The sequence below is a fragment of the Lissotriton helveticus genome, chromosome 1_1, assembly GCF_964261635.1.
Source record: "Lissotriton helveticus chromosome 1_1, aLisHel1.1, whole genome shotgun sequence".
Lineage (NCBI taxonomy): Eukaryota > Metazoa > Chordata > Amphibia > Caudata > Salamandridae > Lissotriton > Lissotriton helveticus.
This window is the reverse complement of record NC_136057.1, coordinates 556547642-556619730: the sequence shown is the minus strand read 5'-3', so window position 1 is coordinate 556619730 and position 72089 is coordinate 556547642.

The following is a 72089-nucleotide window of genomic DNA, read 5'->3' as shown; positions in this document are numbered from 1 at the left end:
TCAGAATACTTCTCCCGATTTGAAACGGTGTTCTCCGACTGCAGTGGCCAAGACATGACCACCTCAACCGGACAACACCTATTTGTGCAAAACTACGTAAAGGGTCTGTCACGAGAGGTTTCCCAAAAGTTACAAACGAGCGAGAGTAGTTGGGGGGCCTCCAAACCCGCCGCTATTCTCCGAATGGCTCAGTACTACGAACACCAAAAGGATGAGAATGATAGGGCAATCGAGAGAAAGAAGAAAGATTTGAAAGAAAGGGTGATGATAGCCCAGATACAAGGGGTGGCAGTCGGGAAAGAACTACACAGGGGGAGCTACCAATCAATCGCCCCTAGAAATCCACCCCCAAAGGACCGCACACCCACTCCCTACCCTGGACGTAGGGATATAGAAGATAATCAGTGTGCATTTTGCAAAGGATTCGGGCATTGGAAGTCTCAATGTCCGGTTCTTCTGGAACTAATTAAAAATAAAGAAACGAGGGACATGACGAATGGCCCCAGGACTAGAGGACAGGGACGGGGGTACACAAACGACACCAACAGCGGCAGACTAGGAAGATCGAACACATTTGACCGTCCCCGACAGAACCAGTACCAACTATCTGACAGTGAGAACACTCCCGAATTCGCATAGGACTGCCAGGGGCAAAGGAGGGATCCAGTCGAGCTCTGTGTTGACCAGCAAGGTCCTTACGTCACCGCTAAGGTCCTGGGTACAACGTCTCCATTCTTGGTAGACACTGGAGCGACACGTAGTGTATTATCAAAGCGACTGATTCCAAGGGCACCCTTGTCTGGCTCACACATGACATCGATAGGTTTCGATGGAACGCCCTCCACTAATCCCCTGTCTGTACCTATCTCCTTTGACCTAGGAAACAACCCCACTGACACAACATTTCTGCTCTCCTCCAACTTCCCTGACGCCATTATGGGTATTGACTTACTAAAACATTTCCGAGCTACTATTAGGTGTTCCCCAGATGGAGTCCGGGTCATCCTGTACGACAACCCGAACATGTCCAGATCCCGCCCCGCACGACATATGTACTCTATAACTGATGCTGACCTATCCTTGCTCGACACCCTACCCCTGTACCTATGGGCCAGAAACGACTCGGATGTAGGACGAATGATGATCGACCCTGTGCACATAACTGTTCGACCAGACGCAATACTCCCGAAACTCCCACAGTACCGGATATCGCCCGAAGGCGAGAAGGCATTGGTAGCGATTATTCAGTCCCTGGTAGATGCAGGAGTGGTAGAGGAAGTGGTTAGTAATGTCTGCAACAGCCCTATCCTACCCATTGTTAAGAAGCAAGGTGAGGGAGATGAGAAAGCGTACCGCTTCATCATTGACCTGCGAGAAGTCAACAAAGTGGTGGTGCCACAGTACCCCGTAGTCTCAGACATCACCACCATTCTGACCCTCATCCCGTCCACTGCCACCACCTTCACCGTTATTGATCTCAAGAATGCATTTTTCTCTATCCCCATCCATCCAGACAGCCGTTATCTCTTCGGCTTCACCTTAAAAAACCGTTCGTACCGATTTTGTAGAGCTTCCCAGGGCTACACTGAAAGTCCCAGCATTTACAGCCAGGCCCTCAAAAGACAGCTGGACGCCGTCCGGCTACCAGATGGAGTGGTGTTGATCCAATATGTCGATGATATCCTTTTGGCGGCCGACACCACTCCACTTGCAATCACGGCCACTATCCAACTCTTGCACTTTCTTGCGGAGAATGGCCACAAAGTCTCCAAGAAGAAACTGCAGTTCTGCCAGCCTCAAGTGACGTACCTAGGCCATCTCCTGTCCAAAGAAGGGAGGAAACTTACGCCCGACCGAATCCAAACCTTCCTAGACACCCCCATCCCAAAAACACAGAAGCAAGTCCGTTCATTGGTGGGCCTTACCTCTTTTTGCCGACAATGGTTACCAAATTTCAGTCTCATTATAAAGCCCCTACTTTCCCTGTTGGCCAAAGATGTTCCCTTCCCACTCCCTTGGACCCCCGAATGCCAAGCATCCTTTAAGGAGTTGCGGGATGCCCTTTGCTCGGCACCCGTCCTAGGGACACCAGATTACTCCAAGCCCTTCTCCCTCTTCACTCAAGGGAGGGATGCGCATTGTCTGCTCTAACTCAGCCCATCGGCTCCAAACAACGCCCTTGTGCCTACTTCTCTGCCACTCTTGACCCAGTCGCCAGAGCTTTACCTGCCTGCCTTCGAGCAGTAGCCGCCGCTGCTGTCTCTATCCGTCAGAGTGAGGGAATTGTACTTTCAAACTCTCTCACGGTGTTAGTACCCCACGCAGTTGACACCCTTTTGAACCAGACCAAGACTCAACACCTGACTAGTGCATGACTGACGGGGTACGAATTGACTCTACTTGCACCCCACATCACTCTGAAGAGATGCACAACTTTGAATCCTGCTACACTGTTGCCCTTGCCTGAAAATGACCCCGATGTGCCCCCTATACACGACTGTGTGACCCTCACGGACGAACAGACCAGGAGTAGAATTGACCTCCGAGACATTGCTTTTACAGACCCTGATGGAGAACTATGGGTAGACGGCTCTTGTATCAAACTCCCAGACGGCACCACTTCAGCTGCCTATGCGGTGACGACAGCCCGAACAGTAGTTGAAACAGCCCGCATCACGCAACGATCCGCACAGGCGGCAGAGCTAATTGCCCTCACACGAGCATGTATCATAGCAGCAGGAACCACGGCGAACATTTACACGGACAGCCAGTATGCCTTCGGGGTGGTTCATCATTTTGGGCTCTTGTGGAGGGAAAGGGGATTCCTGACGTCCCACGGCACGCCCATCCTTCACGGAGATCTAGTCTCCGCCCTGATTGAAGCAGTTCTCCTCCCCAAACGATTAGCAGTGATCAAATGCCAGGCACACAAGAAGGTGACGGACTTAGTTGGACAGGGAAACGCACTGGCCGACATCACTGCCCGAACCACAGCTGAGAATAGGGCGACGACACGCATATATGTGACCAGGTCACAAGCAGAAAAATGGACTGACGCTAGGGAAACGATTAGGGACATCCAGTCGGCCAGCACACCTCACGAACTGACTGAGTGGGCACGGGTGGGTCTAAAGGACGATGAAGGCTGCTGGCGGACAAAAGACACAAACAAATGGTTGCTGCCTGACTCATACTTGATTCCCATACTGACTATGGCACACTCCCCTGCACACATAGGTTCTGCCCCCATGATTGAACTCATTTCCAAAGTCTGGCACAACAACAAAATCCCCGACTCAGCCAAATGCCTGGTCCAGCAGTGCCTTATCTGCCTACAACACAACCCCGGGAAAGGAACTGTGGTACCCCGGGGAGGGTTTGGGATCCCCGACCACCCCTTTGAGGTCCTCCAGATGGATTACATCCAGCTGGAGAGATGCCAAGGCTTGAAGTACGTATTAGTCATTGTATGCGCCTTCAGCAAGTGGGTGGAAGCCTATCCAACTCGTGATAACACTGCCATGACTACTGCCAAAGTACTACTGAAAGAGTTTTTCCCTCGCTACGGCCTTTGTCGAACTTTATGGAGCGACAATGGCCCCCACTTCATTGCTGAAGTTATCCAACTAATCTTGAAGGGGCTGGGGGTAAAGCAAAGGTTTCATGCGGTCTTCCACCCCCAATCCGCTGGCCTAGTTGAGCGACACAATGCTACACTGAAACTGAAACTGTCAAAAATAGTGGCCACCACAGGGCTTAAGTGGCCAGATGCCCTCCCACTGGCATTGCTATCGATGCGCTCCACTCCCACTAAGCACCACTTGACCCCCTACGAGGTTGTGTTTGGGCGACCAATGAACCTCTGGACTGCCCCCAAACCGACCTCCATTCACGACGTCCCCGACGTCCTGCTGTCAGATTATTTGTGCAAATTAACTAAAACGTTGTCTGTCATTCATCAACAGGTGCAGCAGGCCATCCCCGATGCTTCCAGGGGTCCCGGTCACGATATCCAACCGGGAGATTATGTTTTAGTCCGGAATTTTCAACGGGCAAAGAGTCTGGAACCCCGGTGGATGGGCCCCTGGCAAGTACTGATCACCACTCGGACGGCTCTTCGAGTAGAGGGAAAAAGGCACTGGCTGCACGCACACCACTGCAAGAAGGTCTCCTCGACCCTGGCCACTACAGAAAACGTCGACACCCAAGAAGAGCTCCTGAACAAAGACCGGCCATCACTGAACTGCTATCCTGATACCGAGGCACTTGAACTTGCAAAATTCTCTGATCCCACTGTGCCATCCCGGGAAGGGTATTTCCTGCGTCGAAAAGGAGGGAGCTTCGGCTAAGTAGACCACGGACTAAGTTAAAATCTCAGAACGGTGGCCTAAAACAACCAAGGGTTACCCGGAGAGAAGCTAAACAAAGTCTGTGGTTCTGCCCACTACCGAGCACCTTGAAGATGATGGAAGCGCCAGATAAGAAGATGATGGAAGCGCCAGACAAGAAGATGATGGACGCAACCGGAAATACCCACTACAGGAACCCAAAGGCTGACAATTTGCACAAATCAAAGACAATCGCCTTCTTCATTCTCTTCCTCCTTTTCCTCCTCCTCATGACTTCCTTCTGGATCTTGGAGGAAAGCACACCCGCTCATCAGATATTGCCGACCACTGCACAGCCAACCACCATGAAAGAGCATCACCTGATCTCCCTTTCGCCTCAGCTCCGAGAAAGGCGTAAGGAGTTCTGGAACAATTCCTTCGTGCAACTATTGCACCAGCACAACCTTGCTGCAAATGCCACGAACTGCTGGGTCTGCGGGTTGATCCCGCATGCCACTGGACACTCCATCCCATTCATCCCTTCTCCTTTCTCAGTTCACGGCTCCTGCCTCGCCTGGTTGATCCTCTTGCAGGAAAGCCACAAGGACAACGCCGCTTCTGGTCAAACAGTGTCACACTTCTACTATGGGTTCTGGCTGAACAAAACAGGAAGGACGTCTGCCCCCTTTTGTCCTGTGACCTCAGGTTCCGCCTTCCATATGAACATCCCTGCCAAAGAACGAGTTGAAATGCAAGTGCTCCACAATCCAGCTAGACCCACCTTCTCCTACCTGCGGAAGCGAACGGCTGCCACTCTGACTGTGGCCCTGTCTGTCATCAATGTCACAGGTCTCGTGTGCCTCGAAGGCCAGGGAACACAGCTGGTGGGTCACAGTTCCTGCCACATCACCAGAACATTGGTCTCAGTTGATCCCCCCTCCTTTGTTGCTTCTCCGAATATGTACTTTGTTTGTGGCATCAAAGCTTATACTTGGCTCCCGAAAGGTTGGAGGGGTACGTGCTACATCGCCTTCATTCTCCCCCCCACGTATGTGGCCCCAGCCTACCATCAACGGCAAAAGCGCGCCGGAGACATTGGACAAGCCGACTCCACCGGAGCACAGTTCCTGGATGCGGTGAAGGGACTTGTTCCTCTGTGGGGCCCAATGGCAAATAGCCGCGCTATCCGACACCTGACTCAGGCAGTAGAAACAACCATTAACATCACGGCTGGCATCCTCGCTAACAACACGGCTGAGCTTCAGGCAGTCCGCCTGGTGGCTCTTCAAAACCGCCTTGTTCTAGATGTGGTTCTGGCCGACCGTGGAGGAGCATGCCGCATCATCGGCTCCAGCTGTTGCACCTACGTGCCGGATAACTCGCCTTCAGTCTACAAAGCAATCGAACACCTCCACAGACTATCCTCAGAGGTTCACCAGGAGCAAGAAGGATGGTCGCTTGGAAGCTGGTTTTGGGACACTTTGAAGGACTGGGGATGGAGGTTGTTTACATTTATACTGATACCAGTCGTGGCACTGTGTGGGTGTTGCTTAGGTATTCAATGTTTGCCACCTTTGTGTTCACTCATTTCTAACTGTATGTGCCCTAAGACTTTGGACTTTAGAACTGAGCACATGAGTCCCCTCTATGAGATAGAAATACGTGGTCTTATGGGGATAGATCCGAATTGACAAGCTGGCGAGACATGTTAAAAGGGAGGACTGTGGAATTTTAGTTTGTGAACTGAACATCATCTGCGCCATCTTGCCCATTCCTCAGAGTCACGTATGAACATACACGACAGCCATTTTAGGTACCATGGTCTCCCTGTTCACGATCGATCATCAGTGCACTTCCCTGACCCTGCAAGCATCCCCCATGCACCCTGGCTGCCCCCGCTCTCACATGCACAAGTCATGAACCCCCCACTTCCGCATGACTCTGTCTCTGGGAATCACACCCTGCGCCTGACCAACACCTCCTTTCCTTCCATGAATACCCCTCTTTTGATAAACCCTTCCTCTACGCTTGATTGTCCATACCGATCCTTCCTTTCATGAATATCTCTCCTTTGATGACCCCTTCCTCTGAGCCCGATTGTCTGCACGGACCGCTGGTCATCCCTTAGCCTTAGGATACAGTTTATTGCCCACTACTGTATGCACTCGCCCCTCTTCAAAGGAGCTACTATTGATCATGACCTCCTCACCTCCTGAGATTCGATCAGGCGCACACATTCCAAAGGAATCGGCGGAACACTCAGCTGCGTGATAGCCCCCTCCTATTGTATGGGGGGTGAGGACCTCTACTGTAACCACGTGTTGGAATGAGCCGGAACTGGGGGGTACCGGGGATGTCTTTTTTCCATTACTTCACAATGTCTTTATTGTAATAAAGAGCGGTCACATGTCGTAAACCAGTGTATAAAAGGCCTGCCTCAGAGAGGCTGCTGGAGAGCACCTCGAGACGATACCTTGTTGTCCGATCTGATGTGTTCTGCTCCGTCGGAATAAAACTTGTTTCCTGTCTTCCTGTCTCCAGCGCCTGCCTCTTTATTTGATAAACTTCGTATGGTATTAGAGGCGTTTAACGCCGGGCAAAATTACTTAAGAAACATCGACTAAATCGCCTGACCATTTTTCTGACTTTCCACAGCATGGGGCCCTGGTAAACCTAGGTTATTTAATGTTAACGGCCTGGCTCTTGCCAGTGTTAGAGATATTTGTTATTTAGGTGTAATTTTTAGCTGTTTAGGAACTTGGCACTCTCAGCTGAACAGCTCCTGTCTTGAACTCAGTAGGTCAGCAGGCGCTGTGCTCACTTTGGCCAGACCGGGAAGCAGAGGGATTATTTCCCCACTGTTGAAAGTGTACAACTCCCAGTGTGTTTCTACAGAAATACATGGAGGCGGAGTTTGGAGCCTTCACAACAGTTCTTCCATGCAGGTGGAGGAAAATCTAATTCTTCATAGAATTCTGTGATGACCACCGTCTACCATAAGTTTCATCATCCATTCAGAGCACAAATAGTGGTCTATTGCAGTTAAGTTCCAGGTAGCCCCGCTATTGCTGTGGGTAAGTATATAGACTAACTCGGCTACACCTTTGTGCCGGGACATGATTTCGGATTGTCTCAGCCTGGAGAAGGTGGCCACTATTCCCTGGCTGAGTTATATCCGTAAATCACTACACACCCTGGGGCTGTCCCCTCTGTTCAACGATCCCAGCAAGATCAATAATTCGGGCAAACTAAAGGTTAAAGCCATCTTATTCGAGCATTGTGAAGAAATTAGAATGAAAGCTGAACTATCTAAACGTACTGTGCAGACTTATTTTAGATTTTTTGCTTCAGTGGAACCTGTTCTATATTTAACTTTAGATCTCTCTCGATGGGAGAGATTGCTTTTATTTCATTTTAGAGCAGGAACAATACACTGGCGTTTGCATTTTGAAAACGTATTTGATACAGAGGCGAATTTTTGCTTTTTGCTTCACTGGTTTATGACTTAATGTGGCTGTGGGCCTGCTAATCAGACCCACAGCCTGCTGTTCTCTCTCTAAATTAATGCCAATGCACATTAGGTGCATTACGAAATTGGAACTGGTTCACCTTATTGGCCCCTGTAACAGTGTACCCCAGGTACCCAGGGCATAGGTGCTTCCAAGGCCTACCAAGGGCTGCAGCACGTATTGTGCCACCCCTGGCCTGGCCTCCATATTTGACACAACTGGCTGATCACTCAGCTGGGGTAAGTTGGTGTAATCACCCCTTACTTAGGTATAGTATGCCTATATCTAACCTAAAATGGACACATATGTTCCTATCAGCCACTCCTATGGAAGGCCTCTTCAATCCTGGAGGCAGAGTGCTTAGAAATATGTGAGATGGTGCTCTGGCATGAGCTGAGCCTGTCTGCAGCTTTCGGAACCAAGTCCTTTAGCTGTCCTATGATACTGCCATACCATATATTCTTAAGTGCATTATGAACCTCGCGGTTAAATGCTATGTTTGGTTTGGCTTTATCAAAATATGTCGAGTAAGGTGTCATACGAATCGGAATACTACCCTCTCACCAGTTCTGGTGACGGGGGTAGCATTCCACCCTTCTAGAGGGACACGACATGTACCTAACCTGAACCCCGGTTAAAGTAAAACGTGAGCCTTAGCATCACAAAATGGATGCTGCCACCACAGACACAAGTCTGACCTCCTGCTGCTGGGAGTCCTTCCAGCGAGGGAGGCTTGGACAAAGAGTTTCCTGCCTTGGGGGGTGCTAGCACCACCCTAGACAGGATTTTGTGTATTGGGTAGGACAGGGCTGAATAGAATCAGACATGCCTGGGGCACACAAGGTGTCCCTGTGCATATGCCAGTTCAAACCGGTGCTGGGGCTCTCCAGCCCCAGTCTTGGCGCGAAGTTGGACAAAGGAAAGGGGGTGTACCCGCCCCCTTCCTGGTCCCACCCAGAGGAGGGACCTAGCAGGTAATCCGGCACCTAGATTTGGAATAAGAGTAGGAGCTGTGTCCCAAGAATTCAGATCATCCCGAACTCGACTTGAAACTAGGAAGAAAACTGGACTTCGACATTCTGCTGCACAGAAGACTGAAGAGAATCTCCCTTGTGGCCAAGGAGTGACCGCCCTGTGAATACAGGCACCAACCAGCAACTCGACGTCTGCTTTGCCGCTGCCTCCCGCCGGAGCCCGAGCTCAGAGCCTGACAAGACCTGGATTCCCAGACATCTCACAGCCCGATCCACAGTCCCTAAAAAGAAGAGACCCGCAGAGGCATCGAGAGACGTGGGACCGGCCATCTTGAAAGACCCCCGAGAAGCTGACTACGCAGCACCCGAGGCTCCCTCGATGCTGTGCTTTGGGGTTTAAGAAGCCCCACCACCGAGCAGCATCTGCACCGAAGATCAGCCCCCCAGCATCTCAACGAATTGTGTGGGGCCCTTTTGCACTTTGCCACTCAACGCGTCATCCCGGTCACTTGCCATGCGGCTAGTGGCCATCTTGGCGACGAAATCTACAATCTAAACCACTGGTCTGGTTGCTCCAGATTGGCCCTCGCTCCTGTAAAAAGGAGCAGCACCTCTGACCTTGCTGGTCCGAGAATTAAGCTTTCTTTACTTCCTGCGTGGCTTGCATTAGCCAAGGCCTGTTTGCTCCAATCAAGTTGCCGACACAGCCATCAGCTAGAGCCTTTGTGGGACAGCTCGTGATCGACTCCTTGACGTCCTAGACCTCTTCGTGTCTACGTGGCTGCAGAGACAAGCTGCACCTCATCGCCTGTTTGCACCCGACATTGCCTGGTTCCTCGCCAGTCACTGGCTAGTGACTTATGAACATTGTCCCCTCCGCTTTCAGGTCTTCACATCTTCGATCCACCCTTGGATCACACCGGACACTTCTCGCCTGGACGCCTGCAGCATCTTCATCCTCAGGCACCATCAGACTGCGTGACGAAACCCGACACACTTTGGCACCTATGCACCCGCTTCCTGTGGGTGATGTAACTTACTAACGCCGGTGTTCCTACACTGGTACACCCTTCTAGTGCCTAATTCTAAAGTTTGGTAGTTCTAGTCCAGTCTGAAGACTCCCTTTGCAGTAACTTTGTAACTTGTACGCACCATTGACTTTGCATTGGTGCATGCGTGCACTTTCAGCCCTGCACCCGAGTCCTGCGGGCCTTTCCCGACTTCTTCACTGTTAGTCCCGAACAGCTCCAGCGATTCCCCAGGCCCTAGGCCTATTTCCTTTCAGATTGGGGGTTCTTAAACCACTATTTTAGTATATGGTTTAAGTGGCCCCTAGGGCTCATCCATATTGTGAAACTTTTGTGTATTTAAACTGTGTTTTGTTTTAACGCATTTGCTTCTGTGCTCATAAAGAGTATAGGGGATATTTGTAGTAAATAAATATATATATATTTTCAATATATATCTGTGTGGTGTCCTTTCATTTGGTATTCAAGGGGATTGTGTATGGTAAAACAGCTTGCTTCACATGCCTTTACAGAGTTTAGCCTAAGACTGCTTTGTCCACGCTACTAGGATAGCTGGTCTATAAGGTTGACTTACAACCAATCATCATAAGGGTTGCTTGGCATGGTACAAGGTGATCACTAGAACTAGTGAGCATCATATACCAGGCCAACTTCTCACAGTCTGTACAAACGTACTCAAAAGCACCTTTTGAAGTTTCTACAAATAAAGTTAGGGCACCACCTAGAGAGTGTGGAGAAGCCCTGCTTCACTTGCAATTTCATGAGTTCTGTCGATGTATGTTTTAGCATAACATCTGTTTTTTTAAATCTGCTATTAGAACTAGAAAATCTATGGAGGAGAGCTTCTAACATGGGTAAAACAACAATACGAATCACGAACTGCCTTAACGTGTGTTTGTACTGTCAAAGAATTATTCACAATGTATTATTTAGATTTTTTTATGTATTTATCTTGTATTATCTTTCATGACCCCATTAAGGTCGAATAAAGATTCTTTGATTTGATTTGAACTAAGCAGGGTTTGGCAGCCAATCTGGCAACCCTGTGGCAGATGAGCCACCAGCTAAGCTATTCATCAGCTGTACCCCATCAAACTCTCCCTTTTCTCTACCCTTCAATCGCTTTCCCTAACTGTTGGTACAGTTTAATTTCAGTTAAATGGATAGGATCACAGACAGATTTAATCTTAGACTTAGTTTATTCTTAGGTCTTAGTAACAAGAGATGGTGAAAGTCAGGGATGCACAATAGTGTCGAATATAATCAGGGAAAGCAGAGTAGGAAAAAGAGGGAGAAATATGGGCAGTGGTTCGATTTTACTAGGCAGGATTCCCACTCAGAATCAGGTAGTCAAGGAGAGTAAGGAAATAAGATTGAGGACTGATGGATTATATGTATCCCTGCAGCCTTATGTTTGGTCAGATTCGGAGGATGTTTTTTCAAATATGGGGAATGCTTTGTGAAGAAGATGGGGAGGGCTGTATCTTGCTTATCCCAAGGATCATTGATAAACATCAGTTAATTTCTGGGATCAACAAGATGAGCATGTAATTGTTGCTGAGGGAAACACAAATAGGTGCAGCGTCATTACCACATATCCACATAGAAAGCCACATTCCACTAGGTGTAACTTTTCAAAAAGTCAAGGCTCTTCCTCTCTAGTCACCCTCCACATCAGACTTGCTATGCAGCCCTTATTCTGAGCTCTGTGTACTCTTTCAATACCAGGTGTTATGCCATCTGTAGCCCAATGCTGGGCTATGAAAAATCATCTCTGGATTTGGCTGTGCAAAATCAGCAAACCCCATTTTTCTGTGCATATATAACCTGCACAGAAAAAGCTGCAATCTATACGCAGTCCTCTCGGGGCAGCACCAGATCCATAGCCCCATTAGCCCCAATATTGCTGCCTCAGCCCTACATTAAACATAAGTGAACAGCTAAAAAAGTGACACCCACTACAACTCACCTCAACTCTTTACCGATGTCTTAGTGAGCTACAAGTAGCTGCAGGTGGCAGCAGCAGGTATTTCTGAATCCCCATAGAAGTCCTCAACTCCTATTGGAATTCTGGTAATTTCTGTTCACAAAGTGTCAAGTTAGTTCATCCTTTAGCCACAGCATTGTCTCATTTGGTTGTCCACCCCCAGTTGCTGTACACTGGGATAGCTGCAACTTCGAAGTGAAACATGGCTATAGTCAGTTTCACTTGGGCTTGTACTGAAAAGTGAATTACTTTAATTAAATATCATAATTCAAGTAGTTAATTAGAAGAATAAAGGTAAAGGCTGGCAAAGACACATTTTTATACAATGGGTAGACAAGATCCAATGGCGGACCCTAGGTGCTGCACAAGCGTCAATGTACTAACCCGAAGTAGTATTCAAATATCAATTTAGATAAACGGTGTGCACAGACTACTCCTGCATCCGCCGTTGAGGGATGCAACCCGCCTGCTCGGGGGACATTTCTGAAAAAACAATGGAGTGGTGCACTACCCAGGTATGATAATGTTTAATCATGAAGCACAGTCAGTTCCTTCATTGATATCATCTTTTATTACATCAGCCAACGCGTTTCGTTCAATGAGTGAACTTCGTCAGGGCTGGAAAGGAGAGCATAAACAACATACATGAGTACAGTGTGTACTATACAGTGAGCATCAATAAATACAAGAATAATCAACAAGAAAAAAATTCAACCTAACTAGCACATTGACAAATATATATATATAGCCTAAAAATGACAAAAGGTGCAATATACAAGAGATGTGGTAAAAACACATACGTAAAAAATAAAAGGACAAGAATAAGCAAAAATAACATATGGAAGGCGGGAAAAACCTGTGCAACATCTAGTAAAATAAAGGACATATCAAACACCAGCGTGGAAAGTCACGGTCCCAGGCGTTTGACAAATGACAGCCATTTAAGCAGACATACCTAAGCACATTATGTATATGTATGAGCATATTACATATTTTTTTGGAGGATCTCAGACATTTAACTTGTGAGGTGCGGGCATTCAAAAAAGAAAAAAAGGCAGAGCTGCTTGTTTCATCCTACTGTAAAGAATGCGCTACGATGAACTGGTGGGCGAGCATAACAAATAGTACAAGTATGGTGTGTCCTCAACGTGTCTTTTATACATAAAACTATGTCAGAAAAGCGCCTAAGTAGTGTGTGTTCAGTCAGGATATTTCATGGATAGTCTCCAGGGTAATCTAAGTACGGAGCATGCACATCTGAACTTCCTATCTACTGCATTAAAATAATAATAAAAAATCTACGTAAAGTTGCGGTTTAGGAAGCAATATAAATGGTCGAGGGGTGGTCCGATGGCGTCCCAGGCTAATAAGATTATATATTTATGATGTAGGCCTCCTTGATAAGGGCCGACGCAGAACTACCCGAAAGAGAGAAAAAGGTGATGTAACAGTGGTACAGGGGTCAATAAATGTATCAAAAAAGCAGCGAAAGCGCAATCGGCGAAAGCGCAATCAGCGGAGCACGAATGCTGTCGGGGGGATGAATACTGTGTATTGCAAACAATCCGTGGAAAAAAGCAGGGAAAAGCTACGCGCAACAAAACATAATGCACAAACAGACATGTATGCTGTGTGTTGCAAAACATTCCGTAGATAAAAGCGGGGAGCAGTAAAGCGTGACACAATATGATGCACAAAAGGACATGTTGAGTCTCTGGGCTCCGGGTAGGAGAACCCCTTGTTAGAGTAGTAAGACCGTAACGTTAAAGTAGTTTCGGCGTTGCACATGGTTAGATCGTTACAACAATGGCCCATAAGCGCATGTTACACTTGTAGACTCCCAGAATCCAATAGCTGGAAGTGCTCAACTTAAATAGAACCATCGCTGCAATGTAAATATATAAATTAAGGAGCCCGGTAAAAATTAAAGTAGGAGTTATGATCTCACCAAATAGTAGCATAAGAAAAAAAGGACCTATCCTTAGGTCGTAAACGTGACAATGCATAAGTTACAATTAATAGACCCGGTGGCACTAAGGAGACTCGCAGATAGATAATCTCAATACAGAGAGCTGGTGACAGGAGAGGCGAAAACCCAAGCGTTGGCCACCCTGCACTGCCTGTATGATGTAGGAGACAAGTCTGGAAAGCTCCTGGCTTGGCTCAGCAAAAAAGAAAGGGCGGAGAGATGGGTGGAGCAGATTACAGACTCTCAGGGAACGACATACCGATCTGACGTACTTATAGCTGAGGCGTTCGCAGACCACTATGAACACTTTTATGAATCTAGAGGACTGGGGACACGGGAAGAAGCGTTACAGTATATGGCCCAAACTGACCTCCCGACTTTGTCCACTGAGGACGCAAAAGCGATGGACTCCGAAATTGCGCTCGACGACATATCTGACGCGTTGGCCACACTGAGACCGGGGAAAACACCAGGCCCCAATGGCTTCCCGGCCGAATTCTTTAAAAAAACGGCTGATCTACTAGTAAAACATTTGAAGGGCTTATATGAGGATGCCCTCCGAGACGGCAGGCTTCCCCCTGATCTGACTATGGCTACTATTGTCCCCATTCACAAAGATGGCAAACCGAAGGAGCTTTGCGAATCCTACCGTCCGATTTCATTATTAAATTCGGAAACGAAGCTCCTAGCCACTATCCTGGCGATGAGAGTGAGACGGGTGATATCGCAGCTGATCCACCTTGATCAGACTGGGTTCATACCAGATAGGGCTACCAGACTGAATCTTAGGCGCACTCACAATTGGTTGCAGGAGGTTGGAGACAGGGAGGACCCGCACTGGTTCCTGTCACTAGATGCGGAAAAAGCCTTTGATGCGGTGCACTGGCCTTTTCTAGAGGGGGTCCTACAGAAATTTGGCTTCGGGCCGAATTTCCAGAAATGGGTGCAGCTGCTGTACACTGAACCGAGGGCCAGGGTGAGAGTGAACGGAGTCCTCTCACGGGAATTCAAAATAAGACGAGGGACCAGACAGGGGTGCCCCCTCTCCCCACTTTTATTCGCTCTAACGATAGAGATCCTGGTGGCTAGAATTTGCCAGAATCCGACCATTAGGGGATTTTGGCGGACTGACGGAGATGTTAACGAGGAAAAGATCTTGTTGTACGCAGACGACGTCCTCCTATATGTAACCTCACCAGAGACGTCGATCCCGCAGCTGTTCCATGAACTGGAACTTTATGGTGCATATGCCGGATACAGCATAAACTGGCATAAGTCGGTCCTGTATGACCCCGCAGGGAGAGAGGAGTGGTCGGACCTTCCAAGACGGCTGCTCACGACGACTGGGGGATTTCAGTATTTAGGGGTCTACCTCACCTTGGATAGGCATATCTCATATGCCCGCAACATTTAGCGTATCATGGTACCTCCATGGTGGATATGGACCGCTGGAGACAGCTCCCGCTCACCCTCCTGGGTCGAGCGGCCATGTATAAAAGGATTGTCCTCCCCAAGTACCTATATGCCCTCCAGAATGAGTACTACCCCCTCCCCCCAAAAGTTTTCTCTAAGATACATGCGGACCTTCGTGCCTTTCTATGGCTGGGCAAACAACCCAGGGTGGCTCTGACCACCCTACAGAGGCACCAGTATAGTGGGGGAATCTCGCTCCCGAATCTAGAAGCATATTATTGGGCGGAACACCTGGCCCCGATAAATGAATGGTTACACGCGCAGGCAGACCACCCTTCATATGCTCTATCTATACGGGGGACATAGCAGGAAACGTCTACTACCGGCAACCGTAATCACCATTCAGGCCTGGAGGGCGTCCACGAAACGTATGGGGTGGGACGGGAAGCCAACAAAACAGACACCAATCTGGCACTGCACGTGGCTGTCGGAGCTCCACATATAGGGATTTCCACGTTAGGAGACATCTTGGCCAAAGGGCAACTGAAAACCTTCACGGCGTTGACCACGGAATTCGGCATACACCCCACACAGAGGTACAAATACACTAGATTACAACACGCATGGAGAGCCCAGAATATTGACACTGCGGGCCTGACAGAATTTGCCCCACTTGAAGGCAGGCTACTACAGGAACATATTCAGCAGAAGGCTGTCTCTCTGACCTATAAGACCATCACAAACAACATGTTGGGGGACCTTGCCGGGTTACGACAACAGTGGGAGGCGGACGTGGGAGGCATGGAAGACATTGACTGGGAACTGGTCTTAACACACCCCAGGGAGGTGGCAGTTAGATCCCGCCTCCGCCTTATCCAATTTAATGTGCTACATAGAACCTACTTCGACAGGGTGACACTTCAGAGGATGGGAAAGATAGATGATGCCAACTGCCTGCGATGTCAGGACCCCAGGGGGGACTTCTTCCACGTCCTGTGGTCGTGCCCTAAAATACAGGGGTACTGGTCGGATGTTTTTACGGAACTGTCCGCAGTACTGGAGACCCCATTACAGATCGACCCCAAGCTGGCTTTATTGGGCATGTCAATCGATGTAGACCTCCCGCACCCTCAGTTGACCTGCCTAGTACTAGCATTAGTTGTGGCAAAGAGGGACATTGCAAAGTACTGGGGGTCGCCAGAGCTACCACGTATGGAGGAGTGGAGGGGTGGCCTAGATATGTACATGGCGGCTGAGAGGGTCACGTATAGGGCAAGGGGGTGTCCCAAGAAGTTCCGAAAAGTGTGGGGGAAATGGCGAAACTATCACGGACTTGATGCTGGACTGTGAGGGTTCATTATGGGAGGGCCGAATCGGAGGGCAAGGAGACTTTCTAACAATGGTAACGCTGATGATGTGGTGGAGAGACTGCTTGGAGCTTATTTCTGTATGTGATTTACATGCCTTCTTATGGATGGCGGCCGGGAAGGGGCGGCGGGGAGGGGGGGAAATGCATAACGCAATGTTTGGTGGAGAAGACTGCAATGTACGGTTGGGAGAAAATGTTAATAAAAACGTTTTTTTTAAAAAAAAGTTACAAATAATAAATGCCACCTTCTTACTCACGAACGCCTGAAGGGACCTGAAGTGATTGAGCATGGCGGTGTGGCAAGCGGAGCGTTAAGATGAAATAAAATGAAACTAATTCTAGTCCCAAAGGACGTGAAGTAAAGGACTCTAAACTATGTCCCGGCCCAAAAACAATCTACTCTCCAGCAAAAGGAAGAAATGGAATCCTCTGACTTACCAGTGAAGCAGATGCGATCGTCCCGGCACTTATCGAAGTAAAGAGAGATGCCCGAAAACGTTCCTATTATCGCGTGGACACGGTGCGCGAAAGTAAAGAATTCCACGTGGGGCACTCAAGAAAGACTGATTTGGCCCACGGCCAATTTCCTGTAAACAAGGTCGGCGATCCCTTCCTACGTTCCACGGGGCTTCCAAAACAGCTAAAGACTAGTCATTCAGTTTGAGATGCCCAATGGAAGGTACAAGCCATAATAGGAAGAGTGGGTAGTGGCATTGAAGAAGGTATGGAGTAAATACAGGCAATAAGGAGAAGGAATTGAATGGAGGGTGTTGGTAGAAAGGGAGGGGTAGACAATGAAGTTGAAATAGGGGAAGGTAAAGGACTAGTAAGATTTGCAAGAGAAGTGTAGAGTTGAAAGAAGCAGGGTTGAGCTGGACGTGAGGATGGGCAAAAGAGGATGAGAAAGGGCAAAGAGATGGTGGAGGTAGAGGGCAAAATGGAGTAAATAATACAGAAGTTAGAAGGGGTTAGAAGAAAAAGAGAGTTTGATTGGGTGCAACTTCTAAAAGGAGAACATGGAGTGGTTGTGCACACTTAACAATTACTCCCTAAAACAAAGGGTACCTAAACACTTAACCTAATCAGGTAGTTTGAGGGGAAAGACATAAACCCCAGGCATCACGGAGCAGAAGGAGCAAGGTCTGTCAATTTGCCTGAATGATGGAGCAAATGTTTAACAACGTCCGCATAAGCAGACCCTCGAGTGAAGTGGTTATCAGGCAGCACACAGATCCAAAGTGAGGGTTCAGTACACAGCTGCAGATATTGAAGGTGGACTACATACAGCGCCCATAAGAGTGAGCAGAGTAGCAGTCTTGAAGCTGCAGCATGAGCTATTTCACTCAGTAGCAGACAGGCATGTAGCAGCTCATAAGTCCCTATCCAAGTGGTGCCCTAGTTTGAACCTGAGTGGCTCCAACCGAGACATGGAAACAGTTTCCTAGTGGCACCCATGTATGGCAGATGGCAGTTGTTTAAGATTCAGGAAAAGAAAGGTAGGTAGCAATTTGCAACTAGATATAGAAGTGTGCAATGTCAAGTAGTTCCCAATTAATCGGTCTAAGGCCCGGACAAATCAAACTCAGTGGTATCTGGGTGTGGGGCCAAGAAGTTCACATTTGGCATCCTTTAAAAGCAATTTTCAAGTGATGCCCAGGTTCGGTGAGATCAGTGGTAGCTCGGAGCGTCACCACACTGCTCGCAGAGCAGTGTAGAAAAAAATTGATAATAATAGAAGCCATTTCTGCTATTATATTTTTTTTTTATTTCAGCCAGGTTGGGCAAGGCAGGCACTATTGGGATGTCCGGTAGGAGGAGTGGTTTGCACTCCTTACTAACGCATGACTGCTTGGCCAGCTCTCTCGAGTCGCTCAAGCAGTCATGCACACTTTGCTTGTCCCCCACCAGGCTGCATTACACAGACTGGTGAGGAACATGCAAAGCCTCCCAGTCCCCGTTTGAGCGCCGATCCGCGACTCTCAGACCAACCACAACGCTGCATTACAGCGTTGTGATTGGTCAGGGGAGGGAGCCTATATGCGTCCTGGTTCCGGACAAATGACAAGGGACCAAACGACAGAGGAGAGGCGGCTACGGACTCGGCATGGAGGTAAGTGTTTTTTATTTTTATTTTGTAATATTTCCCACAATTACCCCTGCCCACCCCTCCTCTCTTGTTCCCTGCCAGAGGCTACTGGATATGATGCATATAGGTCCAGGAAGCTTCAGTGCCATCCTAGCAGGATAAATGTGAATAGCAAAGTGCTGGAAGCAATGCAAAGTGGTTTGCATGACATAATATATTTCAGTGGAAAAAGGCAATATCAAATTATTATACAGTATCAATTATTCAAAGGTACAGGGCTGTGCAAATACATTTCAATAAGAAATGCAAAAATGTTGCTACTATTTAATTGTATTATGTACCCTAACAGTAAGTTAGCTAACCTTTTGATTGGTTCTATCATTGATGAAAATATTTTGGGGCTATGTTGCTCTGATTCATACTCCCCTATTCGTTATGGTGGCGTCTACTTCAAGTACGATCTCTCGTCTGTTTTGAGAACAAGAGTCGCAATGCAAATGGCCATGAACTGCAATCTCTAGAGATGGCAACATAAGGCAAGACTAAAAAATGCTACTGTTCAAGCGTGCATTCGGTACTACAATTGATAATGTACAAAATTGCACAACCTTGTGTATTTTGTTTGCATTTTTTGGTAGTTAAACAATTTGTTCATTTGAATTCATATTAGCCATGTAAGCTGAAAAAATGCCTAACAAATGGTATAAAAAACAATGAAAAAAAGAAACATAAAGTTGAAATACAGTCTGTTGATCGCTCTACTCGTATATCTAACAGAGCCTCTTTAAATACCCATGTAAATCAGACACTGTTGATATAGATCATATTAGTAGTACATCTCGAGTAAAGAGTGAGTGAGTTCTCTCCTCTGACTACTCCTGTATTGCTAATGGCAGATGCTGGAAATGTATTACACAGGGTGTACAGGCTCTTATGTAAACAAATTACATATGGACCAAATTTTGAATCTCCGCATTCCCAAAGGGAGGACATGTAATGTATATGTCTCATTCAATTACATTCTAGGTCTTGCAAGGATGATTATGTATGTCTGATCACAAGCAAAAACAGACATTTGTAAAAAACGATAATGTCGATCAGTGGTTTCCAAACCTTTAGAAACCATGACCCACAAACTTTCGCGACCCTCTTACCTTTAACGGACATTAGGAGGGGTGATTTATGAATGAAATCACAGCTTCCTGTGGTAGTGCCATGTCATTTACAGAAAGCACATTTTCCATTGAAACAGCCACTAACTCCGCAAAGACATACAGTTTTACTGACTAAACTATAGAGCATACAGCACGCAAATGATAATGCATGGACATGGGGTTTCTGTGAACATTTATCATTTGTGCATCATCAATTAAAGAGGCATTATTTGTTTTGATCCTGTAACAATCTCTGTTTCCATCAAACTTCAGAATTACAAAAGAAACATACTTCATTTTTGCCTTCGTAACTTTTGAATTCATACAGTTAATTTACTGGTATTTACATTTTGTGTGTTGCCAAATAATGACATCCTAAGATTATCACATAGTTCACTTTAAAAACTCCTTTCACTGGACAGTCAGAGAAAGAAAAGTAACCACCATTCCCATGTTAAAAGAATAAGCAGCAACTTGTCAGAAGACACAGCCTGACATTTAACCTCTGCCATTTAAGCACTGCAAATGTGATAAGATAAACACAGAATTTAAAGCATCTTTATTTATTGGAGGCTTTTTATGAAGACTCAGAAAAAAACAGTTATAAGGTTATGTTAGCTCATATAAAAATCTGATTTTTAAAGAAAAATCCAAATATTTTACTCAGAAGATTGAAACAGCCAAAAACTACAAAAGAACTTTTTGCAACTGTCAAACAGCTATCTAAACCTCCCCCAACAGGGGTGTCAGGGAATGGATCAAATGTTTTGTAACTCACTGGCCTCCTTTTTTCAAGATAAGGTTAAGTCGGTTTTAAATCTTTTCTCCTCTAATCCTTTGGATGATCATAACGACTCCCAAACTAAGACTATTAAATGTCACAGTGACTTCCAAACTCTCAATAATGAATGCAAGTCCCATTTTACCTCCTTTTCTGAAATTTCCCAGAACCAAGTTAAAAGAATTCTCCTGCATACCAAATCAGGTTCTCCACAAGATCCGTACCCTCCAAAGAGCATCCATTTAGTAGCCATCGCTATTTCAGACCACCTAACCGATATTTTTAATCTTATGATTAGGTCAGGAAAATTCCCTAGTGTCTGGAAGATAGCCCACATGCTCCCTTTAATCAAAAAAGCCAACCTAAATCCTTTAGAACCTGGGAATTACCGTCCCATTTCCAGATTGCCCCTTCTGGCGAAATTAATTGAAAAAGCTCTTAACTCACAGCTTTCATCGAGGACCAGAACCACTTAGACCCTTGCAAATTTGGATTGTAGGAAACATCACAGCACTGAATTGACTTTGATAAGTGCCTCGGAACAGGTTAGATGGACACTGGATGTAAGGGGCAGTGCAGTGCTGGCCCTACTAGATCTCACAGTGGCATTTTACATCGTAAACCACCAAATCCTGCTGAATAGACTGGAGGATATTGGGGTAAAAGATAAAGCACTTGCTTTAGTCAAATCATTTCTGACAGACATAATCCAGCTTGTTGCAGCTGATAATTTTAAATCCCCATCCTTCTCTCTCCCTTGCGACATCCCCCATGGTTCGTCTCTTAGTCTGACCCTTTTTAACAACTACTTGGCCCCTTTAGTCAAACTAATTAGATCATTTGGGTTCTCAGCAGTCACCTATACAGATAACACATAGTTAGTGATGTCTGTATCATCTAATATCTCAGAGACAGCAAAGCGCTTTTGCAACTATATGCAAGAGATTGGAAATGGATGGCCCTAACCTGCTTAAAATTTAATTCAGGCAAGACTGAGGTGATGCTCTTTGGGAAAGATACTTCTTTCTGGTCCCATGACTGGTGGCCACTTGAACTTGGGAAACATTCGCCGCCAGTCACAAAGGTACAAAATCTTGGAGTTATCTTTGATAACCAGTTAACCTTCGAAGGGCACGCGAATACAATCACGTCTGCCTCCTTCTTTATGATGAAACTCCTCTGGAAGATCTTTCCTTTTACTCTGAAGGATCTGCAAAAAACAGTAATCTCTGCTTTGATATTGTCAAAGACTGACTATGCAAATGCTCTTTTTGAAAGTGTAAGAAAAAAAATTCTAAATAAGCTGCAGGTCCTACAGAACTCCGCAGCTCACCTGTTATTAGGCATAACCAAAAGAGGATCAGTCTTAGCTGCCCTTCTGCTACTCCATTGTTTACCAATTGAGAGGTGTATGGAGTTTAAGGCCCTGTGCCTTGCTTTCAGGGCTCTTCATGGGGAAGGCCCACTAGCTTTTAAGCTTTGGTTCCAATGGTACTTTCCGCCATGATCCCTTCACTCAGAAACAGCCTGCAATGTCAGTGTTCCGAGAATTAAAAAGTTAAATGGGATGGGAGAAATTTTATTGGCAGCACCTCCCGTCTCTGGAACAGCCTCCCGTTATTTCTGAAAAAGGAATCACACTTTCTCTGTTTTAGAAAAAAAACTAAAAACCTGTCTTTTCAATCTCTAGGAGTCTCTAACCCGTGGCAAGCCTCATAACCTAGTACTGCCCAGTTTGCAAGCTTGCACGCCTAGACACCTCAGGGTAGTAGAGCGCTTTTAGTATTAATTTCTATTACTATTTCATTGCTCAGACTTTCCTGACCCACCAAAAATCCAGTAGCGACCATATCCATAGTTTGGACACAGATATAGATTTCCCAGTTAAAGGGTGTTCCTGTCTCTCATATCAGACCAGGCGCTAACCACCTATAAATTCTTATCTTCTTCTCCTGAAGAAAAGCATTTCTGCTCTATGGCTTACTTCGAGAATAAAATATATTGTTGCTTGAACCACTAAAAGACTGGAATCAGTGATGCCAATTTCTAAGCTAAGCATTTCAATATTTAGACAGAGCTGTCCAGTTCTATTCTAGCCTTTGTTAGATCTGGGGGTCTCTAGTTGGCAATGGTATTCACCTTTGTCCAAATAGGGACCCTTACTTCTAAGTCAGGATAAGGGGATTACACTCCTTAATAACCCCTGCTCACCCCCTTAGTAGCTTGGCACGAGCAGACAGGCTTATCTCAGAGGCAGTGTGTTAAGCATTTGTGACTATACACAGTAATTCAGTGAAAACACCACAGATGGACACAACACAGGTTTTATAAAAATAAGTATTCTTTACATAGACTTAAACACAAGACCACACATGACAAAAATCCACAATACTGCACTTAAGATTGCTTTAAAGATGGTCAAAGTTACTTAGTTCAAATTGGTGATAAATGCTACAAAGTTCTCAACAAAGTACCTGCATGCATAACGCAAAGTAAACAAAAGGCTCGCAAATGGGGAGATGTGTCGGTTCTGTGATCCGGGGGAGATGATGCGTTGTGCCTCAATAATTGCGCAGAGTAGGGGATACGTCGTAATCCTTACCGGTGCGGAGGTGATGCGTAGATTCTCGGACTGTGGGCCTGTTGCGGTGCGCAAGAAGGCACCTTGATGCGATGCGATGATCCGGTTGCGATGCAAGAAGATGACGCCCTTGATGCGGCGATGCGATTGCGATGCGCAGACGCCCTGGCAGACTTGCGACGACTCTGTACTTTGGAGCCGCCACAGGCCCTGTGACACGTTTCTCCAGTGATGCGATGGTGACTCTCTCGGTGGCGTCACGCTTCTCTGGTGATGCGACAACAGGCAGCTTCGATGAACACACGCTTCCAGGGAGATGCGGCGAAGGCTTGCTTCTCTGGCGTTGCGCCGATCTCAGCTGCGGCGGCGACACGCTTCTTCTCGATGTGTCGTGCTTCCAGCTCCCAGCGAAACACAAATGTCTGGAGTTTAGAATTCCCAGCAAGGAAATTCAGAGGGGAGCTGGAGATGAAGTCTTTTGTCCCTGAGACTTCAGCAGGTGGCAAGCACAGTTCAAGCCCTTGGTGAATATTCTGAAGATGATGAAAGTCCTTAAAAAGTTCCTTCTCCTTTTTCTCGGCAATGAAGCAACCACTGCGGGCCAACCTAGCAAACAGCACACTGGCAAAGGGGCAGTAAAACTCCTGCAGCTTCCTTGGTTCTTCTCCTTGGCAAGAGGTTTCTTGTTCCAGAAGTGATCTAATGTCTTGGGATCAGGGTACCAATATTTATACCCCAAAATCCTTTGTTCTCTGAAGGCAGTGAGGCCTCTGCCTAGTCCAAACCAGTTCCTATTTACATGACTCTCTTCTTCCTTTAACTGTGCAGGGCAGAGACATCAGCCGCCCCACAGGAGGTGGAGCCAGCACAGGGGAGGGAAGATACAGCTCTGGAGCACTTTGTTGACATGATTCCTCCTCTCCTTTCACAGTGCAGGCAGAGACTTCAGTCAAGCCACAGGGGGTGTAGCCAGCATTGTAGAGGGAAGGCCCAGTCCTATTCAGGTCCCAGGGGCAACTCCTCCCTCCCATCTAGATGCAGATCTCTCTATTCACCACTGGGATGACTCACCTTGTCACCTGGAATCCCCCAGCCCCTGTCACTCAAACTCCAGACAAGGAATACACAACCTAGCAGAGGCAGGCCTGGACAGTTAGGCAAGAAAATACCTACATTCAAAAAGTGGTATTTTCAAACACAGAATATTAAAACCAACTTTACTAAAATATGTATTTTATCATTCTGAGTTCAGGCATACTAAATTCGAATTTCTACCATGTTCCTTGAGTCAGTTAGGATTATAAGAATGTAATAATCTAACTGCCCATCCTAGCCTATGGAGAACAGGTAGCCTTCAATAGTGAGAAACTAAAATGGCTGTAATTCACTATTAGGATATGCTACACACATCAGAGCATGTCCTACCTTATACTTACAATGCACTCTGCCCTTGGGCCTACCATAGGGGTGTCGGATATGAAGCAAAGTGAAGGTTTAGGGACTGGCAAGTGGGTGCACTTGGCCAAGTCAACATGGCAGTACTAGACTGCACACAGGCCTTGCAATGGCAGGTCTGAGACACACTTTACAAGCTGCTTCTGTGGGTGGCACAACCAGTGCTGCAAGCCCACCAGCAGCATTTGATTTACAAGCCTTGGGCACACATGGTGCACTGTACTAGGGGCTGACAGGTAAATCAAATAACCCAATCAGGAAATCACCAACTAGTACATCGATTTAACATAAGGAGCACTTGCACTGTGGCACTGAATAACAGTGGCACAGTGCCCAAAGCATATAACCAGCAAAAACATATCAAAACAGAGGAGGCAATCCGTCAAAAAATGGAAGGGAGACTCATGCCAATGATGCCAGGTTTAACAGCTCTTTTAAGAAATGTTGCTGGATACATTTTCTTGCAAATGTGATCCTCATTGATCCCTAAACAATAATCAGAATTAAATTCTAGTATTCTGCTCCATAATAGAGAGAATGGTAGATTTTACCTTTGGTACTAAATAAGCTTCAACAGAAGTCCCCATTACACACGTAGCACTTTGTCATCTGCATTCCAGACGTGGCTTCCACTTAATAATTTAATAAACACAGTTTCTAATTTTGGGTAGACTTTTAGTATGGACATACTTGTACAAACACTAATCAAGAGGAATGCATTTGGCTCACCCAAAGACATGTTATTCGTTTTGTGTAATTTATAGGGATAGTATTAAACCTTTAGTATTCAGTCTGGCAGTTTGAGTAGAGTTGCCCCACAATTTCTCATAAAGTAAAATTGTCTGCCTTCCATTTAAAATAGAAATATATGATTTTTTCTATGGTAAGTCTACCTGGTACAAACTAAAATCATATGAAATTAGTGATTCACTTTGGCAGAACCCTTTCAAGTTCACACTGTATTCAACAGTCAACTGTTTGCATACAATGGTATAACAGTATTTAGCAGAGCTTTTGCAATCCACACTTAGGCAAATTAAAGAACTTGAAGGGCACAACTAACATGGTCATGCCCAGTACTAAAGCTCATGTATATTATTCGATCACAATTAAATCACTTGACAATGGCTATTAGTTTCTCTCATGGGATTTCATGGAACCATTTTGGGAGGGTGTGCACTCTAGTCATTTTAGCGGATCCCTTTCATGGGCTATTTGAGGGTAGCTGCTGCATGGATGCTTGCCTTGAGATAAGAAGTGCAGAATGCTATTTTTCTACTAATTTAATTGGCCTTTGAATGCATTTCTTTTAGTTGCTGCAGGTATTGGGTGCTTTGAGTAGGGGTATTTAAAGTCTGGATTTATGTGGAATGTACTGTTTGAGAGTTTTTATCATATGAACAAGGATTTCGTATTCTAGCTTTGTAGGAGAAACTTACAAAAACGTGTAATTATAATCACTGACTTACTTGCATTAACCTGGGCTTTTCTCCTTTCTGTGCATGCTCTGGTCTACTACATTTTATGCAGAGAGGGTGCGTTGTCTATTGGAAACAATTTGTCTTGTTTGGAGCTTGTAGTGGCACCATTTTGGATTGGTGCATGTTCTAGTCGTTTTATTGGATCCCTCAAATGGGCTAACGGAAAGAAGCCACTGTACGAGCGTGTCGCTGGTGAGCCAAAGGCAATCCTGTATGCATCCATCTGCACCCTTTCCACTTCTTGCATCAGCCATACTGCATGCCTTAAGATATATCCGCCAGGGCAAATTACTTACACTTGAGAGAGTCTGTTAGCACTTCATACACCATCTTTGAACTGTGACCATTTCTCTTCTGGCCAATCCCTTCCTTCTTTTATATCTGAACAATTTCATTTTTCCCTGGGGTTTGGAGATTTTTATGGGGAGGCTCTCTACTCCTGCACTTTCCCCCTGGTAATAAGTGGCAACATTTTTGCGGGTCCCTTCCACAGTCTTCATCACAGCCTTCAGCTCATGCAACTAAGAATTTTACTGCTTGCTTACAAATGTCCAAGTGTTACCTAAACATGCCACCCACACTCAGATTTTATTGACTAATACACCTTGGTCCTCATGGAAACTTGGCTATGGTCTGATTATAATCCAGGCATTGCCTTAGCAGTTCCCTCCGACTATGTTATCCGTCATCAGGACCGGTTGACAAGGTGGTATTGCACTCATAATCTTATATCTATAACGTTCACGCCAGACAGCCAGGTAGGAGTGAAGAGTTTGGGATTTTGTATTTCTCTTTCACCTAATGTCTCCTTTTTTGCTGTATTGGTTTATCGGCCCCTTGGGAATTTCTCATATTTTTTTAATTCCTGGGAAGATGCTCCTTCAAAAGTAACATTGCGATATTCTAATTGTACAGTTTTGGGGGCTATAGCTTGCACATGGATGTATCGATGGATAGGGAGGGGCAGTTGTTTTTGGAATCATGTAAGGTCCTTGATCTTAATTCCTTGATTTCAGCTGGACATACCTTGGACCTCATTTTGTCTAACCTTCCTTTAACGGTTAGTTCCCCCATTGAAATTAAGTTAGTCTGCTCATTATATGATAACTTTCAGCTGGGTCATTAAAGGTGTTACCATTAGGTGGCTGGGAAATGTGGATGTGAAAATGAAGCTTGGAATAAAGTCATCCCTTTGGAGCTTGTGAAGGCACTAACTGTGGCCTGCTCAATTTGATAGGAGACATTCATTCAGGCACTATGGCTGCAGAAACCTGAATTAGGGGAGTTGTTAATGATGTGGCTCCAACTAAAGTCCATTCTGCAACCAATAGAGGACCATCTGCCCCTTGGTTTTCCCCAGAGCCATTCCCCCAGAAAAAGGGATGCTAGAAATTGGAGTGCCGTTGGCAAACAAATTATGACAAAAAAACTAAAGAATTGTGTAAAACTGCACTTAAACTGTATCAAAAATGGCCCAGAAAACTTATTTTGCTGATCAAATTAATTTAGCAAATAATTCTGTGCAGGAATTATTTTAAATCCTTTCTGAATCCACAAGCTTGCAACCCCATTATAGCTGCTTCAATCAATTTTTCAATAAGCTCTCAACATTTTTTCTGGACAAGATTCTTAAACTACGTTCCCCTTTGTCTGTTGCTTTATCCGATACATTTGTCAGGACCGCCCTGGAAGTGGTTTCTTGTGCTAAGAGTATGCTGTCTCAGCCACTGTTAAACCTGATTTCCTGGTCACCAGGGTACTGAGGGGCTACTGTGCTCCAATCGCATCAAATGGAGTGCTCCCAGCTGGTGTCCTGGGGCCTCAATACTAGTGGACCCAAAACTGGATAACCAAGTACTCCTGTCCAGCACTTGACTCTCTCAGGGTAGCAAACCAGAGCAGTCCAAGGCTTACTCAAGGTGGTGAGGTTGATTCAGACATTCAGAATGCAGTGCACCGTAAGCAAAGACTATACGTTCAAAGTGGGTGTCTCGCATTATTAAAGTTTGACCTATTGGCATTGTAAATGACAATGCCTTTTATTCATTTGTTTTTAAAACCTGCAATCGGTGCATAAACACGCACTTTGAACGTATAGTCCTTGCTTAAGATGAGCAAAGCTGGCAGTAAAAGAGACTGCCAGCCTTGCTTCTCATAAGCATGGACTATAAGTACAAAGTGCTTGTTTACACACAGATGCAAATGAATAAAAGGCATTGTCATTTACAATGCCAATAGCTCAAACTTTAATAATGCGAGACACGCACTTTGAACGTATAGTCCTTGCTTACGATGATGAGCAAGGCTGGCAGTAAAAGAGACTGCCAGCCTTGCTTCTCATAAGCATGGACTATAAGTACAAAGTGCTTGTGTACGCACCGATGCAAATGAATAAGACATTGTCATTTACAATGCCAATAGCTCAAACTTTAATAATGTGAGACCTATTGCATTTTCATTGCTTGTTTTATTTTGACAGTGCTGCACAGCAACACCTAAAGTAATTGGCAAAGCCAGTAGCTCCTAAAGGCGAGATATATTGACCTTGTCAATGCTTGTTAAAGATGCTGTTTACATAGTTTGAGTACCTTTATGACATTTTTACTACCTGCAATTCGAGCGCTCATTTGAGTGATGATTTCTTCTTTTCGCTACCACAAAAATTAATAGTAAAATGCAGTGCCCGACTGAAAGCACGTCAAAGCATAAAAACATGCAGCAGAGTGCTTTATGCAAACTGATCTGCCAGCAAAGTGACGCATGCTGTTCTGCCCTACACCTTGGCAGAATGCTGGGAGGGCTGAAGCATAAACACATTCACTCGTCCACATGCACCAATGTTTTCATGTACTTAGTACTCGAGCACGGCATGCACAAGCATGAAAGTCTATGCAGTCTAGTGTATGTAAACGTGCGTTTGCAATAAACAAAACAACAACTGTACAATAACAAGTTCATTTACGCCAGGTGTTGTGGCCACTATAGTTAATCTAGTGTGCTGTGAAAATATGAAGTAAGCACTGCCGATTCCTGGGGGGCGGGGCCCTGCCTGGAGGAGACACATGGACATACAATGTATACTGCCCATTCTAGGATTTTTATACATAGCATACATCCATACAGTCACTCGGGCATGAGCACACACACACACATTCTTCTGAATGTATTGCAGCAGCAACACACAAAGTGCCTGGCTCATTTTCAAACCTATACAGCAGCCATGCACAAAAACATACACGCACACAGGTATATGAATGTATAAAGCACAAACAGTCTTGTGTCTGTGCACACACACGGCCGGCTTACATGGTGAGGTTTGGGGCACACAAACACAGATATAAGGCCCATATGTACTAATAACGCCTTTTCCCATAGACTCAGAATGGACAAAGCTCTTTGATACATCAGGCCCACTTTCCTCACCTCGGTCTGCCTTTCATTGCCCGCGGTGTCTCGTCACCACATTCTGCCCACCAACATGTGCTTCTCAGTTGTTCCTCTTACATCTCTTCACACGGCCCACCTCAGACTGTCTCACACGTCTAACAGCCGCCCTCGCCATGCACCGCACACCAGTGCCTGGTTCTCATGCTCGAACCAACATCTGCACTTACCATTGTTAACCAGTGTCGTTCCACATATCGCCCACCACTGTCTCCTTTCACGTCATGCTACGCCAATCTTGTCTGCCAAGCCCCACAACGGCCCATGTCTGCCCACTTTTCCCTCTGCCCTCTAGTGTCTGCTCCTCACACTGCCATCACTGCCCGCCGTCCATTTCTTCTCACACACACCAGTGTCTGAAGTCTGTCTCTTCCACTTTCCGCAGCCTCTGCCTCCTAAATCGCCGACCCTCGCTTTATTTTCACACTGCCCTCCAAAGTCCGATTCTAACTTTGCCCGCAATTGCCATCTTGAGCATATGTGCTCGCGGTGGTGGAAGCAGAGTGTAAACTCTGTATTAGTTGTGTATATCACTTATCACGTGGCGGTAGAGGCTGGCGGTATGGACCCTCTGCTTGCAGGCTTTCGGGCAGTGGGTACCTAGATGTGTGCGTCCTTGTATTGCACATGGGCTTTAGTATTTTTATGTGGACAATAAAAGAGTTACTGAACCCAAGGGCCTTAGAGTAGGTGTGAATGTGGGAGGTGAGCAGCACCGTAAGCATTAGAAGCAGAAGTGCATGGCGGAAGTAGAGGTCGTCCGACTCCTTGCACGCACCCATTCAGTGGTTGGCCTCTCAGCGGAGTCAGCAGATGTTACCGTGCTGCCTGGGCCTGCAGGTGTTAACACTTCCAGTTATATCATGAAAAGCGATGCGCGGCTCACACATGGAACGAGGCTTCTGAGAATAGCAACATGTTATTTTCCTGTGTGGACCTGTTGTCGCATCTTGCATGAATAAAGGGGGTACTGGGGGTCTCTTGTGCAAAAAGAGAACTGCCAGCTTGAAAGGATACCAAGAACAAACAAGAAGCACTGGAAGCGATCGCTTTCGCAATCGCTATGGTAAAAAAAAAAAGCGTGTAAGTGGTGCCCATATGTCTTCAATTATCGCGCCCGTGTCGGCACCATAATTGAAGACATATGGGCTTTGGTGCGAGTAACAGGCACCAATAGGCCATGGGCGGAGCTACGCGACCGCCTATGGCCTATTGTGTGTTCTGTTAAAAAACAACACGCATGCAAAGCCCAATCAAAATGGACCTAGGAAATGACCACGCAGGAGCGTGTGGAATTTCCAGGTCCATTTTGAAAACCCCTACAAAACAGCTCGCTTGCGCGAGCACTGGCTGCACAGTGCATCACGAGGGCTCGCCCTAAAAAGGCATGTTGTGCATTGGTATGCACAATGTGACAGGCACTGCTTGGTGCCTGACACCTTGTGCATGCCAAGGAAGGGGGGTACTATTGGTACCCCCATGTGCACCCCCCACACCCCCAACACCCGGGAGCCCGCAACGGGTCCCCCAAGCCAAAGACTGCATGTCTTTCCATGGCAGAGTCTCCGCCATGGAAAGGCATTCTACTGCACTCATTATAATATAGATGGCGGTGCCTGGAAGGCACCGGCACCATATTACGGGCCTTTTCTGCCCGGCAGGCAATCATGACGATTGCCTGCAGCAGAAAAGCGGCGGACGGTCTTTCCACCCGCCGTGGTCCTCCCCGCCATGCTAATGTGGCAGGGGGTAAATGGCCATCGGATGGTGCGTTTTGGCGGGCAGATCGCCACAGCCGATTGGGCAGTGGCGATCCGCCCGCCATGATAATAGGCTCCTAAGTATTCCAAAAACACAGTTAACATGTAGACACACAATGAGCATTGCATATTACAGACCATGTTGCACAGGGTTGCTATCATCTGATAGAGCCATGATACCAATCCTTGTATTGAAATGATATAGTTTCAGCATTTGATGTGAAGTCAAAGGTGTTTGATCAGCCCTTAACCTGCCACCCAAAGAAACAGAAGTGCCCTCCTGTCCTGAGCGAGGACACAGCTCTAGTGGCATCAGCGATCCGATCACAGGTACCGGATGTCTTGGTACAGTAGCCACTGGCTAGCTGTATGAGGATAGTGGCTTGCCAGGGTACCAGTATACCCTGATACCCCGAGGTCACAAAAAGAAAGGTACCACAGGATACTCTTCACCAGCTACAGATTGTATCTGAACGTACCACTCAGGCTCCCACAGGAAAGGGGAGGGGTCTGGGCAATGTGATCTTACCTTCAAGAACTGGGATCAAGCATCTCCGTCTCCCTCTGTCCCCCCTTGATGTGCTGCAAGCTTCTTATCTTGAGAAGCTGTCTGCAGTTTTCTTGTGTTGCAAGCTGTAGCTCCACAAGCCTCACACAACTGCTGGTTCTCTGACCAATGGTGCTGGCCGATGGTCTTTCTCCTCTTTAAACTGGCAAATTCATTTGCAGCATAATCCATCTGTCACAGAGGAAACTTCCTCATGTTCAACCCCTATCGAGCTTGTCTTGTCTTCACAGCAAGGGCTGTGGCTGGCTTCCTTGGATGGATCTGGTGTGGGCAGGCCGCCTTGTCAAACAGTGGACCAGTCTTAAACAATAACTGACCATTAAGGGCAGACTTTATCACCTCTGATTCATAGGTGATCCAATGGGTCTGTCTTCTACTTTTTAAAGTAATGTGGCTCACTGGTTAGAGGCGGCAGGCCCGAGAGCAGAAGTCGGCCCGGGACCAGGGTTCAATTCCCGACGCGGCAGGGTCGTGGACCTTGGTCAGCGGACTCGATAATTCTCGCTTCGGTGCTTACTCTAATCAGGGGTTCCACTCGGCAACTCTGGGCATTAGCTTGCCTAATCTCCAAAACGGCCCCACCAATTCCAGGGATGCCTGGCTCCACCTTGGGGACTCCCAGCAAGGGACCATCCCACAGGGAAAGCCAGGACGGGTTCCCCAGAGTTATACAGCGCCAGGAGACCTATGGACGGGTAGCAGTGCGCTTTACAAGCTCAAAAACATTTACAACAACAACAAATCCTGGGTGCCACTCCAATAGTGAGGCATATTTGTGGCATGTTCACTGTGTGTTCAAAGTATGCAAAGGATGACTTACTGTCTTCTCAAGACAGGCTTTTAGTGCCAGCCCTGGCTATTACTCAGAGACAAATGTTAAATTAACTCCAGACCAAGAGGCCCTGATCATCACACAACAGAAAGGGGGAAAGGGTCCCTTCTAGCAGAGTTAGTGCAGCTAAACAAAGATAACAGTGAGTGTCTACCCCCAGCCCACCAGACTTCTCCAAGGAATAGGGAGGGGCATGGGGAACTATAAGGTCCGGCAGAACAGCTTGGTTCACATTACACACAATGGCTCAACTTACCATCCTCCCTTAAGTAACCGACTTGCTCTCAAACACACATCCCAGGTAGGCAAAGGCACCAGGATCACATGTAAGGGAGACTGCACAGACTTGATCAGAAGGGTGACTAGGAGCCCACCCTTCCTAGAATACAGGGATACAGGTAAAGGTACCATTGACAATAGATGTATTGCTGCCACCACTGTCATCTACCACAGCCTGGGTAAAGAGGGCAGTTGCCACTCTCAGTGAAACAGGGGTGCACTATGCATGCCCCCTCTCGATGTCAGAGCCAAGCTCTAGGGTCTCAATCCACATAAACAGGGAGACCCCCAGTGGACCTGCATGGTTGTCATGCTCACTGAAGTAGGGATCTAGAAAAAATACCATAACTTTTAAGTGAATTGCCTGGAGATCAGGATAAGGCAGGATAGGCACACTCTCCAGAGACATGGTAACTAATGTGACAGCCTGTAATTTGACTCAATTCAGTCTTTTTCCTCTGGAACTAATCTTGCAGGCCCTCTCCCTTTAAGAATCAGGGTCCCTGGATGGTCCCTGTCTTCCTTTAATCCATTGTATGGTAGACAAAGTGATTGCACCAGTGTTTCAGCAACTTTTTCACAGCTCGATGGCCTCAGGTTGTGTTCCTTGTGACTGGAAAAGGGTGAAAGCAGTCTCTTTGCTAAATATAAAAACCTCTGCCAATTAAGGAGTGTTGGCTGATTTTTGTCCCATATCCCTTCTGACAGAAGCTTCCAAAATCTTAGAAAAATTAATGAATTCTCAGCTACAACATATTTGGAAGGCCACTCTCTTCTGCACTATACACAGTTGGGCTTTTGTCAAGGTCATAGTATTGAGAGTTCTTCTCAAGATCACAAAGACTAATAAACTCACACTTGATAAAAGGGGATAGTGCTGTGCTCATCCAGTTAGATTTGTCTGTGGAGTTTTAGACGGTCTCCCGTGCTACCTTAAGAAAACACCTCTTGAAAGTCAGTATCTGAATAAGGAGGAAGAGAACAACAAGTATGGATTGCCCCCTACCAATCAACAGCAAGAAACCTGTCATTCATATTACCCCAGAGGTCCTCACTTAGTGAAGCGTTATTTAATATTCATGACTCCTATCGCCAAGTTGATTGAATCTTTGAACTTAGGACTATTTTATACGGCGATGACATGCAGCTTCTTCTCATGTAGATGTCTCTTCCCCTTTTCCAGTGGAGACCATCTGGTATGCAATGCGGACAAAACAGAGATTCTCTTGTTTGACCACATAAAAGAAGAATGGTTGCTTAACTGCTGGCCCCATGATCTGTCGCCCCTCTGAAGCGTGATTCTTCGGTGAGATATTTAGGGGCAAATATAGATGATAAATTGCCTTATATTCCACAAACGTTGTTGCTGCTGCCGCCTGCTTCTTTCTTTTAAGATCAATAATGAAATTTCTGGATCTCTTGCCCATGATGTCACGTAAAAACGCAGTGCATGCAATGCACTGATCACGTCAAGATTGGACGATGGCAATGGGTTTTATCTCGCCCTTCATTATAGGCTCATCAACAAACCCCAGGTGGTGCAAAATGAAGCAGCACACCAGATCCTTGGTATTCCTCTGAGACTCCATATCTCTCTTCATCTGTGGGAGCTACATTTGCTCCCAACAAAGAAGAGGATTCCGTTTAAAGCTCGGATCATTCTCAATCGGTCCTTCCATCAACAGGGCATGCATTAACTGATTTCGAGATGTAAGCAGTATGCGCCCCTGAGGAACTTGCATTTCACCTGTGCTTTGCTGGTTCCCATATCCAGATTTCACCTCATAAGATTTGGAGGCTACTATTGTATGGTGTTAGCCAGTAGTGTGCGGAACCTGGCTCCCTTTCTTGCTTTGTAGGCTTTCCCAGGAGTTGTCTTTTCAAAAGGCTCATAAAACCCACCTTTTTGCATCTTAGTTGGCAGCTATCTTAGTGTGATACTTCTCCTTACCTACTAGTTCTTAGCACCGGGACACTTTTCCGAAAAGCTGTGCACTTTATAAGCCTCCATTATTCATTCATTCATTCATTTAAGCATAGTAGATTTTCCTGACATAGCTTTTGTGCATTCTCTACCATAAATGCTGACCTCCTGCATTATCCAAGATCAAGCAAACCATCATGATTCCTATCTGCTGAGTGTTTTGGAAGAAGAAGGATAATCTCCAATCCACCTTGTCATAAGCATTATGTAAGATAAACCATCAGGTCATAAGGTCTGTAATCCTTATCCTGGGAAATTGCATTGGCTATCTGAACGTTGTATAGGTTATGTCAACCTTTATTTGAGCGACTGGAAATCTACCACTCTTCACCTCATAAATTGGGCATGTTGTGGAAGAAATGCAGACAATACAGCATTCCATTTGTGTGTCAGATGAGATTGGTATGTGTGTGCTTCTTTCACACAAGCTGATGGATGCCTTCTCCACTAACCACCATCAACTTTATGTCATGCATTGTTATATAATCTCCTGCATTAAAGACCAGACTATCCAACATCACTTTTTTTTATTTATACATTTTAAGTAAATACTTCAACCTATGGACAGGCCTCGAACATTCTTGGGAGCAATGGCAACAGTGACTCAGAGACGTAATAGTCTGGAGAGGATGCCCGTGATCAACAGACTTATGGAGGGAGGGTTAATCCTTCTATTATTGATTATAATTTGATATCAAGGAGTCCGATGGAATGCGTAGTGCACTGGGAGGTGCTGAAAATGACTTTAGTGACTACAATACTCTGTCATAATTTTTCAACTTACCGTTTTAAAACACAATTCTCCCCATTACATCCGTTGCCCAGCCCACACCTATTGAAAAGGGACTAAGATTATGTTGGAAACTTGAAAACCCAAGTAGTTTGCTGGGTAGCCTATTTAGCACTAATTTAGCACCAAATAAGATGTGTTTCTACAGTATCTTAGGAACAATGTAAATGGGGTGCATCTTATTCAGGCTTTTGAGGAACTAAGTACTCTAATAAATCAAGCCCATATGAAGCCAGTAGAGAAAATCCAATGATTGCCCTAATTGGTTTTACTTCAAATGCACGAAGGCAAATAGGCACTTGAGGACAGCCATCATAGTGTGTCCCAGGGCTCCTGCTGAGATTGCATCTACACACAGGTTTTATTAGGAAACACTGAAAAAAAGGAAACAAGAGGTCAATGAAGCCAAGTGAGAGCACCTAGTAGTATGGCTGAGTTAAAAAAAACTCACAGGAATTCTGGGCCAAGGTTAAGGCTTGCAAGCCAACCCCTAATACCTGTACTCCTATAAGCTGTCACATAAAGGCTGCTGTGTACGTTACTCATTTCTCAGTCCTATATAGAGCAACAGAGGGAGTTTCTCTATCTACCCACCAGAAATGTGAAGAAGCCTCTGCCCACAAGTTGATTTTAAAGATAGAAGAAGCTAAGGGAGCCATTAATTTTTTGAACTGGCCGCCACAAGGCACTCAGACACAATGGGATGCTGATTGATCTAATTAAGTGCAATGCAGAAGTATGGGCAACTCTATTGACTAATTTATATAAAAATCTGGATTGCCACTTCTTCCCCAGCACATGGTCCTCCTCTGTAATAGGATTTTTTAAAGGATATTGGGGAAACCCATGGTGTTATTGTCTGGTATCACTCATTGATTCCTTGGTTAAAAGAATTGGGGGAGTGATAATAACATGATGTGTGTATGGGCATCCAGCAAGAAGATTCTACATCCTACTCAATATGGGTTTAGGGAACCCCTGGACACAGTGGAGCAGTACAGTACATCTTATCCTTGGCAAGTATACCATTGCAAAATGATGCCCCGTACCTATCATTGATGGACCTACCAATAACATTTGATTTTGTCTCTTTTATGCGTGTGCCTCTCATGAGCAAAAAAAAGTAGGATTGATTGACTGACAAAGTTTAGGTATGACTGCATGCTCATTTTAGTTACAGTGGGAGAAGTCTATGTTGACCCACACATTAATTTGGAGTCTTCTGAGATGCACAAGTGTAAAAAATATCTGCTATCGAACCTTTGTTTTGTCTACACAGAGCATATGGAATTTGGCTGTATTGGAGCACAGTCTGATATCAGATTTTTGTGATGCGGAGGCGGCGCAAACAATGCGCCAAACTGTGCTATGTTTACAAAGAGACTGTAGGAGAGTAGGAACTGCTCTTATGGTTACCCCCACTTTTTGCTGATGTTTCACAGTTTTTCGACTTTAGTCTGGCTGGGGCCCTCAGAGAATCCAGCTCCTGGTCATCGTCGATGCCTCCTGGGCATTATGGCTGCAAAGTCAAGCTTCACCTCTTCAACCTAAAATCACCCAACATCGGTGGGCATTCGACTATCGTGCCCCTGGTCACTGGCAAGTGACCAAGACTCTGTCCCCTCTTCTTTCAGGTTCTTCTCATCTTCGATCCAAGCTTGGATCACCCGGACACTTTCCACTTCAGCGGCAGCAGCACTTTGCAGCAGATCGCCTTTGAAATCAACGACGAATCCCGACACCAAAAGTCACAAATGCACCCGGCTTTCCTGGATGAGGTAACTCGAGTACTTCGATGTTCCTGTGGGTGTTGGCCCTAGAACCCCTTAAGTCTAAAAGGTTTGCTCAAAGTTCTCTCCTAAGTGTCCTTTATCTCTAAATTTCCAACCGCGACTTTCCCCATAGAAGCTAACGGTGGTTCACGGCTGTGTTCTCACACTGCACGCGTCCCTCGTGGGTCCCCTGTGTCACTACCTTGGGTGATTCCTTGGGGGCCCAGCGATTCTACAGGCTCTAGGCATTGTGTCTAGTCAAGTTGTGGTTCTTATACAACTTTCTTAATATATGGTTTGGTATGCCCCTAGGGCTCAAAAGTATATTGTGTTAATTTACTGTGTGATATTAAGTGTAACGTATGTGCTTTTACCTCTAGCCTCATAAAGAGACTAGTAGTGTGTGTTTAGAATAAATACATATATTTTATATATAAACCTGGAATGGTTCTCCTTTCATTTGGTCCTTCACGAGATTATAGACTGGTAAAACAAACTGCTTTACATTCCTTCCAGACTTAACCTGAAGCTGCTCTCCATAGCTACCACTAGGATAGCTTTCAAATAAGGTTGTCTTTAACCTATCACGTCTAAGGGGTTGTTTGGACTGGTGCAAGGTGCCCACTATAATTAGTAGATAGCATATGCCAGGCCAACTTCTCACAGTGATGCATCTAGGTGGATGCATCACTTTGTAAAGGCCGACACCACATTATACCTGCATCAGGTATGATGTATGCAGGGTGGGCGTTCCCTCGTAAAAAAGCTCCATAGAAGTGGCACAGTGAAATTTATGAGATTTTACTACGTCACTTCTACCACTTGACTGAGTCAAATCCTTACACCTGCTTCAAGCAGACGTGAGCAGTGAAGCAGGGCCTTTTACATGAGACTCGCCCCATATGCAATGACACATTGCTGGAGTTGTGTCATCTTACCAACGCACTCCAGTAATGTGCCATGCCAGTAAAAAACACAGACTGAGCTCTGCATTGTTGCCTTTCAAGAGCACGTGTGGAGCGCTGGATTTCTAGCAGGGGAAAGGCTTGGAAATTAAAAAGCTTGTGGTGAAGTGCTACATGGGCAAGATCATTTCCTTTTTCCATAAAAATTACACGTGATGAAGCGCTTTGAATTCGGTTCCTTAGGCGTGGGCTCACTTGGAACAGCAGAGTGAAAGAAGCACTAGTGAATCGCCTCAGCGTCGCACTACGCAATCCCTCTTCAGTGCAGCCCCCTCCCTTTGGAAAGGAAGCCGCGATTGCGGGACAAAGGGAGAAAGGAGCCATGAGCATGCAGTGAGCCAGTGTCAGCCTTTGGCACCATCGCCTGCAGCCGGCTGAATAGAGCCCCCCTGGTGAGGTACCTTCCTGGGAAAGTCACAGCGCCTGGGGAGAGGATGCGGAGCTGAGGATTTGCGTCTGCGACTCTCTCTCCCCAGCACCAGGACCTAATCTTCCGCCCGCTGTCAGGGATGTCAGTGGGTGACACTCATTCCAGGATCCCACTTGGCGGAGATCCTGGATGTGGGTTGATCAAGTCCGCTGTACTGGTGTGTGAGACCAGGGTACCGCCTCTGATCGTGTCGCACGGCCCGACAGGCCCCAGTAGCTTTTGAGTTTATGGTGATCAGGCAAATGGGTGAGTTCCAATGCACACGGTGGAAGCTATCCCAGAGTATTTGCATTACGTGTATGTCCTCAAGGGAGGCACCCGGAGGGAAGTTGGCCACGGGCGGGGTACACACCCAAAGAACAGAGGATATAACCTAATTGGAGTACTTTTGCACTAGGCTTAAAGGTAACGCAGGGAGGCGGTTGGCATACCTTAGGCTCTCCCTTTACCGCACTGCCTTCCTGGTCCTCAAGGGCTATTTTTGAAACGTACAAGAGTGCTTTCTCAGCACCAAGCATAGTACCATAATTCCTGTGGGAGGTGTACAGATGTTCCTGCCACCCAAGTGTTGGGTTTTACCATATAATACCTGACAGAGCGCAAGTATATTGGCACCCTATAATTGAGTGGGTGATTTCTATTCCAGTGATGTACTGTGGTGCATGTTTTCTCTTCATTACCTAACTGCTTCATATTTAGGCTCTGATGTTATGATATAGACTGTCTTTCCTCGCATTTCCAGGAATGGCATAGGATGCCCAGCATCCATGAGTGATGTATGACCTAACCTGCATTTTTATACCCTGATGTCATGATTTATATCATTTTAGGCCTTGTAGTGACAGGATAACGAGTATCATTTCAGGATCAGCATATCATGTATAGTGATGAGGTTTTTGTCACTTGTGTTACCTTACCGTATTTACCTTAATGCACTGCATATGCTATTATGTACATTGCCTTGTGGCAAAGTGATTTTATGATTTATGTGAGGATATGACAATTGCCTGGTGATTGGCAAAGTGATTTATGTGATTGTGGTCTAATTTGTTTTATGTATAATACAAAGGATATATATTTTTAAATAATCTTGGGTGGAGTCCCTTCTGTGGTGTGCCTAGTGTGTGACTGGTGTGTGCTGAGCAAACGCTTTACACATTGCCTCTTTGATAAGCCTGACTGCTCTGCAAAGCTACCAACGGTTGAACGGTTGTTATCTTGGGTGTGTAACTCTCTTACCCTGACTAGGGTGGTGGATTCTGCCAGGATTAGGTGCATACCCTAGGCAACCAGAAACCCAATGTCTAAACCAGGCCTTCAGCTTCTTCCGGAATTCCTGAAGCGAGGAGGGGGCCCTTATGTATAGAGGGAGTTTGTTTCAAGTTTTGGGTGTGAAGAAGGAGAAAGGAAAGGGCTCCTGCTCGTCTTTTGGGTATGTGAAGGGTCTGTACGAGAGAAAGTGAGGCAAATCGCAGGAGTCTGGTAGGATGGTTGAAGTAGAGGCGGCAGTTGAGGTAATCTAGTCCACTGTGCAGTGACTTACATGCAGGTTTGAGGAGTACAAATTGGCAGCGCTTGAGTATCTGCAGTTAGTTGAGTTTTCCGAGGTGTGACATGATGTGATCTGGTGCTCTAAGGGATCCATTTGAAAATTTTTCTGAGAATGCATATTATGTGGAAGCAGGAGGATCTGTTGATAAAGTTGTTCTTAAATTGGACAAACAACAGTTATGCATTTCATTTTTACTCCAATTAAAATGGTAAAAATTATTTTAAAGTCCTCGAAAAATCTGTAGATCAGACCTTTAAGAAGAACACCTAGACTTTTGATTCCACTGTGGAATTGGAACTGAAGCACGCTGACTTCAGCAAACTCCTCCTCCTTCATCACCCTGTCTCTAAGTTCCATAGAAAAAGAAGGAACAGAGAATGCACCCAGCATTTGCATGACCTTTGGAAGCCTGACAGTGCATCGATTAATTGTGGGCCCTAATTAATTCTGCCAAGTCCTTATGGGATTGGGTCCCCAAGCAAATTGCTTGTATGCACATGCCTAGTATCAGGTTTGGCTTGTTCTTCCACATATTTTTGTGATGCTGCTCCGCTGGATTCGTGGAGGCCTCTTTCTCTGTTAGAACTACTTCAGAATGTGTACATTGGTGGCACACTCTTCACTGAAATGCTAGGTCACTGTGTTATTGATGAGCAGCTCCAGATATGCACCTCTGGCATCTGGGAAACCTGCAGGGCATATTAATGCTGTATTGTGCAGTAATCTCGGGAGACACTGTAACTTCTGGGCTTTCACGTAGCAGCGGTGACACAAAAAAAAATATATTCCTTTAGTCAATTACAATTAGTGTTTGCAATGTAACAGCTTGTTGTGGCATTTTCCGCCTCAAAGGGAGCATGTAGGAAGATCTTAGAGTATAGTTGGTTGCGTCAATAACTTAATAAATATTATAACTGCAGAAGGCATCTTTCGGGTCCTTGTATTCACTTTTCATGCTCGCCGCAACGCTATTTCTTACAATCTTCCTTCATGGAACTGAACTCGGTCGCGTTGCGCTGCAGTAATCTACCGATCAATACGTGTATCCGGCTGCTGAATTCTAATTATGTCAGTCTTCGGTGGGTTCGCAGGCGACTCCCGCGCAGAGTGAACCCGAGGAACACGTTCCTGCGGTGGGAATCTTATTCAGCGAAGAATCAGAAGCCCTGCGGGCAAACAAACGTGCAGAATATTTCTCTTTTCATTGCACAGCAGCGGCTGCAAATCCGCGCCGCCCGAGAGGTTATGGCGGAGGTGGGAGAGCTCATTAACATGTCAGTCATTCATTGTGTGAGCTGCTCCCAGCGCCTGAGGAAAAGGTGGGGGAGGCGAAGTCAATCGGTGAGAGGAGTAAAGAGAGAAAGGAGATGAGTTAATTAGAGCCCCTGAAGGACTTATTCAACAAGTCGTCACGAGATTAGGAGTGCAGCAGACCACTGTTAAGCACTGGGTTTCATTCCCTGGTCTTTACTCATCAACACTCATCATGACTGTTTGAATGTGCACATTCGCCAGGGTTCCTAAGAGGAAAAAAAGCGAGCTATTAAACCAGCCATTAACTCTTCGTCGCTCTTCCCCTCACAGTTTTTATTAATTAGGTGGATCCTAAGGCAGATATAGAAACTTGCTTCAGACGAAACCATTTACTAATATGACTGCCATGTCCGTGGTAGGTGCTACAAGAGATGCTCACAGTGAAAGACATTTCCTGTTTTTCCTGTTTCAGCCCACTGACAGGAAATCAGCACCTGTGATACGCTGGGCTCTGGACTTGCTTCACCGCTTGAGTAAGGTCGCCAGTTTTTGATTGCTAATGTGCCACTGTGCTATTTTGCTGTATCCCATTGTAATGTGCTGCACCCTGAAATGTATCCACTGCACCGTGTTTGTATGGCTGTGTTCAAAGTAAAAAGATGTTTAAAAAAAGAGTAAAGTTGCTAGATATGATTGCGTTTTCAGGCGATGACTATGTTCCAGCCCGAGGTTTTCATTTAATAACTCAGTGCATTCTGGGACTTGTGGTACTTGATAACCTCTAGTGATTCAATCGAACTAAAGTTCTAAATCACAATGTTTGAGGAAGGAATGACCTGGTAGTACCATGATGCCTCAGGTGATATGGAGGTCTCAGGTAACCTTATCTGCAAAGTATTCCCTGATTGGCTTGGGGTTGGTTTGAGACAGAGTTTGAGATTTGAATCATCTGAAAGAAGATTCTATGGCTCCTATGATTTTGTACAAATAGTGGAAGACACAGGTTTTGTCTGTGCTGTTGTCTTGCAACAATTGGCTAGAGTAGAACTTGGAACTGAGGAGAGGCATTTTGGATGTTAATTTTCCCTTTTGTGTGACTTTATGTATTTGGACAGTAACAAGGTATCTATCAGGTATTTTGTACTGTCTGATTTTCTATTGTCTGTATTAATCAGGCCTTGGAGTAGCGGCTGCACCAGAATACTACCATTCTCTTTGAGGGTGCTATGTTGTGTTAATATTGATAAATACAATGTTGATGTACAGCATGATATGTGTACTTATAACAAAAAAATGTCACCGCTGTTGTCAAATCCACTTGATATGACCTCCCAAACAACTCTGAGTCAGGAATATGTGGTCAGGCAGACCCTGCAACCTATGCCTCAAGCAACTGTTTAACAGATCACAGGTGGGGTGACAAGTAACCCTTAGACAAAGGTGCAAACAGGAAAACCCAGATCCTACTCACAGATAGGCAGCGCCAGTAGAATGATCTTAGGACATTGGCCCCAATAAAACATGTTTGGCCTGAGGGGCGCGCGTTCCCAAAACACCATAGGTCAGATGCCATACTATGGGGCTAATTACGATGGTGATGAGACCGCCACTGACAGCCTGTCGATGGTGGTCTCACCGTCATCATAGGCAAGTTTCACGCCCGCCATATTACAATGGTGGGTGGTGTGTTGGCGGTCTGAAGACCGACCGCCACGCATCCAATGGGCTCCGGTACATCGGAGGCAGCCATAACCACTACAATGGTGGTGGTGCCTGCCAGGCTCCAGAGTAGGAATTATGATGTCCCTCCCTGCGAACCATTTCATGGTGGTTTCCCCACCATGAAAAGGCTAATGGAAAAGGACATTGGGGGCCCATAACTGACACCCCTTTCCCCTGGCCCATGAACTTGGGTGTTTGGGTGCATTGTATGATGCCTGTCACGTAGTGCAGGGATATGTTTTATGTCTATGTTTTGCACTATGGCGTGTGCTGCAGCAGGCAGCACCCACCGCAACACCAAAACATAGACATTGCAATCGCTTTAGAGGTGGTCACATTGTAATTTCAGTGGCAGGACCGCTGACATTCTGTCGGGTGATCCTACCTCCAATAGGATAGCGGTCGGAGGAAAGAGTGACACCATCCTAACCAGCCCCCAAGTTAGGAACACTCAGCCACTCAAAACACAGAATGCATACTACACGCAGTGATCATGCGCTCCCCATGTCAGAAACATACCCCAGCTGCACTTCTTTTCAAACATCCAGATTTTTGGTCCTGTGACTAGTCCCAGATTTCTGTCTCAAAAGGAACTTACAAGTTGCTTTATGACTCTTCATAGAATGTGTAAAATGACGGCCGAAACCAATGTGCTTTGAGACTGCCTTCAGACCCCGACTCTGTTGCCTGGTCTCCCGGCAACTGCTTTTAATTAAACCAGCTATTCATGTTTTACCAAATGCCTCTTGTGTTTTATTTTTTCAAGGTAAATTCATACTCGATCAACAGTGGTGTGAGTTGAGCTAAGCAGTGTATTCATGAGCAACTAGTAGTTCATGCCCATTTCTTGGGCAGGATGACGCCTGAAAGGCAAGTGCACCAGATTGCGTACATATGCTAAGCAGGATTCCTAGTTAGATACAGCATGTTGAGCATATGGCTGAGCAACACAGGGTAAACAAGATTCGCCATGTAGGGACATTATCCATCCTTCAGTTTCAGCTATATAAGCCTGGGAAGTCCATTTGATGTGGCCTTTCGGGCTATGACATGTATAGGCAGGGTTAAGGCAGTGGCGCTTGCCGCTTGCCCTTGGTTACTGTTATTTATTTATTTTATTTTATTTATTTAAAGAGTTTTATATAGCGCTTGCTAGACCCGAAGGTATCAGAGCGCTTTACATGAGAATCAACAATGTAACAGTAAAAGTTCAACAATTACACATTACATCAAACAATCAGCAATACATTAGGAGAGGAGAGAAAGGAGAGAGAAAAGCAGTGGGGTTAGGGGAGGTGAGAAAGTGAGGATAAGGGAAGAGACAACAGTAGAGACGAAAGGAAGTCTGTCTAAAGACCGACTGGGTAGGTGACAACCAAAGAGAGAATCCACGGCCTATCTCCCCTACAGCTAAACCAGGTAGCTCCATCGGGCATCAGACAAAATAGTTCAGTCTCAATACATTGAGAGAGGAGAGAAGGAGAGACATAAATAGAGGGAGGATACGGGAGGAGACGACCGGAGAGACGAAAGGAAGTGCAACAATGCGGTTCAACAATATAACAGAAAAAGATCAACAATTACACATTACATCAAACAATCAGCAATAAAGTGAATGCCTCTCTCCATGGCTGTTCTGTAATCTGTTTTTACCTTATATTTTCATTTATTTAGCGCACCTGGAATGGTCGTTATGATGGTGCCTTACATTACAAAAGAGATTAACACTAGGTTTATATGGAGGTTTGAGAAAAAATGTGAGAAAAGCTGGTGTTCATCAAGGCTAAGGCTTAAAGTAAGAGTCTATAGAGTCTGTATTAGATTAAGTTTAGGAATTGTCTAAAGAGGTGAGCCTTGAGCTGCTTTTGGAATGTCAGGAGTGGGGTTGGTCGGCAGCGGGATCCAGGCTGCAGTGGCTGTCTGGAGTCTGATTGTTTCTGTGCTGTGGCTATTCTGAATCTAAGCTATTCTAAGGGTTTTCATCACTTACTAGACCCCTTGATCCACTAGAGATAATGAGCATCTTATACTGAAGGCGAGTGATCCGGAATGAAAACACAACAGCTGCTGCGGATGATGCGACATGCACCACCTCGATCAGCCAAAATCACATCTAGCACCATGTGATTCTGGAGTGCTACAATCCTCACAACTTGCAGCTCCTCTGTAATGTTCCCAAGTGCCAGAGCTGTCTGATTGGTAACAGCTTCCACAACACGGGTCAATCGCCTTATCTTTCTGCTGTTCAATGCAGCACCCATGAAGAAAAACAAACCCAAATTGAAATCAATGTATTGTTGCAGAGTGGTGTCAGTTTGGTCCAATTCATCAGTACTTATTGTCCTCTTATTCCTGCTTCTTGAAATGTCATTGATACGATGCAGGTGCCAAAAACACAGGGGGCAACAGTAAGGACACGCAGCAGACCCCTGACCACCCAACAGGTAGTTGATAATAAGTATTATGCGAGGCTGTAAAACTGCTCCTATTGGCACCTTCAATCGTTAGAATTACAGTACATTCACTTCTCCGCACTGAAATTCTCCCAGCACTACTAATAATACATAAATCTGCATTAGCTCTAGTAACAGCAATCACAAATGGTCCATTGTTCTTGATATTTCTCATATTCCTGAAGACATATGGTGTCGAAATATTTTCAGGTTGATACTCTTCCCATTCCCATTTGGTCCCTTTAGCTTGAGGATAACCATCTTTATCTTGATAGCATACTTTATTGAGGTGAAAGTTAATCCCACCTACTGAAGGCTTTCCAGATGCAAACAATAGCGCATACTAAGCTTGACAAGAACCATTGTGCGAGAATGGAAGAGGAATGAAAGGTGTGCCTCACTTTTTCTGGTGAGCAGGTATCATCCCACACACCCAACAGTTGGTAGTATTTGTGGCATTATGAGTATGATGCAACATCTGGATAAAAGTACTATTTAGGTAGGATTGTCGATGCTTCTGCTCATGGTAGGGAAGCGTAAAGTAGTTGTGTTCAACTGGCACTGGAGTAGTGGCGAACAAAAGCTGTCGAGCTGGAACCAATTTCTCAACAAACCAAGCTATTATTGTCATAACCACCATAGCAACAACAAACCCTACAGCACAAATTATTTTCTTATTGCAGACCTTAGCAACTGTTGATCTTTCATCTGACATAATTACTTCGTTGTCAAAAACAATCGTTGGAGCCCTTATCCCTGGGCAGTGGTTGATTTATTCACCAAGGGTCAAGACGGGTGTCACTACACTATGCAGGACTGATCCCCCCCCCTTGCCACATCGGCATTCCGTTTCACCAACCCAGGGCCGTAGCTCAACCAGTCTTTTTCGGCAAAGCAGATTCTTTCCTTGGTCTCAGCTGATATCGGGATACTCCAGCGATCGTGTGGTCCGGGAAGAAGTCCGCAGATTCGTCAGGTGAGATAGCTTGACCTTTCTCCGTCTCCAGAATCTCTCAATGGTCAGCCAACACAGCAGGTTCCACCAAGGTAGGTAGTACTCTCTTACAGTGAGTACTATGGACCCAATTCTTTCGATTCGTCACTCGAACTGCAGTCCTTGTCGCAAGTAGCACTTGCTCTGGTCCTCTCCACCTCGGCTCCAAGCTGTTCGATCTGTCGAAAACCTTGACCATCACGTGGTCGCTAGGACGGAGTTTGTGGGCCTCACCTGTAGATCTGTCAGGAAGAGCTTCTCGAACCTGTTGATGAATATAGATCAAACTGTCAGTTAACTGTGCCAAATAATCATTCATCAGAACACATGGATCATCATGTATGGAGCGAGGCTCAGGAACTCCCCAAATGTTCATCGGTCTCCCAAACACCACCTCATTTGGTGTAAGCCCAGATCGTGAATGTGGCACTGATCTTATGGACAACAATGCCAAAGGTAGTGCATCAGGCCATTTCAGAGACGTGGAAGCCAGTATTTTCGCTAACTTCAATTTCAAAGTAGCATTGTACCTCTCGACTAATCCTGCTTATTGTGGGTGGAAGACTGCATGGAATTTATGTTTGATTCCTAATCCTTTCATAACATACTCAACAACTTGCCCAATAAAAAGAGGTCCGTTGTCACTCCACAAAAGTTTGCAATCACCATATCTTGGGAAAAACTCCTTTAGAAGCACCATAGCTGTAGTGAGGGCTGTATTATCCTTTGTTGGGTATGCCTCTATCCATTTGCTGAAGGCACATACCACCACTAGGACATACTTCAAGTTATTGCAGCGTTCAAGTTTGATATAATCCATCTGCAAAACTTCAAAAGATGCAGCCGGTGTAGCAAACCCACCTGTAGGAGTCCGTGTCACTTTACCAGGATTATACTGCCAACAGATCAAACAGGACTGTGCTACTCTCTTAGCTGTGCTGGCAATTTCAGGATGCTCCCAAACTTGCGTAAGCAATTTCGTTATTGCTAGAGCTCCAACATATGCCAGCCCATGTGCCATTTGAACTGTAGGTTGAAAATAGGCTGCAGGTAGTTTCCATTTATCCATGTATTTGTTGCGCCAACAACCCTCATTGTCCAATATTCCTTCTTTAGCCCATTGCTCAAGTTCTGCTACAGACGCAGATCTCTGTACATCTAACACTTCCTGATTAGCATCATGCCATTGCTCAGCATAAGACTTCACTACGTACATAGAAGTAGTGCTTTGTTGCATTGCAGTCTCACGAGCTACGCGATCTGCAAAGGCATTGCCTTGTCCTGTCTTATCAGTTACTTTATTGTGTGCACTACACTTCACAATAGCTATCTTCTTTGGATATGTTAGTGCAGTTAAGAGGTTATGCACTAACTTTCCGTGCATTATCTACATCCCGTGGGACGTAAGAAAGCCTCTTTCCTTCCAAAGCAGGCCAAAATCATGGGCCACTCCAAAAGCATAGCGGCTGTCTGTATAGAGGTTCACACGCAAGTCAGTGCTAAGTTCACACGCTCGTGTTAAAGCTATTAGTTCAGCTGCTTGAGCTGACTTCAGAGGTATACAAGCTGTTTCCACTACTGTCTGAAGTGTTGTAATTGCATATGCAGCTGAAGTCGTGCCATCTGGAAACTTCAAACAGGAGCAAAAACAACAGTTGATGGACAGAATGCAGAACAATGTCACACATTCACCCCAGTACAGAGATCTGGGCCTTAATCCATCGGTTTTTTGCACTCCACACCACCCCAGTTCAGACATGGCCATATGCAGTCAGCCTTGACCCTGTGCCTCAGGGGAACAGTCCAGCCCGAACTGACAAGCTTTGTCTTCCCTGGACCGGAATCAAGCATCCTAGGACCGGTTTCTGGCTATCAGCCATCATCAGCCAGGATAGCTTGACTCCAGTGGTGTGGAGAGCACGGGATTCACGTCTGAGCACACCCGTCCCACTCGGGGTGACAAATGCAAAAACAACAGTTGATGGACAGAATGCAGAACAATGTCATACATTCACCCCAGTACAGAGATCTGGGCCTAAATCCATCATTTTTTTATCACCAAACCAGTTAAGGCATGGCCATATGAAAATCAGCCTTGACCCTGTGCCTCATGGGAACAGTCCCAGGATGCTTGTTTCTGGTCCAGAGAAGACATGGCTTGGCAGTTCGGTCTGGACTGTTCCCATGAGGCACAGGGTCAAGACTGATTTTCATATGGCCATGTCTGAACTGGGGTGGCTTGGTGAGCAAAATAACGATGGATTTAACCCAGATCTGTGACTGGAGGTGAATGTTTTGCCATTGTGCAACATTCCGTCCATCATCTTGTGTGTTTTGCTGTTCACCCTATGTGGGAAGGGTATGCCCAGACGTGGGTCCCGTGCTCACTATGCCACTGGAGTCAAGCTATCCTGGCTGAAGACGGCTGATAGCCAGAAATCGGTCCTAGGATGCTTGATTCCGGTCCAGGGAAGACATGGCTTGACAGTTCGGTCTGGACTGTTCCCATGAGGCACAGGGTCGAGACTGATTTGCACATGGCCATGTCTGAACTGGGGTGGCTTGGTGAGCAAAATAACGATGGATTAAACCCAGATCTGTGACTGGGGGTGAATGTTTTGCCATTGTGCAACATTCCGTCCATCATCTTGTGTGTTTAACTTCAAACAGGACACATCAACCCACAGTTCCCCATCTACATCTGAAAGGGGCGTATCTTGCAAATCAACACGACCCTTTGTCTGTTCCTCAGTAAGGAATATACAATCATGCGGCTCCTGTGACTGAGACTGAGTCACAGGACATGGCAACAAAGTGGCTGGGTTTAAAGTCTGACATCTTTTTAGGGTAATATGAGGGTCAAACAGTGTCAATTCGTAGCCTGTCAGACGAGCACTAGTCAAGTGCTGCATTTTGGTCTGGTTTTGAAGGGCATCTACTGCATGGGGTACTAGCACCAAAAATCTATGTGAAAAAACTATCCCTTCACCTGACGTATGGACACAGCTGTTGCTGCAACTGAACGGAAGCATCCAGGCAACGCATGAGCAACAGGATCAAGTACTGCTGAAAAATATGCACAGGGACGCTGCTTATCACCATGTGTCTGCACTAAAAATGACATTGTGCATCCATATTTCTCATGTACATAGAGTGTAAAAGGGTTCGTATAATCTGGAGTACCTAACACTGGTGCAGAACAAAGAGCTTGACGTAACTGATGAAAAGCATTCTGACAATCATCTGTCCATGGAAGGGGCATTGGAGTGTCTTTAGTCAAAAGCGCTAACAGGGGTTTAACAATGTGTGAAAATCATAATATCCATTGCCTGCCAAACGAAGTCAGACCAATGAATGCACGGACATCTTTCTGAGTGGAAGGCACTGGTGTGTCTAAAATTGATACGATCTTGTGTAAGTGCACGGCCCTCCTTAGACAGAAGGTGACCTAAATAGGTTACCTTCGGTCTACAATATTGCAATTTCTTCTGAGACACTTTATGATGGTGCTATGCAAGGAACGAAAGCAATGACAAATTAAATCTTTCAAATTGTTTAGGAGTATCGGCTGCCAACAGGATGTCATCGACATATTGTATGAGAGCCACTCCTCCAGGTAAAGCAAAAGAGTCAAGCTGTCTTTTCAATGCTTGGCTGTAAATACTAGAACTCTCAGTGTACCTTTGAGGAATTCTACAAAATCTGTATGATTGATTATTCAAAGTGAAGCTGGACAAATATCGGCTATCAAGATGAATAGGAATCGAAAAGAAAGCATTCTTCAGGTCAATCACAGAAAATGTAGTTGCTGTCGGAGGAACCAAAGTAAGAAGTGTTGTTATGTCAGAAACCACTGTATATTGTGGGACTACAATCTTGTTAACTTCTCGCAAATCAATAATGAATCCGTAAATCCTAGTGTCAGTATCTTTTTTCAAAATGGGAAGAATAGGACTGTTGCAAACATTGTAAGGGACTTCCTCCACAACCCCCACTTTAATTAAATCATGAACAATGCGTATATTTGCTTTTTCGCCTACCTGTGAAATTTTGTATTGAGGCAAGCGTGGCAATGAAGCGCACTCCTTGACACTAATATGCACTGGTGGAATAACCATTTGCCCAACATCAGTGTCTGAAGTTGCCCACAAAGTACTAGGGAGTGAAGCTAATGCAGTATCCTCTTTAACAAGACAAGATCTCTCAATTGTGGGGTAATTGTCATTCAAAATATCCCGTACTCCTTCAGGAGAACATCGTATCGTAGCCCTGAAATACTTGAGCATATCAAGACCCACAATATTGACTGGTGTGTTCGGAGAGAGCAAAAATTGACATGGAGCAGTGACCTTCCAACATGGAATGCAAGTGGTTGTGACAATGGGTTAAGGGAGGGAGTTCCATCGAACCCTATCGATGTAATGGTTGAGCCAGACAGGGGAGCCCTTGGAACCAATGGTTTAGATAAGGCGCTACGAGGAGCTCGTGTATCAACCAGAAACTGATCAGTAGAACCCAAAACATGTGCTGTAACATAGGGACCCCTCTGATCTACTGCAATTTCAACTGATTCCTTATCCCATCCTAGGCAATCCTATGCATAAGCAGAATCTTGAAAATCAGACGGCACATAGTTGGACATTTGATATTGGTTCAGTCTATCAAAAGTGTTAAACCCATCCTGCCCATGTGTATTAGCATCAAACCTAGCACAATCACCTGTGCTTCCTCTAGGCCCTGAATATCCTGAACGATTCCTCATTTGTCCCCTTCCACATGGATACTGCTGAGCACGCAGTGCTGGACAATTGGAAGCCCAATATCCAAATTTCTTACAGTACGCACACTGGTCAACAGACAAATTCGAACGAGTATAAGAAGGGAAAGACGAACCATAAGATTCACGTCCACCTCTATCACTACCTCTAGAAGGCGGACCATAAGCCTGAGCCAACATAACCTTCGTTCTTAATTCTTTAGTCTTCTTATCCTCATTACTCTTTGCTTCTAATTCCTGGCATTCATAATACTGAGCCATAGTCAAAAGGGAAACCGGAGAAGCGGTAGTCAATGAACTCTCACTGGCCTTTAGGCGACTAGCTATTCCTGGCAACAGGTTAGTGACATATTTATCGACAAACAGATGCCTACCCATGTCATCTGTCAATGACTGGCCACTAAAATCATGGAATGCCTCCTCAAAGCGTGTAAAGAAATCTGAAACTGATTCATCTGCCTTTTGCTCACACGACTCTAACACAGTCCAATCTATCTTTTTAGGAGGAATAATCGTCTTTAACTTAACTAATATAGCTGCAGGAAGATCCAAAATCAATTTACACGATTTCTGTGTAGGTTCCCGCTCTACATACATTTGTTCAAACTCTTTCCATAATGCCCCAAAAGTCACACGCTCATATACTTTATGCACAGTTCTCCACATGTCAGGCGGTAATACCAACCAAAAGAACATGTCTATATTGGGCAAAGTCATAGTACAAGAGCTAATGGCTCTCTCAACTTCCTCATACAAAGCTGCTGGATTTTTACGCGGATCAGGCAATGCAGTTTTAAGGGCCATAACATCCGCTCTATTCCAAGGAGTGTAGACCCAATTATAAATAAAACAACCCTTTGCATCAGCAGAACGTTTATCACCATCTGTTCCCTCGCCTCTAGGAGGAACATACAAAGGCGCGGCTTCCCGCATGGGTTTCGCATGAACTATCATACTCTTATCTGTTCCGACGATAGAAGCTTGTACCACGCCGGTCTGAGATGTTAGTGCAGCTGCTGCTGCCTTTTTCTCCTCTCGCAAACGGACTGCATCAGCATGCAGTTTAACCAAACGCCTGATTGTATCAGCCACCTGAGAAAAGACAAAAAGACCATCACGCATTTGCTTACAATCAGTTGCTACATCATCAGGTTCCAATTCATCAGAATGTTTCCTAAACCGCTCAGCAACCTCTGCGGCAAATACGTCGGTAAAATATATTTGCTCCCTTTCCTGCCAGTTTTTTATGTCATCTAAAAGCTCAGAAGCAGGGGCGGTACTACGAAGGGCCTTACGAGCAGCAGATCTAAGCTCAGACGAATGCTCAGTGGACAACATAGAACGAGTTTCCCGTGCTTTCTCCTGTTCTTTAGAAGAGTCCTCATCTGACTCACGAGGGGCAGAGGGAAGAATATACGGAGGTGGAGAACGATCTAATAACAAGAAATCATCTTGAGGTTTATTAAGGATAGGATAAAGGGGTTGCCTAACAGCATATTGGCCAGTTACCTGCAAATGACGCTCCCTCTCTCTTTCAGTTCTTTTATGTCCTTATTTTTCAACTCTAATGCTTTCACATAAATGTTCTTTCGCTGTTCTTTTCCAATCAAGGCTTGCTCACGCTTCATTCGTTCACGCACTTCTTTCTCCCACATTCGTGCGCAGTCAAACTTATCTTGCCTAGTCTTCCGCTTAAACATACATTGTTTTACATACTGAATCTTTCGTAATTCAAATGAAATATGCATGGGCCAATGTAACTCAGGATCCTTATGAATATATTTATTCCATAACGTGCTGTACACTACAGAAGTAATACCACATGTAATATACATATCCCTATTAGGTGTCCCCCCCGGGGGGGGAGGGGAGGTGGGGGGTTGCTTCATCGAGTCTCAAACTGGTACTACTACAAAAGCAACACATCCTACGAAGTGTGCTAGAAACAGGCATGCCACAAATAGTGCAGAATATGCAGTATTATAACCAAATTGGCACTTAAGGTACCTTTAGTACGATGTGCCGTTCAAATCAATTCAAATAGAGAAAATTCTCCTCATTACCTGCCTATATAAATTGCAATTTATATATTACACATTTCCAAATACAAATATTGGCCAATCATACAAATCCAAAGCCACAGTAAGCGTTACTAAACTACCTTACCAATCCCAGGCATCAAAACCAACAGCAAGTGCTGCATAACAACTCTTACCAATCACTTGGTGTCCAGATTCCAACTGCCAAGTTCTCAAATCGACCAAATGGTCACTGAACGGCGAATAAACAGAAAAGATCTCAGTCGAGGACCGGCACCACCTGGATGGTCAGATCAGAAAGAGAGGAAAAACACTGTGGTTGCCAAGACCCGGGTCACCTCAGGCAGCGATCGCGTCCAAAGCGAGATTCCAATCCTTCGTTTCGACCACTCCTTCGGGCAACCGAGTCGCCGATGAACCCCGCGTTGGAGCGCCAATTTGTAGTGGTGGACCTCAGCAAGGCCTACCAGTGCTAGGGGTTCGCCCTCAGACCAATAGGATAGAAGTTGGCACAGAAAACTGGAATAGAAAATACAAAGTTTATTAAACCTCATGAGGTGGAACTACATTCACACAACACCCTTCGGCAATGTATGAAGTGGCACACTGAATGGAAGGAGCTTGGTCATTTTATACCCACACAGGGGCTCAAAAGAAGGCGGTACAAGTACAAAAAGATGGTTTTAGGTACATATAAGGTCATACAGAAAATGCATAGTCAAAAAGTGGGAGGAGCTAACAGTTGCTAATTCTGGTGAACACATCCTGACAGTTACAGACTAACAGCAGCTACATGGACAGCTGCAAGCTCAACTGAGTATGTGCGAAGCAGAAGAAACTAAATATAACCTGTCTCTAGGCAGATTCCAAGAGCAGAGAACAGCAAGGTAGGACAGATCACATTTCATGCACTTGGTAGCACATGGCACACAAGATGGTTGCCAGAAATACAAAATGGATTCCACAAAACGGATAAGATAACTGCTAAATACAGGATGGCTTCTGCTACTGCTAACCCAATCGCTGCCAAATTACAACAGTAGGATATTTCGACTTCCAGGAGATAAAATTAAGCTCTGATGGGAAGTGGACGAAGCAAATTATACAGAGTGATACCGTGGTGGCCCAGCATGTGGGTGTTACTACCAGCCACGGCCCGTGGAGGGAGTTGCGGTGGGGCGGAAAGGCGGGGCGGGGGTGCTATAAACCGGAATATGGATAAATGGAGGTAATGAAACAGTTTAATAAATAAAAGGAATTTCGTAGCGCGGGCTGCATCGCTAAGGATTTGTTGCTGTCTAGCTAGTCATTTTAGTTTGGGTCATTGGGATTCCAACTCCTGTGACCTATGGTACCTCTATGGATACAGTGTTGCAGCTATTACCACACAATGAACAGCAGAGTTTGCCCTCTTCTGTTTATAAAGTAGTGCCTGGTTCCCTAAAGGAATATGTTTAAGAATTTGGGTTATTGTTTAAGAGGGGTGGAAGCCCCACTCATGCAAAAAACCACAACCCCTGTCGAGGTGAAACTTAAAACAATCTGTAAATTAACATGTGCTTGATCCTCTGGTAGCTTGGCACAAAATAGCCAGGCTTAACTTAAAGGCAATGTGAAAAATAATCATACAGCACACAAACAATAATAAAGTGAAAACTTGACACACAGAAAATCCCAAAATATTTTAGAAAATAGAGTACATTTTATTAAATGAATTGAGACAGAACAACAAAAGCCAATAAATAGAACCAGAAATATTGAATTTGAACGTTTTTAGTGAAAATAGTGCCAAGAAGCAGAAAGCTTCAGGATTACTACATTAGGAGGAGCTCTTACTGATGCTAGGCTGATCAATATGTTAACTATTGCCCTGGGGGATAACATAGCGCAGCAAAACTGAATTAACTAAGATCCATACTCCTAATTAGGGATAGATCAGTTTTTGTAAAATAATCTTTGCAATATATTTAACAAAAATCTGTGTTCGGCAATTAACTAGATTTTTGAGAAACAGAACAATGACAGATGATCTTCGCAGATTTTTCTATCCTGCACTATGGAGAATCAACTTCTATTCAAAAGCACGGTTTAACAATAGGAAAAGCGTATTTAGCCTATGCAGGAAAAAGTGCTTTGGTATCTTATCATTGTAAGGATATATCAGGCTAAAGATTAGACGAGTCCCACATTGGCATTTTATGTACCCTGGCCTTGTGGACTTCAAGACACTACTTATGGGTGCCTTCGGTAATGCTTAGAAGAACATTTTTACACATGTCAAACCTGTTTTCTGTGACAAGGAGCTTCTGTGGGCTTTGCCCATGTGAATTACGGGCTGCAGTGGCATGCCTGAAAGGAGTACTTTTATAGTGACATAGGTGGGTGATGTAAATCTATAATGCATCTCATTTATGATATATAACTTTTGTACCAGTGGTGCAGCAATTGAATTGCATAAAAAACTATGGGAACTGTGATGATGAGAGCAAAGAGGGTGGGTTGAGTGAACGTGGATGTGGGTTAAAAGCATGGCTAAAAAAACTAAAATATTATGTGACATTTTTTGGTCTTTCGCCTTCAGGTAACTACATATAATATAACACACAGCTTTAATGAAAAATAAATATAAACTAAGTTAATCAGTGGTAAATTATCATACAATGTGAAACTTTCTATTAGTCTATTCACTGCATTAGTCTGTGTGTGTAACCAGAGAGCCACAGAATTGAATCCTGGTTGGTGCAGTGGAGAAAAATGGCTTCTGTATGTTTATTGCAACGAGGTCCCAGTCTGTGACAGAAAGCACTGAGAATATATAAGTTATTATTTTAAACTTTCATTGCTCACATTATCAGATAGGCTGCTACAAAATACTCAAAAAAGGTTAAAGATAAAAAAAGTGCTTCCAAACTATTGATTTTATTAATACCTAGACTGTATGCAGTGCAATTTTGTTATAATTGTCCATTAAAAACACACCCTTCAGCTGGTAACTTCCTTGCAATATCAATCAATTTTTTTTTTAAACTGTGTCATCAGGAAACTTCAAGTGATTCCATCAATTAAAGTCAATACTGGCTGCGATGCACCCTTTACATTTGTAGATTAACCAGTTGGGCACATTTACATTTGTGTCAGAGAAGCAGCAGCCTAGCAAGAAGGCTTGTTTCTTGTTTAGCTGTCTGCCCCACTTTTGGTTTCACAGCACAGGAGACTCCCGGACATGCACTTCAGCTGCAGCATTTCAACGATCAGAATTAACCATCTGGAATGGTAATCTTTTCATAAAAAGTAGGGGAACAGTTTTTTATTAAATTAAAAAAAGTCTGGGAACATTGTCCCTCAGATCCCGCCCAATGCGACCGCTTTACTGATGCATGCCATAAACCATGTTACTCTAGTCTCACTCGAGAGTTAAATATGCCAGTTTTGGTTAACCAAATATAGACCATGTTAAGAAGTCAAAGCATGTAAACTGTAAAGTGGTCTCCCATTTGCTAGCAGATTCACTCAAAAAGAAATGTGGAGACTTTAGAAAAAAATCACCTTCCTACAAATGGTTTGACAGATAAAATCAATAAAAACAACATAACTGCTGATGCTTTTTGTGGTATCTGTCTATCGCCAATCTCATTTGCACTGTAGAACATACCAGAACATTACCGGATAGTCATTGGCTGGAAGCTTGGTTGGCAAGTATTTGGCTACTGGTGACAGTCGCTATGGTGACATGACCCCTGTTCACCGCTTGAGTTTTTGACTTGAGAAAGAAACGGTGTGTCAGAGGGATGTGGTGATTTCAACCTCCGTCAGGCGCATAACCAATTAGAAAGATAGATGACTATATGATGCTGCTCTCCGCTTAGTGTGAAGAGTCTGCGGCTTTCTGACGAGGGTATGCACTGTACATGAGGAATCATCTCCTTTTGTACATCCGAGCTTAAGCAGCTACAAACTAATGGGAGTGTGTTTGATACCACATACATGAAGCAACAAACTGTTGTGAGCACAAGCGGTACGGGATGTGCACTGAGAATGAAAATTCTTTACATAAGCAGCTATGAACTGATGTAATCATGATTGACGCCAAGCACAAGTAGCTACAAACTGTTGTGAGCATGAGGGGTGCACAAGGTGCATGAGAATTCACCACCATTACTTCGCCTCGCTCATAACATAATGAGGAGAATTCGGTGTCCAAGAACCCGAATTAGGGTCTGACTCCAGTAGGATTGCTCACCTTCCTTAAGCCTGCCTTCACAGGTGCAAGTGGCTTCCCTTAGGGTTCTGTAGGAGCCTGGTAGGAGGAGCATCTGCGAGGAGTCTTGGGAAGACTTTTTTGGTACACTACCTGCAGTCGGGCGTTTGCAGTGTTTTGTTCCAGGCCTGCAAGGTGTACTCACCTCACTGATTTTGTAGTATGGTTTATGGGTCTCTTTTTGCATACATGTTAAGTTAGCATGGTTTATTAGAAGTTTAAATGCCATTTTATCTTTTGCTGCTTTTTGCACACGCCACTGCTTAGCTGTTTTTGCAAAGCTAGCTTTCACGAAGGTCTATACATGAGAAAGGATTTGTTTTTCGACATCTCTAGACATACATCGTGCCCCCAGTCTGTACAGTGAGTGCTGAGCCATCAAGGTTATCATAACTTGTGACAAAACCAATTATGACCTAGGTCACAGGCACTCTTCTCTTAAACTGTTTAGAAATGATATCCCACACGTTGCACTCAATTACAACTACCTCCCCTCTTTTAATAATTATGGGGTAGGGGGTATATCAATCTTGTGCCCAACTTAAAAAAGCCCGTCCCGTTAAAAACAGACAGATGTGAAACCATATACCACTGTGAAAAAAATGTGTGAAAGCGAGATGGCACCTCACAGGCGCACCACCAATGGGACACCTGGCAGGTACTCACCAGGATAGCCCTGTTATCATCATTGGTGCCATCAAGCTCAAAGAAAAGTGTCCAAGTGAAAACAAATATGTGTTTACAAAAGTAAGTGCAGTGGAAAAAACAAACAAAACACACAAATTAGTGTCACACAACATAAAACATACGCATACAGCACGGACACAAACTTTATTCTTGTTCTTTCGTGCTGATTGCATAAATTAAAAAAGTGAATATGGCCACTACTTATACAGCCATATTCCACTTGCCGACATGTTTCATTGCCATAGTATTCATTTGGCAATTTCTTCAGGGCATACAGTTTTTTAAGCCACTGCTTTGGACACCGGGGCTTCACAACTGTCAAAAAATAATAAAACAAATTCAGGTTCAATACCTTGCCATGTGGGTATGTTACTACACTCCGCTACGCAGAAACGCTCTATACAGTATTTTTCGATATTTACCCTCTATCGGCAGCTGTCTCTCATACCGGCCGAGAGGTACTAAAAACACGTGAAGACTAACTCCTTCTGTGAGTTGTCTGTCGTCCCCTTCGTATTTTTAACTGCAAGAGACACCATCGAAAGATTTCTTAGATTATAAGCATATCTTACTTTCCACTCTTCTTCCACAGCTATTTTAGACCCCCCCTTCCACCTTACCGATAGTAGGAGACCTGCCGGCATTCACTTGACCCATGTAATGATCACGGCTCCCAGCCGTTCATTTACACCATGACGCGAGAGAAAGAGCCGGCCCTGATTGGCTGTTTCAGTCTCGCGTTGTTAGCGGCCATCTTGAATTTGGCTATTACACATCAGAACTCTAAAGAGATGCGCAATCCTTACTCAATATCGCGAGATCTCGCGTGTCAGCGTTTTTCTCATCACGGAGCTTTTCTGTGGTAAAACTTTACTAAAGCTTTATCAAAAATGATCGCAAAAAAACAAAAAGTGTGTCCAATCTCCATACCTTTGAGATCGTCTTCCAAATTTGTATATGCCCACAACAAAACTTTATTAAAGCTTTATTGACAACCCTCGTGCAAGCAACCTGACAACACTCAATATTTCTGAAATTGGTCCCAGCGAGCAACGCTCGTCTTCCCAATATGTATATACACATTCAGTCAGACCTCAAATCACACTCATATATGGGGCTGATATTATATCTGCGTGGTATTGTCATTCTATACATTCATCTTAAGACTCAACCTCCATTTGTCCAATTTTTCATATTCGACCGCAATGTATTGGTGGGTATATACAGTTTTTATGAAGCACGTAGATATTCTATGTCTTCAAGATGGAAATGTGTATATACATTACTACTTATCTTTGCATTATCGTACGTATCTTCACCAACGCAAAGGAACTTTTATATTGGTGTATACGTGTAGGACCCACAGACGCTACCTGAATATTAGTGCGATTTGTTCCATTCCAAGAGTTCATTTAACCCTCTCTGCTCACTTTTCTCCTGATAGATCCATCTTACCTCTTTCGTGGTAAGTAATCTATCTATTGTTTGAGTGTCCCCTGTCACTTTCTCTAACACCACCCATGTGAATGTGTGCTTGTTCGTGTAACAGTGTTGGACCAACTTTGTGGTGAGTTTGCCTGCTCTTATAGTGCTGAGGTGTTCTTGGATCCTTAGTTTCACCTTGCTCGTTGTAAGGCCAATGTATTGAAGGCCACACTCACACTGGAGTCTATACACCACATTTGTGGTGTTACAATTACTGAATTGTCCTAAAAACCATTATTTTCCAGACTGTAGAATTACAGTAGATGTTTTAGTGGTTAACGGACAGAAAGAACAGCCTCCACATGGAAAATGGCCTTTGGGGATGGTGTTGTTTTTCGGATCCTTAGATGGCTTTACCCTCGTATGCACCAACTTATCTTTTAAATTACATGATCTTCTGTAGGCAAAGCGAGGGGGTGGCATCTTGAACTCATTGCTTGACAATACTGACAAATGCTTCCTGACTGACTTCCGTATTTTTGTGGCTAGGGGATCACATGTCATAATGACTGGGATACAGTCATCCTTCTTTTTAAATTGGTCTCTAGCAAAACACTTCTTGGGGTGTTGAGTGCCCTCTTTTTAGCCTGCTTGATGACTCTCTTCTTACTGAGAACCTTGGCCTGTTCATTGTAACCGGCTGTGGAAGAACAATTCCTGCGATAACGGAGGAATTGACCCACCGGCAGATTGTTTCTAAGGGCCCTAGGATGGTATGACTCATGTGAAAGCAAAGAGTTTCTGTCGGTGGGTTTCTGATGGACACTAGTTCAGTTCTGAGGCCGCTCTCACTGGCCTCAATATCCAGATCTAGATACACTGCTGTGTTCCTACTGTAGGACCATGTGAAACGGAGGCTTTGATCTTGCCCATTCAGCCAGTTCAGGAAATCCAACTGTGCGATTTCATCTCCAGTCCAGAAGCAGCGCACGTCATCTATGTATCTCCTCCAAAGGCGCACATGTCCTTTGAAGGGATTGGTGGTAGAATATATGACGTGCTCCTCAAACTGGCCGACATGAATGCATGCCAAGCTCGGTGCCATGGTTGCGCCCATTGATGTTCCGGTGGTCTGGAGGAACAGGTTGTCTTTGTAGCAGAAGAAATTTTGTGTTAGCGCCAGTTCTATGCACTGTAGAACAAAGCTTTGGGGGGCATCATTTTTATTTATTTATTTATTTATTTATAGAGTTTTGTATAGCGCGGACAAGACCCGTGGGTATCAGAGCGCTTAACAGGGAAAGGATAACATGTAGGCATTATAGTAACAGTAAATAACAAAAAACATAGTAATGAGGTAGAAGGTAATGTACTATATAGACATATTAGATATATATTTCCTCATGTCTGTGCAATTGGCATTCGGTGGCGAACTGGACTTAGCTTGTGTCATGATAGTAGTCCGAGCATGGAGAGGTAGAGTTATAAGGAATTTCAGTGCATATCAAGGATAATATGGGTAAATAAATATGGTGAGGTAGTGGTTATATAGATTATGACTGTGAGATAGAGTTATAAGATCTCAGGTATATGAGGTAGCAGAAACGTGACAAGTCTCGGCGCGACCATGAAAAGATGGTCAGTTGTCAGCAATCAATTTTCCAGTTTTATGAAGAGGATCGCCCTCTAGTGGCGTAAATGATCATCTCCGTAATCTGCCGGATTCTCTATGTAGGGTATTTACTCATCAAATGCGACTTCAGTTCTCGTTTGAATGATACTGTGTTTTGAATTTTCCTGATGTTTGGAGGTAGTGAGTTCCAGATTCTGGGGGCAGCTCCGGAGAAAGCTCTGTTGTAGGTCTTTATCTTGTGGAAAAAGGCAGGTCGTAATAGGAAGTCTTTTGCACTTCTAGTTGGTCTGTTACCTCCTGATAGCTTAAGTTTCTTCGCTAGGTATCTAGGCATGTTGTAATGAACCGCTTTATGTGTAATACAGGCTATCTTCATTTGAATTCTGGCCTCATAAGGTAGCCAGTTTAGTGCTTTCAGGTGGGGAGTTATGTGGTCGAATTTCTTCGTTCCGGAGATGAGTCTCGCCGCAGCGTTGAGGCAGGCTTTTAATGGTGCTGTGGAAGTTTTCGGAAGGCCAGCTAATGTGGTGCATCCGTATTCGATCCTCGAGATAACTAGAGATTGGATAGCCAGTTTTAGATCCGTTGCTGAGATAAAGGGTTTCATTTTTCTTAGGTAATTTAAGTGGAAGCGGGCACTCTTAGCCATTGAGTTAATGTGTTCTTTCATGTTGAGGTTTTCATCAAGCGTGATTCCTAGTGATTTGGCTGAATTAACTAGGGTCGGGGTGCAATTTAGCGCTGTCACCAGTTTAGTCCATTCCTTAACTTCGGATTGGCTCCTTGTCGGTGAGATTAGCAGGAATTCTGTTTTCTGGGCGTTTAGTTTCAGATGGTTAATTGTTAACCATCGCAAGGATTCCTTTAGTGTCTGGTTTATTCGGTCAATGTCCTCAAGGGAGGCGATCTTCATGTAAATCTGCGTGTCATCTGCATACATATGATAGGATATCTGTGATTTTTGGAGGATCTCTGTGAGAGGTTCCACATACAAGTTGAATAGATCAGGGGATAACGTTGAGCCTTGAGGAACCCCGATTGTATTGGGGCTTGGGGAAGAGATTGCTTGGTTAACCTGGAATCGTTGGGTCCTGTTCTTTAGAAAAGAACAGAACCATTTCAGTACGTTTCCGGATACGCCCATTCTGTCTTGTAGCCTGGTCAATAGTACTTCGTGCTTTACCGTGTCAAATGCTGCTGACAGGTCGAGAAGAATCAGTAGGCATGTTTGATTTCGGTCTAGGGCCTGTAGGGCGTCATCGACAATATGCAGAATCGCCGTTTCAGTACTGTGCCCTGTTCTGAAGCCAGATTGGCAATCATCAAGAAGCGAGAACTTAGCGATGTGTTGGCTTAATTGGCCCTGCACACATTTCTCAATGAGTTTGGCCAGTAGAGGGATGTTAGTCACAGGTCGATAATTATTTGGATCTGTTGCATCGGCTGTCGGTTTTTTGATGATGGGCACTACCTGACCTATTTTTAGGCAGTCAGGGAGGCTCCCTTGTGCCAGAGAGGCATTTATTATCTCAGTCCAGATTGGAATTAGAGTGTGGGTGATTTCTTTTACACACTTTCCCGGTAGAGGGTCTTGATAGTGGTTGTTTGGTCTAACTTCCATCAGCGTTTTGGCGATCATTTCTTGGTCATATAATTCAAATGTGTCCCATTTAGCATTGTTTTTTGTTTGGAGACCCTCCGTTGACATGTTGGCCTCATTTTTCAGTGGGGGAAGGGTCGTAAGGTTAGCTGCAGCATTTGTGAGTTCGATGTCTAGCATTTTTGATTTTTCGGCGAAAAATGCGGAGAATTCTTCGCAGCTTATGGGAGTATTTGTGTTCTCTTGAACCGTTTTGGCTAGTTTGTTTGACTGTTGTTTTAAGATCTGGAAGAGTTTACGAGGTCTGTTTCTGGCATTGTCCAGTTCAGCTCTGAAAAATTCTTTTTTGGAGTCGATAATCTTTTTGTTGTATTCTTTTCTTGTTTTTCTGAGATCTTTCAGCTCAGGGGATGAGGGATGTTGTCTCCATTTTCTTTCTGCCATTCTCAGTTTGCGCCTGTCCTCGTTCAGAGACTCATTAAACCAAGGATTTTTTGGCTTCTCTGAGACTTTTTTCAGTTTTTGGGGCATGATGTCGTTGACGATATTTCCGATTGAGGTTATGTAGTGATCCGTCAGCTCATTGACATTTTGCTTATTGTTGGGTGGCTTCAGGTCTTTCTCACACCTTTCCACCAGTAGATCCATATTGGCTTCTTTTGTGTCTCTGACCAATTTCTTGAGCTTGCGTGGTTGCATGGTCTTTCCCTTTTTCATTGTCGGTATCGCGAATGTTATGATGTGATGGTCCGACCAATCACAAGGGTCTATGGCGAGGACTGCTGTCTCTGAATTTCTTGAAATGATCCAGTCTAAGGTTGCTCCTTGTTTGTGCGTGGGTTGATTGCATGCTTGAGTAAGTTTTAGGTCATTGAGGAAGTCTTTAAGCGAGTTAACCAGTTTGTCATTGCCGTCGTCCCAGTGGAGGTTAAAGTCGCCTAAAAATATGTTAATAGCATCGGAGTTAGAGTTGGTTGTTATGATCTCTATCAGTTGCTCTGTGAATTTTGCGTTCTCTCCTGGTGGGTGGTAGAATGCATGCAAGTTGCAGCTTTGATTGTTTGGCGTTCTCACATTGACACCAAGGTATTCACAGGATTCTAAGGGGTCAGATTGGAATTGGCAGATCTCAATCTCTGAGCGGTGAATGCAAGCTATACCTCCTCCTACATTCCTTGGTCTGTCTAACCTGACGATGTTATATTGTGGTGGTATTAATAGATCCATGGTAGGCGACGATGATTCATTGAGCCATGTTTCGGTGAGGATGGCCAGGTCAATTTCCTTGTTAATGATGAGGGCGGCTATGTCTGATGCATGTTTGGTTGCAGATCGACAGTTAAGTAGTAGGCACTTCAGGGGATTCTGTGATTTAACAAGTTCTCCATTATTAGATTCGGCTGACGATAGCTGAATGTGTTGTAGGTTTTGGTGAATTGCTTTCCATAAAACCATTGCTTTCCATAAAACCATTCCTGTGTCGCTAGAGCTCGCGCTGCTGCCACCAGCGCGGCATCTTGGGGAATACAGGAATATAGAGACTCAATGTCGTTAGTCACTAAAATTTCTTTGGAAAGGTCGAATGTAATTTCACTCAATGTATTAAGAATATCCATCGTATCCTTCACAAAGGATCTTTGAGTGATAACAGATTCTCGCAGGAAGTAGTCGGCAAACCGCGATAGCGGCTCTAAAACCGACTGGATTCCCGATACAATCGGCCGGCCCGGCGGTAAGATATAAAAGGCGGGAGTCCTGGGGTTGTTATTCACCAGGAACTCCGCCTCCTTAGATGTTATCCACTTTTTTTCTTTGGCATTCCCAACCAGATTCTTCATAATCTCCAACAGCTCAGGAGTGGGGTCTTTCTTCAAAGGCTGGTAATTGGCACGTACGTTCAGCAATCGATACATTTCGGCCTCATAGTTGCAGCTGTTTAACACGACTACTGCCCCGCCCTTATCAGCACTCTTTATTGTTAAGTCAGAGTTATTTTGCAATGATTTAACCGCTTCCCAGTCCGATTTGGACATATTCTTGAAACTCCTCTCATTATTGTTAGATTCAAAAAGTTCGATATCTTGCAAAACTTTAGACTCAAAAACAGCCACTTCTGGTCCTGCCGCTCCACTTGGGGGGCAGAAAGAAGACGGTCTTCTTAAGTTGAAATTGAATCCCCCTTTCTCCTCATATGGTTGTTTAGCAAAAAATGTTTTAAGTTTGATTTTTCAAACTGTTTCGTGAAATTCCACTCGACATTTAATGGCGTCATGAGTAGGGGTCGGGGCAAACCTGAGTCCCTTGTTTACAACTTTTTCTTCATTATCGGACAAGTGATAGCTCGACAAATTGACTACGATGCTATTCAAAGGGGTTCCCTCCCCCTGCTCCGTGTTTGTCGTGGGGAGTATGTTTGCCATTGTGGGGGTGGGCGGTTGCCCCGTCCTCTTCCCCTTCCTTGTTGGCCTGTTCCCCTGGTCGCCCCTTGTCCCTGTCATAAAAAAACACTCAAAAGTACTCCAAGATCCGCGTTGTTAGGATCCTGTTGGTTAAACCTCCATTTATTTGTCTGTGGCACTGGCTCTGGTTCTTCTTCACTTGACATGTTGTCGAATGTCCAGTTGGCAGGGGTATGTCTTTGTTGTTGTTGTCTGCCACCCCGCCCTTTACGTTGACCCCCTAGGTTTTGTTGTTCATGTCCCCGTCTGGTAATGGGAGTCATTCACATACGGAAAAGCCCACTCATGCGTATACCTCTGTAAATTACGTTGGAGCCCCTTGATCTTTTGATTCACCATATAATTTTTATATTCGTCCAGATCTTCTTGTATTTTACTGAGATGTTCTTTTACGTCTGTGAAGGTATTGTCACGATTAATGCTTTCTTCTAGTTCTAAAATTTCCTTAAGTAACTCTTCGCTCAGTCTTTGGGCTGTGCTAATGATAAGAATTAGCCAATCTCTCGTGCACTTATTGGCAATGTAGCTCCAGTCCAATCTAAACTTATTATCATCTAAAAAAAATCTGGGTTCTATTCTTACTAGTAAACTTGCTGGGGAGGCTCCTGTTCTATAATACTCTGACTTTAATGCCCCATGTAGGGCGATCCTTATATGTTTTTTCTTTAGATTGCTTAGTTTTTCCCACTCCTCTCTCACAGAACTATTCCCTAGTAGAGGGTTATCCGGGAATAGTGATGGTCCAGCTAAAATTGCACCAATTTGCTCATCCGTAAATGCCAGACAGTTTTTATCCATTATATACTGTGGACATTTACTAACGGTCTGCGCAGAAGAGCATATACTACACACAGCAAGGGTCCCTGATAATTAAAACCAAAAGGGGACACGAAAGGGCTGAAATTGCTCTCACGGCTGAGCCGCCGTACACACTATAAACAACAACAAGGAGCAAAGAGGGAATTCAGGACCTAGGTCGCCCTCCACTCAACAAGTCACAAAACCAGTTATGACCTAGGTCACAGGCACTCTTCTCTTAAACTGTTTAGAAATGATATCCCACACGTTGCAGTCAATTATAACTACCTCCCCTTTTTTAATGGTTATGGGGTAGGGGTATATCAATCTCGTGCCCAACTTAAAAAAGCCCGTCCCTTTAAAACAGACAGATGTGAAACCATATCCCATTGGTGGGCGCACCACCAATGGGACACCTGGCAGGTACTCACCAGGATAGCCCTGTTATCATCATTGGTGCCATCAAGCTCAAAGAAAAGTGTCCAAGTGAAAACAAATATGTGTTTACAAAACTAAGTGCAGTAGAAAAAACATAACATGTGAGCCTGTTTATCAGCGTGTCCGTGTAACACATTCTAGGCACAACATTTTGGCAGCTGCAAGCTGAGTAGGATTCTGGCGCCTTTATCATAGCACAGTTGCCATAATTTCACACACTTGGAAGATTCCAGGGAGGCATAGAGACTAGCCGATCCAGATGTAATTTACACTTACGGAGCGGACAGGTAATGGGGTCCCCTAAAGCAAGCGCAAGAGACCTTTTATAGTTTTATAATACATAGTTCCTATATAGGGAGGGTGTTTAAACTAGGCACTTTTATCAACTGTTTGCACTATCATTGTAATATGATTCCTCCTTTTGTATTTTATGGAGTTGTAACCATGCTGACTATATTATTTTTAATCATATGTCTGCTTATGTTGGCTAAGATACTGCGCATGAGATCACGTCGTTAAAATAAATATTTTAACCTTACCGTGTCTCTTTTTTACTCCTGTTGTGGACTTGTATGAGAGTATAACAAGAGTATTCTCATTTTCCACTATTCCTGAGATGGTCCTAAGTCGCATGTTCTAGGTTGTCTATTCATTGGTTACTTTGCTATAGGACAAAGAGCTAATGAGACACTGATTGCTCGCTGGTTGGGGTTTCTAGGTACCGAGGTGAGTTTCTGGTACACCACAATTCAGTTCTGTGTATGAGCAGAAATCCTTGCAACATGGCGCCCAACGTGTGTGGTCTTATTGTGAGACACTTGAGTAGTGCTTATATCAGTCTACGGCCCCCTCACTGTTGTTTCCGGTTGACGGTAGTGACGGATAAAACCTACCTATAGTTACATAGGTTTCTTCAAGCTTGATCATTTTAAACAGTTTTCTGTTTGAATTACTACCCAGTTGTGCCTTTTAGTATTGCATTGTACTTCTCTATTACTGTTTCGATATGGCTGCGGTTGATATCCCAGCACACAGTCGTGTGGCTGTACGGAATCACTTGCAGGAATACTTTGTTTCTTTAGATAGACAGGCAGTGGTTTTTGTTGTTTCAGCTGATGTGGCGTACCCGTTTGAGTTGTATTACTCATGGGTTATGTTCCCCGCAATAGATGCTGGTCCTGGTGTTTTTCACACTTATACCCCTGCTGATGCTCCTGCTGCGTACGCTCCATATTGGACAGTGGAAATTCCGATTTCTGCTTGGCAGCATGCTGTTTGCTTTCATGGCGCCCTCCCACACATTATTACAGCGGTCAGACAAGGGCCGGTGTCAATTCCAGGCGCTACTTGGCCTGTTTTAGCTGCTTACAACCCGCATCCTCAGGCGGGTATGATAACAGCTCAGCAACTGAGACCCCTGTATGCCTCTGCAGTAGCATTTATTAGGGGTCTAGTTCATTACATTACCCGCAACCTCCCGGGTAGGGCCCTGGGCGGTGCAGCACATCCAGTTGGCGGTGGTGGACTGAAACTTAGTCCCGTCATGGTTAATGCGGGTGAAACAACCTTTACAACGCAACTTTTACAACGCACTACCATTACAACTAAACTTTTACAACGCAAGCTCCATTACAACGCATGTCATTAAGATGCAGTCATTACAACGCATACCATTACAACGCATGTCATTACAACTCATACCATTACAACGCATACCATTACAATGCATACCATTACAAAGCATAGTACCCTTACACTATCCAACACTTACCCTACTGTTGCACCCCCTGGAGTTAGAATAGTCATTTTTACCCCTACACTATCCAACACTTACCCTACTGTTGCACCCCCCTGGAGTTAGAATAGTAATTTTAACTCCTACACTATCCAACACTTACCCTACTGTTGTACCCCCTGGAGTTAGAATAGTAATTTTTACCCCTATACTATCCAATACTTACCAAACATGCATTGTAATGGTATGCGTTGTAATGGTATGCGTTGTAAAGGTATTATGCGTTGTAAAGGTAGTATGCGTTGTAATGGAATACGTTGTAATGGTAGTTTTTGGAAATTCGTTGTAATGGCATGCGTTGTAATGGAATGCGGTGTAAAGGATGTTGCGTTGTAAAAAAAATGTTGTAAAGGCATGCGCTGTAAAAGTATGCGTTGTAACATCACACATCCTTAATGCGGTCATGGGCAAGCGTACCCAGGATAAGGGAGAGATGCCTTTTTGGCTTGCCAAGAAATTCGACCAACTGGAAATGTTATTCCCGAATATAAGTCCTGTTGAGAAACACAGGATCCTCACAGTTAGTTTGCAGAAAGACTTAGTGCCTGACGTAAATGAATGTACAACTTGGGGGGTGATTCTTGCGGCAGTCTATACTAGGTGCTTTGGCACCCTGTCAATGACTGTCCTGCCCTGCCCTCTGTGATCAAGCATGTTCAGGATGAACATGGACCAGAGGCGGCTGTGAAGTTGGGAATGCGACTTGTGAGAGCGTTTGATATGGTACGCGATCTTGTCCTTGCAAATGTCAAGGGGGATGCAGTAAGTTTCCAGGTCTATAATGATCTGCGCGATGTCCCCGATGCTGACAAACCCGAAGTTTCCAAAAAATATTACGGAGGCTTATAAGACCGTTGGCCGTAATAGCTTAGGTGTTAAGCCTTTCGCTAAGAAAGAGAAATAGCAGCAAACACAGCAAGCGTCATCTGATAAAGATGACCGCCTGAAAGTTCAGAAACAAAATTCGAGTAAGAACAAAAAACAGGGTAAGCAGCAACAGAAACAGGGGTCCCGTCCGGTTTCACCTACACCTACCCCTGTTGAGAGGTCATATGATTTGCGCGACCGCAGTACTATTAAGTTGCCTGATAGGTTTCAAGTTCCTGAACAACGTCCTCCTCTCTCTTTGCAGGAAACATCAGTACCAGCCAACGGTGGAGGAGGCGGTGGCAGAGGTTGAAGTGCCCAACAGAGCCGTGAGCAGCTTCGTACGGCTGACGGCAAAGGCAAGCAGGACGAGACAACTTGTCAAAGGCCCCAGTTTCAGAAGAAGAAAGCTGCTGCAGTAACAGCGAGATATGCCACAGATAGTGAGTACACAGCATCGGAATCTGACATGGGCGCTGATGCTGCTGGACATTACCATCGTTCGAGAGGCGCTGCGTCCACTACTGAGGTTGACAGCGACTGACACCTTTGTTGTAATGGAAACAGCTGACACTAGAGTGGCTCTCCCTGAACGACTTTATGAAATTGTCCTTGTAATTGAAGGTGACATAGAACATACCATAAAAGATTTTTTTGGGGAAAAACTAACAACCAGATATGATATTTTGTTGGCGGAGGTCGATTGGCCCCCACCTTTTGTCTTTGCTGCTCCACATTGGGAGGAGGTGATCCTCCCGCTTTCGCGCACACAGTGCCGAAGGAGCAGGCTCTGCAGTTTGTAGAAGACTGGGCTAAGGTGCTTGCACCAGCGTTATACCATACTCACTGCGGATGGGACAAATTATCCCCTCGACATGAGATTCCATTGCGGTCGATGCCACAGCCTCAATCCCAATACCCCATACGACGAGAGGCGAAAGCCTCAGTTGCAGAGATCCTTGAACAATTAGAATATCAAGGTGTGATTGGAACATCTGTGTCTCCGATGAATAACCCTCTTTTTACTGTGACCAAGCCAGATGGTTCTGCTCTTGTGGATAGTCTAGTGCGTAAATGATTCAAAACACACTTGACATTTCCAATGGCTTTTTTGCCCATAATTTGTCCTCCCTTAGTAGTCAGTGGACGAGTTTTACATGTAGCGGCAAACAGCGCCACTTCCTTCGTTTGACTATGGGCTACAAGAATAGTCCTGGCGTTTTTGCCTCCCGAATAGTCTCTCTCCTAGCCGTGCCGAGTTGACCACATAATTTGCCGTTTTGCGGCATTTGGCTATAAATTTAACATTGCAAAATCACACATTGCACAGTACACAGTGTTGTTCCAGGGCTACGAGCTCAACAATAAAGGTAGAGGTTTGGCTCCTCGCTTCCTGGAGAAATGCGCACTTTTGCGTGCTCCCACGTCACTGAAAAAGCTACAATCTTTACTGGGCTTTTTAAATTTCGGTCCAGAATATGCCCAGCGTATCAAACTGCTTTATGCGTTGATACAACCTACTTTTTCCAAATCGAGCTGGCTGCCAGAACATTCAGCCATCTTGCAATCTTTGCAGGCTGACCTACTTGAATCTAAATTCTTGTGGACTAGTGATAACCACACCAACCTGGTGATAAGAATCGTGCCAGGAGTGGTGGGTTTCACGTACCTCACTTTTAATGAGGGAGACACAGTCCCTATCACTTACAAGTCACACTTGTACACTTCGGCTGATTTGCGGTTTTCCACTGTGGAAAAAGTTTTGACAGCAGTGCAGATGGCAATTCTTAAGGAACGTGCACTATCACAGGGAAAGCGCATTGTGGTTGTTACTCTGTATTGTGCCTTGGAGGCAGTGATGAAGACCAGTGTACTGAATTCCAAAGGTTTGCACCATCGGTGGATACAATGGGCAACATGTTACGTTCATTTTTGATTCCTCTTTGCAGACTCAAGAGTTCTTGCAGTATGAATTTGTTTATCCTGCTCCACTGACTATGCGCCCACTTGAGGATTTCCGCTGTATCATTTGTACTGATGGAAGTGCGCAGGCGGCTATGGTTTCAAGGCATGCGTAGTCCGCGGCCTGTGCAGTTGTGGTTGATATTTATGTGGATGGTGAATTCAAGTCCGATGTCTTGCATACACAGACATTAGGGGATTGTACTGCCCAGTTGGCAGAACTTCGTGCTCTGATGCTTGCATTAGAGTACGCGGACCCTAGTGTGACTACTCTTATTGTGAGTGACTCTTACTACTGTGTTCAGTCTTACAATGACAATCTCCCCTTTTGGATTCAAAATGATTATCGTGACTCCAAGGGTCGCACAATAAAACAAATCGTCAAATTTGCTTTATTCGAGATAAAAACTCATAAAAGCATAATTAATAAAACATTC